Below are 72089 nucleotides of genomic sequence, written 5' to 3' on the forward strand. Positions count from 1 at the left end.
CCTTACCTTTTAAACTTAAAGGGTGTTACATTTTAATTAAATTAAATACAAATTGTTGTTAAGATTGATCAATTAAATTAAATTGACATTTATTCTAATATATTTCTAACAACTATTATGGTAATGGTGGTAATAAATGTAACAGTAAGTGAAAAATCTCTATAATGAGATGTTATATTTTATTTGTACATACTAATGTTAGTTAGCCTGGTTAAAACCAGACCATTCTCAGTAGTAACTGAGTTATGGTCTGGCAAAGCTTCATTAATAACTAATTTCCAAAGGGGCGTCACCAACGGACCTCGCTCAAATGCCTCTGGGCGCCCATGGATAGACCTAAAACCAATCAGAGCGATCGTCATCGTGTAAAACCATGTGCTGCGTCCCAATTCGCCTAAGTTACACTACGCCATAAAAGTATGTACTCTTTTTGTGAAGAAAAGGTATTTACTTTTGAATCTGTAGAAAAAAAGTAGGCAAGCTTTGGGACATACTACTTCGTCATCTTTATCGGACGGATCTGTCGCGTGCATCCTGTCACTTAAACTGCCCTGTCAATCATCTTGTCACAGTTAAAATACTCTATTAAATCTAATTTAATTTCCTACCGTTTCAGAGAGAAATGTAGTAGCACGTTCATCTGCCAGTGGGTCTTTCATGGAGACTTTCCTCAGGTGTTTGCAATTTGAATATAATAATGCATTTAAAAGTTGGTGCGCTTCACCAACGGACGTCGCTCAAATGCCTCTGGGCGCAATTTGATAGACCTAAAACCAATCAGAGCGATCGTCATCGTGTAAAGCCCGCCTCAACGTTTCTGATTGGTGCCGCGATTTCGACGGATTAGAAATCGGCTTGATTGAGCTCTTTGCCAGACTACTTGCAAAGCAAATCTAAATTTGCCGGAAGTTTGTCTGGGTTTTCCCAGGCTAAATGTTAGTCATTACACAAACTATAATCAAACACGGCATATGAGGGAAGGCATTAAAGGAATAGTTCACTTAAAAATGAAAATTCTGCCATCATTTACTCACCCTCAAGTTGTTTCAAACCTGTATGAATTTCTTTCTTCTAATGAACACAAAGGAATATATTTTGAAGAATGTCGGTAACCAAACAGTTGATGGACCCTATTGAAGTCAATGGGGTCCATCAACATTCTTCAAAATATATTCCTTTGTGTTCAGCAGAAAAAAGAAATTCATTCAGGTCTGAAACAACTTGAGGGCGAGTAAATGATGGCAGAATTTTCCTTTTTAAGTGAACTATTCTTTTAATAATGACAAGGACACCTGCTGTGTCAGACACAGAAAGACAAACAAGGTGATATGGAAATAGCCTACATGTTTTAACCTCAAAGAGGCACTTTAAATTAATAACAACATTGTATATATATATATATATATATATATATATATATATATATATATATATATATATATATATATGCTCATAATAGGCTTACCATAGTGAATCAGGGTAAGACAAAAATGTGTTTTGGAAGAAGGATTGATGATGTATTGACTCATCAAAAAAAAGCGACAATGTACTTTAATGAAACTTTCTGTTATTCTGAGAGGATGCAGAGGATTGAACTGTGCATTGAATTGTACATGCTTGATGGCCCTGCCTTTAAAAAGCATATAGTTTGGTGCATGTTAACTGTAGTGGATGGAGTAGAGTAGTTCTGTGGCCACAGGAGATTTACAAAGTGCTTCTGAGCTGTGTGCAGAGTTTTCAATATGTCCTCGGAAATTACCGTGCAAGGACTGCCTTTAATTGTGTGTTTTAGTTCATCTTAAACTCCAGCTGAGAGCCTCTCCAGCACCCTCACTGCTCTAATTAGTGTACAGTGAATGATAATTTACTAATGTTAATTAAAAGAAACCATAACACATTTTTCTCCCTCTTTCCATTTGGTTTTCCTTCCATTTCCTTTCACATGTTTTATGTGGCAATGGATAACAAACACCATTTACTCGTGTTTGTTTCAGTGTGCATGTGGAATGAGATAAAATTGTACTTGCTGTTGATTGATTGATGATTGATTATCATAAACGTACTCGGTTACTAACGTAACCTCGGTTCTCTCTAGAAGAGGGAACGAGTACTGCGTAAGATATCTTACGCTAGGGGAAAATCCTTTTTCCGCGAGATATTGAAGCCAAAAATTATCCTTAATTTTGTAATAATGCAAAACGCGTTGCGGCAGCATGCAGACATAGGCGAGGCAGCTCGCGCGCCTATTGGCTGCTCTGCGGCAACTGCAGCAGCCTATCGAGCGCGGCCTGGCGTGACGCCAGACCCAATGAGGGTGCTTCGCGCCCGCTGCGTCACGTCCCGCCGAAACGGGCGTGGTCTAGGCCTATAAATACCGCTCACAGGCAGCTATTATCTGGTTTTTCATCATCGAAGCAACCAGAGCGTGCGCATGCACGGCAAGATACGCAGTACTCGTTCCCTCTTCTAGAGAGAACCGAGGTTACATTAGTAACCGAGTACGTTCTCTTACGAGATGTCTCTCGTACTGCGTAAGATATCTTACGCTAGGGGACCCAATGCAAAACGCCGTGCATGCTGAGATCTGACACCAGGGAACTCACAGGGAGTCCGGGAAGAGGGAGGGGCGAAGCCGCACTCTTCCACATATGGCAGCGTCGCTTAGACGCGAATTTCATCATACAGACAGGGCGTGGTACGGCCTGAACTGATAGGGAAATGTGGGTCTTACACAGTTTGCCCAGGCACATCTTGTGCTACTGCTTTTCACTGTCGATCATCGAGCTGTGCTCAGTAGACGCAACATTCTGAGCTGATAGCATCAGGTCAGATAATACTGGTTAACTAGACCGACAGCAGCCTGGCCTGCAGGGCGGGAACCTCTAGGTTGTAAAACCTTATAAATGTAGACGGGGGAGGCCCAGCCCGCCGCCGTACAAATATCTTGCAAGGCAATCCCACTCGACCAGGCCCACGAAGAGGCCATGCCTCTCGTGGAGTGCGCTCTGACACCCAACGGGCACTGCATGCCCTTGGAGGCGTATGCCGGCGCTATAGCATCAACTATCCATCTGGATAGGCCCTGTTTCGACGCGGCTAGTCCCTTAGAACGCCCGCTAAACAAAACAAAGAGCTGCTCTGTCTGTCTGAAAACAGACGAGCGAGACACATAAGCTCGCAATGCCCTGACTGGGCAAAGGAGGCCCGCGTCTCTTTCCTCATCAGGGACCGGTAGGGCTGACAGGGAGATAACCTGCGCCCTAAACGGTGTGTTGAGGGATTTCAGAACATAACCGTGCTTAGGTTTGAGTATAACTCTTGAGTCATTAGGCCCAAACTCCATGCACGTCGCGCTCACAGAGAGCGCGTGTAAGTCCCCTATGCGCTTTACTGAAGTGAGAGCCAGCAGAAACACAGTCTTGAAAAACAGATGTTTCAGATCAATCGTCTGTAAAGGCTCGAATGGTCCACCTTTCATGGCTTCCAGTACCGTAGAAAGGTCCCATACGGGGACTGAGGGAGGTCTGGGAGGATTCAGTCTCTTAGCCCCTCTAAGGAAGCGGATGACTAAATCGTTCCTTCCTATTGACTGACCAAGCGTTGTTCTTGAGAACGCTGCTATAGCCGCCACATAAACTTTGAGCGTGGAAGGGGTCCTGCCCTTATCCAACAGCTCTAGTAGGAAGGAAAGCACCTCCGTCACTCCACAGTCTGTGGGTGACACGCCACGGGCTGTGCACCAGCCCGAAAACACTGACCATTTCGAGGAGTAGAGCCGTCTCGTAGACGGAGCTCTAGCCTGCGTGATCGTGTTTAATACTCCCTTAGGGAGTTCAACATGTACCCGTTGATGGCCCAGACATGAAGGGACCACAATTCCGGGTGAGGATGCCAGACCGAGCCGTGGGCCTGAGAGAGGAGGTCTTTCCTCACTGGCACTGGCCACGGGGCAGTGCTCGCTAACTGCCTCACAACTGGGGACCAAGGTTGGTTTTCCCAGAAACGGTGCTACAAGCAGTACTGAGCATCCTTCTTCCCTGATCCGCTCTATCACCTGAGGCAGGAGAGAGACGGGGGGAAAAGCATAGAGCGGGCGGCGGGGCCATACATGAGCCAGCGCGTCCCCGCTCTTGGAGAAAAATTCCGGACAGTGAGCGTTTTCTTGAGACGCGAACAGGTCTACTTCCGCTCTGCCGAATTTCTTCCACAGCAGTTGGACTGTCTGGGCGAAGAGTGGGTGTAGAGACCATTCGCCTGCCGGAACATTGTTCCTGGACAGTCTGTCTGGTCCTATATTTAGGAGCCCTGGCACGTGCGCTGCTCTGAGCGAGCGCAGGTTGCGCTGAGCCCATACCAGGAGGCGTTCTGCTAGCCTGTACAGGCTCCTGGACCTGAGGCCGCCCTGGCGATTTATGTAGGACACCACAAACATGTTGTCCGAGCGGACCAGGAAGTGGCGTCCTTTTATTTGGGGACAAAACGCATCAGCGCGTTGTCTACTGCCAGCATTTCGAGGCAGTTTATGTGCAGGAGCTTCTCCCGTTCTGACCACTGGCCGAAGAACGGTCTGCCCTTGAGCAGCGCTCCCCATCCCGAGGTGGATGCGTCCGTGGACACCACTCTCACCCTCGAGGAATTCCCCAGGCTTACACCTGATTGGTACCAGTCGTCCGCTCTCCAAGGTTTCAGAGCTGTGACACACTTCTGATTGACCTTGAGGCGAAGCAGACCAGATGCCCACGCTTGGCGTGGGACTCGCGCTTTCAGCCAAAACTGCAGCGGGCGCATGCAGAGCAGGCCCAGCTGGAGCAGGCCCAGCTGGAGCACTGATGATGCTGAGGCCATGAGACCCAGCATCTTCTGAAATTTCTTGAGCGGGACAGACGCGCTGCAGCGGAACGAGCTCGCTGTGCGCTGAATGTCTACCGCGCGCTGTGGTGATAGTCGCGCTATCATGGACAGCGAGTCCAACTCTGTGCCCAGGAAAGATATCGTCTGACTGGGGGACAGAGAGCTCTTTGCCCAATTGACTCTGAGACCCAAATTCTTGAGGTGATCGAGTAAAATGGTCGTGTGCTCTATGAGCACTGAGCGAGATTGCGCTAGAATCAGCCAATCGTCCAAATAGTTCAGTACTTGCACGCCCCTCATTCTGAGGGGTGCGAGCGCCGCATCCATGCACTTCGTAAATGTACGGGGTGCCGGGGATAAACCGAACGGCAGGACTGTGTACTGATATGCCTGGCCCTTGAAGGCGAATCTCAAAAATCGCCTGTGACGTGACGCTATCTGTATTTGAAAATACGCGTCTTTCAGATCTATTGACACGAACCAGTCTCCTCGGCGAATCTGCGCGAGGATTTTTCTGGTCGTGAGCATCCTGAACTGTCGCTTCACAAGCACTCTGTTCAGTTGCCTTAGATCTAGCATGGGTCTGAGACCCCCGTCTTTTTTCGGTACCAGGAAGTATCTGCTGTATAGCCCTCCTTCGCTCTGAACTTGAGAGAGAGGCTCTATGGCCCCTTTGCTCAATAGTTTTGCCACTTCGGCTCGAAGTAAATGTGCTACTTCTGTTTTACCGTGGTCTCGACGCGCGCCATATAGAGGCGAGGGCGTCGGCGAAACTGCAGCGAATAGCCTCTTTTTATAATGTTTAGCACCCACTTCGAAACCCCAGGCAGCTTTGCCCATGCATCTGCATGAATAGCTAGGGGTTGATTACGAAGCGTGCTCCGTTCGCTCAGCGATGGAGAGGCTTCGGTGTGCTGTAACACAAGCGTCGCGCTCGTGACATTTGAGGCAGGGGCGCGCTGATAACAGCGGGCAGATTACCCGCGCTCGACTCCTCTGCAGGGGGGGGGAGGGCTGGGCGAGTCCTGTAGGAACTGTCATGCCTGTGCGTGGATGTGGGCGCGGGATAGCGGGCACATTTACCACACCGAAAGCATTGATCGCTTGAGTGAAGCGAATGCACGTTGGTTTCGTTTTTACAGAAAACGTGAGACATGCATAACGTAGTGTTTGTGGGCACTGGGTAGTGGGCACATTTACCACGTTTGATGCGCAATCGATCTGAGTCGATTTATGTGCGCGAGCCCTGTGTGACGGGCTGTGCTTGTGTGTAGAGATGGGCAGTGGGCATTCTTTCTACACATAAAACACCATCGGCCGTGGCCGGGACACCAGAAAATTCACACTTATGGGATTTATCTGGGTAGCCGTAAAAGCGGCGTTTGTGTGCAGGCAAGCGTGCTGCGTCGCCAACTTGTTTACTGCAGAATACACTGGAACAGTCACATTTACTGGAACTGAACGAGCGAGAAGTTGCCATAGAAACAGAGAGCGTCAACATGCTGGCGTTTATTGCAGGCCTGCGTGCATTACAACAGGCTCGTTCACTGCAATATTGACATTTCCAGTCGCCTGAATTTCAGAGGGGAATGAGAAATGTATAGGAAATGGAGGTCGGTCCGTCCGCAGCGGGACCAGAAAACTCTCTTTTCTCCTTACGCCAGTGACGCACGGAACACCATAGAAACGGTGTTTGGGTGCAGGCGAGCGGGTTGTACAACGCGCTCGTTGGCTGCAAAATACACATCTGCAGTCGCCTTTTCAGGGAACTGACAGAGCGAGCATTGACGGCATAATTTTATCTGCCGGTAGCAGAGCATATGAGCGGAGTGGAGCGGTGAGAATCTCCGCTCATCGCTCACGGAACTGTTCACCCCTCCGCTCCCCCACTCAAAGCTACATCAGGCCGCTCCGCTCATTTTCGCTCAGCGCTCAACGCAGTTTGCTTCGCGCTCCACTCAAATCGCCCCCCGCTCGCTCCAAAAAAGGAAAAAAATCTACATGTATATCACTTGTAGCGGTCCCCAACCTTTTTTGCGTCACGGACCGGTTTAATATCAGACAATATTTTCACGGACCGGCCAAGGTGTGGCGGATAAATACAACAAAATAAAATGATACGCACGGCATAAAAAATGGGGTATTTTTTTTAAATAGCCTATAATAATAAACGTGAATCCAATATGTGTAGGCCATACTAGCAACTTTATTAGCAGCGTCCTCTAACATCGCGCCTAAAGACAACTGAAAGTCTGAACACAAACAAAATGCCCCCAAAAGAAAAAAAATCTCCATGTTTTCGGTGCTGATGCGTTCATAACATAAGGGTGGCGCTGCCAATAACGCACCTAAAAGCTGTCACAACGAACCGGCAAAATTAATGATTATGTATATGTAAAATATAGCAGGAGACATTTTAATTGTTTACTAATAAACCTTTTTTTTTTATGTCTGTGGCTGGAAAGATGCTGACTCGCGATCTTCGCAGTATTGAACGCCCCAGAGAGAAATGCACATTTCATACGGATTCAAGAGAGCAGTCTGTTTTCTTTCGTTTTGAATTGTTCTGTTTAAAAGTAGACATTTCAGGCTTTATATATATGTCTCAGGTCTGTCAGGCGAGTAGGCTATACGCTGAGTTTCGGTTCATTTATGAGACAAACTCCAGGTTCACCCGCCGGCGCCTTCGTGTCGTGATTATCTAATATATTTACTTATTTATTAAATCCAGAAAATTGGTTGATGAAACACTGATCAAAATTAAGATACAATTAATACAAAACTAAATTAAATTTAAAGACAGGCTTTGTGCTTTCTGTTTGAGGTCTCAGTGAAAGTTTTAAAGCAGTCTTTTAGTGCCGCTGTCAGAGCGCTCACGTCCGTAACGGAGAACTGTCCCATCTGTAACATTGTTTTAGTTTTTTTTGTGTGAAACAAATTTCTAAATAAATGCGACTTATAGTCCAGTGCGACGGCTATGCCTATATATGTTTTTTGTTCTTCATGGCGCATTTTTTGACTGATGCGTGGCGTGAGCGGAGCGGAAAATAGTGCGACGCTCCGTCCTTTTGAAATTGCCGCTCTGCGCTCTGTCCAAGATCCGCCCGCTCGCGCTCCCCGCTCGCTCCCGCTCCACTCCGCTCACATGCTCTGGCCGGTAGACCCGGGATCGAACACGGGTCTCTCGCGCGCCAAAACCTAAGAGTCTGCCACTGGGCCACAGGGGGAGACACATTGTAATTCAGTTAGCGCGAGTATTATCAGAGAGCGTCAACGTGCTGGCGTTTGTTTGCAGGCATGCGTGTATTACAACAGGCTTGCTCATTGCAATACTGACATTTCCAGTCGCCCGAACTTCAGAGGGCAGTTTGCGCGGCTTGAACAGAGGGAGAGAGAAAGCTAGCCCCGTGACCGCCCGCTCCTGACATCCCCTGTGAGCGGCGCGGTTTGCGCGGCTCGAACAGAGGGAGAACAAGCAGGCAAGGCAAGCGGGCGAACCGGCAAGCTTTGCGGGTTGGGGGGGGGCGGAGGAGCAGTCTCGGAGAAGGATGCCAGGTGAGTCCTCAGAGTCACCATAGGCAGTAACTAGCTCGCAGTGAGGGCAGTCGCCATCAGCGAGCGCGAGAGCTGCGTGATCCTCAGGAAAAGGGGCGTCTTCAAAAAGACGCCCAGCTCTTTTAGTGCAATGAGAGTGTGTGTCGCGGCGGCGAGCACACACACATACATAAACACAGTAGCAGAGAGAGGAGATAACACTGGATAGCGCAGCAGGAAGGCAAGGAAGGCGGCGCGGCCAGCGACTTCAGTGACTCGTCCCGCTGAAGGTGCTCTCTCTCAGACGGCGCGGCTTCTTCTCCAGCTCCAGCGATGCGTGTACTTCGCTTGAAGGATGAAAAATCAGATAATAGCTGCCTGCGAGCGGTATTTATAGGCCTAGACCACGCCCGTTTCGGCGGGACGTGACGCAGCAGGCGCGAAGCACCCTCATTGGGTCTGGCGTCACGCCAGGCCTCGCTCGATAGGCTGCTGCAGTTGCCGCAGAGCAGCCAATAGGCGCGCGAGCTGCCTCGCCTATGTCTGCATGCTGCCGCAACGCGTTTTGCATTATTACAAAATTAAGGATAATTTTTGGCTTCAATATCTCGCGGAAAAAGGATTTTCCCCTAGCGTAAGATATTTTACGCAGTTCGAGAGACCTCTCGTAAGAGAACACACTGGTTTGTAGCGCAAATAGTTTTACCGTTCGTTATTTTTGCAGTTATTTACCTATGGTGGCTAATGAATTGGAAGTCTTGCACAGGAAATAAATTCCTTCCGTGCTTAAAATTAAGGTAGATGCCCAATTTAAACTACTGCTTTTTGGCATGTTCATACGGTCCCAACAATAGTGTTGGTGATTGCTCTTGTAGAAAGACACAGCAGCTGGCATTTTGGTATGATAGTCCTCCTAATCATCCCCAAGCTGGCATCAGAGGCCTGTCATCTCCTTATGCAGCACAGACACAGCTGGCAGCACCTATCAGAGAGGAAAAGCATATGAATTACTTGATTACTTACTGCTGTTAACCACACGGGAGCGGTTCTATTAATTCATATTTCGCCTCCTCACTTAGTACTCCGCTATGGTTAAATACCACTTCTGCATGTCAATGGTTGCCAGTATCTCACCCTGTAATCTAATATAAGAGCCAATGTGCCACCTGTCTCCACTGGTCAATCGGGATGAAAACTGCTCTGCACTCAAGAATATAAGCACTCTGAAAGCACATTTGGTGGAAATTATGCCCAATGCATTGCTGTGAAGTGAGTTGATGATGCAAAAAGTCTGTTCCAGTGAGGTGACATTAGGCTTCAGACTGCGAAAATAGGCTAATCTTAAATTTGTGCGCATATGCAGTTGCGTCAGATATCATCTCATGAGGTGGCGTTAGATTACATCTGTAGTGTGTGCTCCATTGTTTCCTGCACATGCAACTGCAGACATGGCACAAAGCTGTGATGACCAATTCACAAACAAATGAAATTACTCTTTTTAGTAAGTAAATTATATTTATATAGCATATTTAAACGAGGCAAAGCTGACCAAGGTGCTGAACAGAGTAAGGAAAATTAAATAGAAAACAGAATGAAACTAAATAGTAGACAGACAATAAAACAAAACTAAAATTAAATTAAATTCAAACGCCTGGGAGAACAGTTACGTTTTCAGCCTCTTTTTAAAAATGATTTTATATATATATATATATATATATATATACATACAGTATATATATATATATATATATATATGTATGAAGAGTTCAGATGCAAAAGCCTCTTAATGCCATCTGAAATTTTCTTATAGAATGATCATTTTTATCAAGCTTGTATATTTAAGTTCAGTAATTTCACTTAAATGACAATTAATAGGTAATCTTCATTGCCATTTAAGTGAAATTATTGAATTGAAATATACGAGCTTGACAAAAATGATCATTCTATAAGAAAATTTCAGATGGCATTTAGAGGCTTTTGCATCTGAACTCTTAATATATATATATATATATATATATATATATATATATATATATATATATATATATTGTTCATTGCTTAGTTTAGCATAGTGAGGTTTGATGGTAACACTGAATAAATTGTAATGTAAACTTTAATCAAAATATGAACTAAATTGGTTAAAGAAAATGGTTAAATTTTTGTTTTTTCTGCTGTTTTCGTCTTCTGGGTTTAAAATCTTCATAGTGTCCACGTCACAGGCTGTGAGGTGGCAGAGCACTGTAGTACTTTGATGACTCATCGGTGTCTCATAATTATTCATGAGACTGAGTTTTCTTATCCAATGAGAAGACACTGTCTCTTAATTATTCATGACACCACGTGGATCTTTCCAATGACAGACATGTCGCGTAGTAGATGAGAGAGGCAATCATGGGACGCAAGTGTTTGTTTTCGTGTTCCAGTGCGTTGCATATCTTTCCCCGCGATGCTGCCAAGGCTAGACTCTGACTGCGGGCGGTTGGTTGGCCATCATGACCCTTTAAAGTGTCCCTGACTATAAAGCATTATGTAAAGAGAGTGCACTGGGAGCAGTGAGCCCATGTGGTGAGCCTGTAAAACGTGATGAGTGCTATCCTCCTCCATCACACAGACGCTTTGTGTCATTGGCTCTCAACAGTGGCCAATCTGCTTGTAATTACTCTGCTCTGCTGTAAGGCTCTCTTCCTGCTTCACCATGGCTTAACTGATTAGTAATCTAAGAGCTAAATTTGATCGGTGGAGTTAATTGAAAAGAAATTATCAGACATTATTGAGTACAACAGCTGTACAGAGAGTTTACCCTGGGGACTCGGCTTCAAAAAAGACACCAAACACGCAGAGACATGTCCATCATGTGACTCATAGGTAATGCCTCAAGAAGAGTGACACGGTTGGGCCTTTATCTTATTCACGAGATGGCAGCTCCTGGCTGTTTGCAGACATTACAAAATTACTCCACTTGATCCCACCAGAGCGGCTGCATTACAAATAAAACCAATCGGTGAGTGAGCCATTCTCCTAGCAGCTTTATGCAATAAGAGCAAGACCACAATGCTAGATTAATTCACTCCCCATACATCTAGTCCTCCAAGCTTGATTGATTATGTTAGCTGCTCATGGAAGGGATGGCGACAGAAAATCACACTGTCATTTCTTAATCTATATCTTTTGGCCGAGCTTCATCTGATATTATGTCATTATAATAGTCCACTGTTGTGCTGTGCCACATACAGCATCCCTTCTAGTTTATTATGATTTCTTGAGATGTAGTAAACTCTTAATGGAAGCCTACCATGCTTTATAGTGCTGTATGCTGTTGCTCGGTGCCTGCATGCCAAAGTTAAACAGACTGGAAAATAAGAAATGCCTTCAAATAATTCAAAATGACCTTGACCAGCAGCTCCATATTTGATAAATGCATATTGCTGATAGCCTGGAACGAGGATACGCAGCGATGAGAGGAACGCCTGCTCTTGCTCATGAGTGATATGCTAGGAGTTTTTTCAAATTGAAATTTTAGAGAACTTTCCATTTGTAGTGATTGCATTGTACCTTAATTTGAAACATATTAACATAAAATATGTAGGGATGCACAAAGGGCCCTATTTTAACGATCTGAAACGCAGGTATCAAACGCGAAACGCAAGTAACTTTGTGGGCGGATCTTGGGCGCTGTTGCTATTATACCGGCGGGATAAATGACTAAAATGGGTTGGTCTGAAGTAGCTTCTATATTCATAGGTGTGGTTTGGGCGTAACGTGAAATAAACCAATCAGAGCGACATCTCACATTCCCTTTAAGAGCAGGCGCGCTTGTTCCATGGCTGATTGCTATTATAACGGTGGATTTGCCAGGCGCGCGCCAGGAGCGGTTCACAGCCGAGGAGACCGACGTTCTCGTCAGGGCCGTAAAAGACAGAGAAGTGACATTGAGGATTGGAGAAACCCACCCAAATTAGCTTCGGTTAAACAGGCGTAAAATAATTTGGGTAAATGTGTAAGCTAGATTTATGCCTATTTTTTCACATCTTCATGGACACAACAATGATTTCCCTCGTGTGTTAATATTTTTCCTTGTAATAATGTATATATGATTTGCAAAAATGAAAACTGCTGCTTCTGTGTAGATGAGAGAATTAAAGTGTATGCGCGTTGTGCACACGCTACATTGGTTATGGCCAAGCATGCGCCCTTAAAATAGCATATGAATAACATGCGCAACGCGCCACTGACTTTAGACTATAGGTTTTTCCTGGTCAGTGGCGGAATTGTTTTCTAAACCTGCAAAATAGAACCAGGGAACGTTTGCGCCGGAACACACCTCCTCTTTTCGCTGCACCACCCCCGGGAGCGCAAGTGTATTTCCTAGTTTACCGACGTGTGTCTGTGGAGGGAAAAGTCCGCTGTGCGCGGGTGCTAAATAGGAATGATACATGCGTCGGTGTACAAAGTCAATTGCGCTGGGTGCAAGATAGGGCCAATAATGTTTATGATAACATATTTGACCTTGTCATCTTTTTTTTCTATTACCCATAAAGAATCTATGTAAATATCTCAGTGGCACATATTTAACATATGATATTTTCATATAAGAGAGACTCCAGGGTAACACTTTATTTTAAGGTGACATATTTTAAGTACATGTACTTAGTAACAAAAGTAAATTATGCATAACTACAATTAACTAACCCTAAAACAAACCCTAACCCTAACTCTATAGTAAGTACATATAGTTCATTATTAGTACTTATTTGAGTAAGTACAATGTAACTATGTCACCTTAAAATAAAGTGTAACCAACTCCAAAAACCAACCAAAACATTCAGGAAAAACACTTTAATTTGAGAAGGTTACTTCTAAACTTTCAAGAAATTATAGTTTCCTCCCTCTGGCCCGAAGTATCAGGTTGGTAAACACTAGAAAAAATCCAGGAGATGTATCCCTCGATATTCAGAATCAGATTATTGTCAAATGTTTTCTTTATCTTTTTCAATAGACAATTTTTAAACAATAGTGGCTACAGCTTCCTAAAACAATCATGCATTGTTACAAAGCTTAAGTGCAACATTATTTCAGTCCCATGGTCACATTCATGTAGGGTAGTAGGTAGCATCACTCAGTGTTTCTTGAACTGAATCACATTTTATACTTGAAATACTGAAATTATTAACCCATGACATTTACCTTTCAAAACTTTTTCTGTGCAACACCATTTAACCTTGTTACAGAAAAATAGGTTGAAGGTGAGAGCAAAATAGCTAATGGCTATAGTGGTCTTAACTGTAAATATCATTGCACAATTTTCACAGTCAATAGTTATTTAAATAATTTATCTGTGAGAAAAAAAACTGATCCTTGGATTTCACTGGTGATCACTGTTACAAGGTTGAAGAGACATGCAAATTGGCCAGTATTATGAAAAACATGGTCTGTCAAAAGAATCTGTCAATGTGAAGTTCAGTATTTTTCCTGTTATAAATAATATATACTGTATGTTCCTTGCACAATAAATCTAATCCAAATCAAATGTCAAGTTATTACCCTTTTAACAAATCATGTCATGATGGTTTTAAATTTTTTTTACCGATCCAAAATTGCATGTAGCCATCATCCTATCACTGTGAGCCGACAGATGAACAAATTCTTCGGAGGGTGAATACTCACATGATGAATAAAGTGGCATAATCTGACATAATAAAAGACTGAGATGTTCCCTTCCCCTGTATTACAGAAACACTTACCTCACAGACGTCACAGCTCAATGTTAGATTGCATTCCATATAGCCTGTTGGATTAACAAAACATGATAATTTTAATAGTAATCTACAGATTACAATGGCAGAGATCTTAATTATGATGAATTACAGTGAGACTTTGTGCAAATTTGTTCAGATATGTTGGTGTCTAAGACTGTTAATTCAGTAATTACTACACTGTAAAAAAAATATTTTTCACAGCTGTAAATTATAATAATAAAATAAAATAAACGATTATTGGACATTTTACAAGAATTGAACTATTTCGGTCTTTCCTCTTCAAAATTTCACCTTTAATCCAATGTGTTAATTGACGTTTCTTTGTCATTATTGATGAAATTTACTAGCAATTTATTAGTGAAAATAGTTTAAAAGAAAATGCAATTATAGTATAACACCATTTCCAAAAACTGTTCTGAAACCTCCAGACACAAGGTCAAAGAGGTAGAACAGATGAATGAAGAGCAAAAAAGACAAAATAGTTCCCAAAGTAATCCAATAGAGAGGAAATATGCCTCCTTATCTCTTAAATTTAATTCATTTTGTAGTTTGGCTCAGTTACTAAATATTTTAGCCAGCTTTGTATTAACCTGAATTAATCATTTTTGAATTTTTTGAATAACACAGCCTCCATATCGGCTTTGTTCTTAATGGTCTTATTTCACTAAATATTAATCATCTCCATTTTTCTTTTTTGCCTTTCTTCTCTTTGGCATCTGGATGCTCCACTTCCTCTCTTATTAATGTTCACCACTCCCACTCCCTCCCTTGCTGTTGTATTTGCTCATTATTAAAGCGCTATGGGGTTTGATCAACTGTTTGGGAGTCATCTCGGTAGAAAAAGGACAGGAAGATAATCTTACACAACTATCGTTTCCCATTTAAACATGAGGGCTCTGTGCTTAAACTCCAGCTGACACGTTTTCCATTATGCTCCTGTGAGAGATGATGGGTTGTCAGGTTGGTCCTATCCTGATTTGTGCGGTGGCTTTGTCCCTGGTAGCTTTGTCTAAACAAGTGCATTCAAAAACAAAAGCCTCTGTGGATATTTGTGGATTTGTTGCAACATGTTATAGATTACTTTAGAAGGCAAATGTGTGTGTCTGTGTGTGTGTGTGTGTGTGTGTGTGTGTGTGTGTGTGTGTGTGTGTGTGTGTGTGTGTGTGTGTGTGTGTGTGTGTGTGTGTGTGTGTGTGTGTGTGTGTGTGTGTGGTTGGGTTGGCAGGCTTTGAGTTGCAGGAAGCTCAAAATTATTTAACAGAGCAAATAAATACACAACAGTCTGTCGTTGTAGACTAGTTCTAGCAGATCGCACACTTGCGGATGCGTATATGCATGCGTATCCATTCTCAGTACTCTCAATTTTTCTTTAGGGTCAAAACTAATGCATTTCTTAGTTAATCCAATTACCAATTAAGCAGATTCATTAAACCTTAAACCTATAATCCTAGGTTGATTTAACATTTCAAATCCACTCTCACTAACGTTATGTGTTCTATCCACTAACACTGAAATTAGTATTTACAGAGAAAATCAGTTTTTCAGAAAATGTTCAATAGTAATATGGTGTGTGAGGGAGAGCAAAGGGTTTAGCTGCACATTAGAGCAGCGTTGCAATAATCTTCCTGTGTACCTCACCAGCTCTCAATGTTTAATTCACAGAGCAGAGCAAAAGAAATGAGCAAAGACATTGAAGTATAAAAGCTTGTCATTTTAATATGTTTTACAGCCATCCATTGTCCCAAAAACAGCATTGTAAGTGTTCCAAGGGTTGTAGAACACATTTACCTACTGAGCAACTCCTGCCTCTTGAGAGTGGTAGAAAATGCATTATAGCATGGCAAATTGATGACATTTTGATGACTAAATCAATAAAATTGTAAACTTTTCACCAGTAGGTGAATAAAAACTAAGGAGATCTGTCTGATGGAATAGTAGTTTAGTGTGAGTACAACCACAGGTCCAATAGTTTTGTCACATGTTCAGTCAAAGCAAATGGCTTTAAATTCAAAGCTACATCTGGCTTTATGATACTATGTAAGATGTCAAAATTGAAATCGCACCATCAAACCATATTTAATGATTAATACTTGACCATTTAGATATTAATGATTGTCAAGCCTAATCAATAAATCATTTAAAACAATTTGATCTCTTATAAAGAGTTGGTAATGGACATTTACAGTGATTTAATTAGACCTATACAATTTGCATGTATCTAGATATAGCACATGCACTCCAGTAGGCTTAACAACCAATAACGTCTGATCGGCTGCATTCAACCACTGTATTGCCAAATGTACATTGAAATCATTATGTACAGAAAAAGAGACGAGGACAGGTATAAATATATACCGGTCCTCTGTATTCTGGCTTTCACACAAATTTCAACAGGACTATGTTTTTCAACACTTACCCTAACAAGTACACAGATTTTTGAAACCCTCAAATGACCTGTCTGCTTTCCCTTTGAGTACACAATCCCTGCGTGATTGATCTGTACAGTCTGTAAAAAAAATGTAAAAGGCTTTTGTCAGAACATTGTTCTTTTTTATAATTCCATAAGGGGTGCAAAGATTACGCTCTCCTTCCTCCCTCAAGGTAAGTCTGTTGTCAAGAACACCTATTCACGTAATGCACACACAATGGTGATTAGTCTTTTAAATCATCTTCATACTGATTTTGTGAGATCCCTCAGCAGGGCTGCTTTCTCCATCTATTTTCCGTGGCACATACTCAATTTCAATATTTGGCTTGGCATTGCCTTTCCCTCGACTCCAGAGGAACAAGAGCACCAGACAGAACAGCACCACTCCCAAGAAAGAGATAAACCCCATGGTGGTAGCGATAATGAGAGTCTTCATATCGAAGGGAAAGGGATCAATCGCATCAGTTCCATTGGCACTGTTATCATTGGGCTGGTTCGAGATGAAGGCAAAGGTCTTATTGGGCTGATGGGGCCAATTGGGAGAGTAGCTATGAACATGTAGGTGAGCCAAACGGGTGTCGTTACCCCCTGCATTGACAGCAATGCATGTGTATGTGCCATTGTCTTGTATTTGGGCATATCTAACCTCTAGGGTGCCATCAGGAGACACCGACAGCCGGCCAATGCTTTTAGTAGTGATAAATTGCTTTTTTGGAGACTGCCACATAATCATGGGAGCAGGGTCTCCATCTGCTTGGCAAGGGAATTGGACAGTGGTCCCCTCATCCACAAATTTATGAATGGCTTTGTGATCTCGGATCTTAGATTTCTGACAAGTAAAATAATTTGTTGGGAGAACATCTGGGAAGTCTTTAAATTCTTTACCCTGCAAAAACTCTGGCATTTCACAAGATGGCTGCTGGCGGTTGAAATTAAGTCTCCATCTACGGCGAAAGACCCAGAGGAGACGACAGTCGCATGCCAAGGGGTTGTCATGAAGAGCCAGTGTCTCCAGATTGCCGACAGAGTGAAAGGCAGACTCCTCTAAAGTGCTTAAACTATTGCTGGATACATTGAGAACCCGAAGGTAGTTGAGTCCTCTGAATGAATAAGGCTCGATGCTGACTAGACGGCCCCCAACCAAGTGAAAAGCCTGGAGCCTCAGCAAATTGTGCATTTTGTTGCCCTCCACAACCTCAATCGGATTGAAGGACAGGTTGAAAAATCGAAGGTAAACCAGGTGTTGAATGGCCACGTAAGGGACGGCAGTGAGATTGCAATTTGTGATGCTCAATGTTGTGATGTTGAGTCCATGGAGGGACTTTGTGGTCAAGGTTTCTAAAAGAGGCCAGTTTGCTATCTCTAAGACTTTGAGTCGATAAAGCCTCCTGAAGGAAAAGTCTCGAATGATGTTGATGTTCAGATGCCGAAGCCTGAGGATCATCAGGTTGTGAAGATGACTGAAGGCCTCTGTTGGCACAGAGGTCAGGTTGCATCTTTCCATAGTGAGCTGCTCTAGGCTGCTGAGGCCATGAAAAGCTCTGTGCGAGATGAACACCAGGTCGTTGTCCCCCACCTCCAGCTCTTTCAGGTTGTAGAGGTCTTGAAACACGTTGTCCAACAAAATAACTATTTTATTCTCACTAATATCTAACCGAGTGAGGTTACTGAGGCCAGTGAAAACACCCTGTTGAATCAACTTCAGCTTGTTGTTGCGTAGTCCCAAAGTTCGCAAGCCAAGGAGGTTGATGAAGGCCCCTGGTTCAATGATGGAAATTATGTTCTCATTAAGCTGTAGCTCCTCCAGGTGTGGGAAATTGAGAAATTCCTCAGGATTGATGGCTTTCAAGCGGTTCTTGCTGAGATCTAACAGTCGTGTATCAATGGGAATTCCCTCGGGGAGGGAGATCAGCTTCCGCCGATGACACACAACCGAGCGCTCTTGGGCACTGCACTCACAGCGAGAGGGGCAGCCAGTGGCAGAGCCGGACAGCACGGTACCCAGCATCAGGATAAGAATAGGCTGCCAGCACGCCACCAGGTAGCTGTGCCCACTTGCCTCTCTGGCCACCATTTTGATGGTAACCTGCTGAGAAAAAGAGTAGAGAGATTGGGTCACAACATGGACAAAGTTCATTCCACTAAAGCTAAAAGAAAAAAAGCAAAGGAACTGAGAGACAATCATATTGCTCCTGTTCTTAAAATAGCAAGAGATGGTGTTGGAGAAAATGCTGACACTTAACAAATGTAACAGACTACTGCACTGGAACATGCTGCGTAAAGGCAACTCAGAGCTTTGATTAATGATAGAACAGAGGCATTAAAAAGTAAACGTCTGTATGAGAAAAAGAAAACAACCATAAACAACACTGGCCATAGAGAAGTATAGCCACAGATATATATATATATATATATATATATATATATATATATATATATATATATACACACAAGGACATATGTTGGACATGTAACTTGTTTTTTCCATTCTTTTGATGGTTAATGGTACTTTTTTGCATTCTAGTGCAGAAAATACATTTTCAGTAATGGCTTAGGATCACCTCAAATTAGTAATGATTTAAGCGTACTATTGTAGGTTCAATGCAACCTTGAGAATACACAAAACAATAAAAAGAAACAATAATCAAACATTCCTTTGAAATGAAGCATGGCATAATTCTAACTAGTTATAACTTAAAACTACATAAATAATAGATGGTAAACTATATATTGAAAAAACATTACAGCAAGGGAACTGAAAAACTATTTGGTTCTTAATAGGTGAAATCTAAATAAACTTTGTCTCACTACTATTTTACCTTCAAACTTTGCTTCCTAAATTGATTGAGTAAGCTCAGTCTTGATCTCATAGCCTCTTTCAGCTATGTGCGTTAGAATGATCGAGATCTTTGTTTAGGGCTTGTGAAGAGACTCGTGAAATATTGACAAAAAGGAACTCAAGACAGAGAATTTGCCAAAATGACACACAAGTTGCATTCGATGATGTACGATGTTGCTAATGGGACTAGTCAAATACAAATCATGTTAAGTGGACAGGGCTGCTTTAATAATTGATTAGGTTAACATTAAGTAGCTCCCATTTGTAAAGCAAGTGAAAGTGACCCAGAGTTATATACTTCTTGCATCAGTGAATTAAAATACATTTTTGCAAACTCAGTGGATGCATTAATGATACTTTGTAGGTTCAACAGTAGAGTGCATATTTTAAAACACATGAATTGAAAATCTAATGTTTAGCCAACATGTATTTACACATTTGCAATAGAATATCTCAAGGGCAGCTATTATCATGGCTTTTGACAATATTTTAATTCAATATAATTTTCCCACACTGAAAACTACACGATACAGAAAGAGTGTTCTCTGAGAGAAATGTACAACACAACTCACAGGACTGTGAAGCGGCTTAGGCCAGACTAGTTTGATAGAATGAAACTGCCTGCAGAAAGGGAGTGAAAGTCTACTTAATGGATAGATTTGCTGATTCCATCTCTGAGTGTTGTCAGGTGTGTCGGTAATGTGCAAGATTCTTTTGAGTTCCGGTGTGAAATTAGGTGAATATTTTCAACGATAACAGTTTCATATTAGTGCTCCTCAGCTAGATCAAAAGGACCGTTACTGTCAAGGGTGCTTATCCCTCATTCATCTATCGAGTGTGATCTGCATACAGTCGGGGAGCAGAGCGATCAGGCTACTGTGAGAGAATTACTACATCGATTAAACGACTAGTGTGGCATGAAGAGGTGTGAGGGTGAAGGTCATGACGTAAACAGAGCTGCCAAGAATGGGATGTTTTAATCACGCTAAATCTATCTCGATCTTCCCCCGGCTGAGCAGGCATCAAGCCTCCGGAGGCACAACAGGGTTGTTTAAACTGTTATCATGTGTGACATCTCCTGCGATGCAAATTTTAGTTCAATTTGCATGTCTCCTGAATATCTGCCAAACAACCACCTTTGACCTTTAACTATAATTGGGGGGATTTGTCTGAGGAGAGAACAGGTCAAAGGTACTGCCTCATTAAAAATTATTGACAAATTTGCTCGGTAATTAAAAAAAAAAAAAGCAAGCAAAAGCAGATGGAAATCACTTTAAATTTACAGTGGGTCTCTGGTGTGATCACAGTTTTCCTAATTAAACATGGCCATGGCTTCCAATATATAAAATGTTGTATTTTGTTCACTGTTGTGGTGTCACATAGTACTCCCACAGGAAGAAAATAGCTCTGCTCATGGGCAGAAATGTGTACCTGTTTTACAACTGATGAAAAGTGCACTGTAAACATTTGTGCTGTTATTTCTTGGCCTGCAATTTGCAAATGTTTGCCAACGGGCGAACTGAAAATGATAATTTCAATAAAAAAGAAAAAACTAAAAGTCTAATTAACATGAACCACAAATGTTTTATTTTTTTATTTTTTATTGAAATGATGGTTTACGCAAACACACACACACACACACACACACACACACACACACACACACACACACACACACACACACACACACACACACACACACACACACACACACACACACACACACACACACACACACACACACACACACACACACACACACTTTTCCATCTTTATTCCTAATCACTCTAACCTTTGTTTTAGCCCAAATGCTAAGGTATGCAAATGCTTTAAAACTAATTTGGCCTCTGTGGTCAACTGGTGGCAATTGAAAAGCCACTACACAAAGTGTTGGATTTATTATCCAATTAAAAGATTAAATCATCACTCAGGAAGCCCCCATTCTGTAAACATACAAATCAAAGTCTGTCAGGCAACTATGAATAATGTATGAAGAAGGAAAAAACTGCTTCTCTCTGTTGCACTGCCAGAATATTGCATTGACGGAGTAATTCTCAATATAGTGAAATCACTCACATGGTCAATAGCTCATCTTATTAGTCAACACCCCCGCATGAATTTCCATGTAGAGAATTGTGTCTTTAAAGGCATATCTACCTCAGGGTACTTTAGTGTAACCAACCGTTCCTGGCATGGAATATATTCAGACAGAAATGTGTGCCTTTAGCCTGATTGATTTGAAGAAAAATACAGTAGTCAATGAGAGTCATTCTGCATATGGGAAAAGGGAGTAGCGTGCTTGTATTGGATTCTTAAAGTCGAGCCAGTTCTGTAACAAGCATGCACCTCACTATTAAAAGGCCATCTCTGTCATAAATGTAGTGTTCCCTTAAGAAGCAAATTAAATGTGCAGTTGTTTACATTAAAAGCGTGATATGTTGAGTATGCATCAACATTCCCATTTTAGAACAGCGCTAAGCATTCTCTTTGTTTAATAATTACTACCCAGCGTTCAGTCACAAGACAGGCTGCTTGCCGTTTTAAAGTGGGTTGCTCTCCTAAGATCTTTTCGGTGGAAATTTCATTTTCTCCTCTGTTCTTTTCCCTCAGTAACATGGGAAGGTCATACCCATTCAACCCTGCCCGCTAGCTCGAAGGGAAGAAATAAAGTTTATTTTAACATAGTGCTCCTCTGAGAGAGGGACCCTCAAATGTAATGCCCTATTTTGCCATATTGCAGCATCCACTGTGCCTCACAATCAACATGGCATGGGTTTGAACAGGCGAAATGCAGAAGACTGTTCAGTTAAGTTCAATCAGTCAATGAAATATGAGCAAGTTAATTGACAAGTCCATATCCGGTTCATGATGAAAGGGTGTGCAGCCTTGCTTTTCAATTATCTGTTGTCAGCATGTGGGGGGAAATAGCGAGGCTTCTTTTTCACAAGGTGTCTTCCGACTGATGCCTCCTTCCTCTACTAATGGAGGCCTAGATCACTTTTAGATTACTGCACCTTCCCAACACTCATGAAGTTAATAAGTGTTGTGCTTCAAAGATTTGTCCTCTTCTTTGCTATTTGTTACTTTCAGGGCTATCTGTCAAGCTAGAGGGCAAAATCAATTCTGCCTCCAACGTTGGAAAACCGAGCTATTTATCTGTTTAAGCTAGAGACCCTCACGGAGAAATTAATGTTTAAGGTTGAAGCTCTTAGCAAATATGAGTATTTACCTTTGTCAACAACAAACAATTGTTTTTCAGGGACGTATTGTTTCAAGGCTTATTACACCGATGAAACTAAACGCGCCCGTCACAGTGATATCAAGATTCATCGTCATCTGAAACCACAGAAGATGGCTATCAGTTGAATTGATTTTATATTTTCATGTTACACTGCTCATGTGTATGAGTGCTCACTGGATGATATTCTGTCTCTCCCACTCATGTACAAATGTAATTCAACCCAAAGGTCCATCATCCTGCTCTCTCTCCCACTCCATCCCCTCTGTTTCATCCTGGCGATAACCTTGAGAAAAAATATCACGTCGGACCAGCTACGCAGCCTCTCTATTTTCTCTCCCTGTTCACCATCGTACTCTTGACCTTGGCGGTGAGCCTCGGCTTGACCAAACAAGACAAATAAGCAAAGCTTGGGAGTGACCCACTTGCAGATCCCTATTTATTTGAGTTTTACATTCAGTATAGGCCAGTAGTTATTATGAGTCACAGAGTGTCAAAATGATTGATGACCCTATAATTGATGGTGACCTCTTGACCTGTGGTGACGTCTTGACATTTTTGCCACGCCCCGCGGACCACCCAAGTCATGCCCTAGCGCTGACCTTGTCCCCTCCATGCCAGTGTCACCTTTGATCTTGGGTATCATCCGGGGCTGAAAATGATGTATGACCAGTGACTGGAATTAGGGCTGGGCGATAAATCGATTTTATCGATTAACTCGAATGTGTAGTTTACGTCGATTTGTTTGAATGAAAATCGGTTTTCTCTTTAACATTTGCCGACGCTCCCCTCTGGGCTCCTGTAGTTCCGAACGGGCTCAGCCCTCCCCCCGCGCGTTTGCCATAGAGATACACAAACAAAGTGGCAAATGAACAAGACCGCGGCACACCCGCCAAAAAACAACCTACAGTTTAAAAACATTTACAAACTGAATCCGCAGGGCTGCCAACTGCCACAAATTCACTGTGAGACTCACGCAGTTCTCACTTTTTACATGCTCTCACGCCACACATCCATTTTCTCACGCAGAGAAAAATTGCAAACCAAAGAGGACACCGACAGACAAGACAGAGCAGGTTACTTTTGCAATGAAACAAATTCTCAGCTCTCAGATTCTGTCAATTTAATTACAAAATTCAAACAATGAATACCGTTTTGGCGCTTGTAAATGTGACGTGACAGATCTCTGACTAAGAGGCTAAATAAACATGAATGATCAATAGGTAATTTGAAAGATACAGTTCAACTTACCGAAATTAAATAAAATCGATCAATCAGTGTTTTTCAACCACGGAAAGAGCTCCATAAAACAGCTTGAGAACAATATGTCACGTAACGTCACATTTACCTCAGGAAAGTAATTTAATGACCATAGCACGTTAGTTGGACTTAAAAAAAATTGCTACAGAGAGGAGTATTTTGCTAAATATGATAACTATATTACATAGGCTATTTATTATATTTTTACCTATATCATTGAAAAATGATAATGTTGTTATTATAAAAAAACGCATTATATTTAATTTAAGATGTAATTTTTAACCTTTAATAATAATACCAGCTAACAGGGCTCTGTATGTTTACAGCATTAGGTGAGATTTTTTTCTTCTTTTTTTGTGAAAAATGAACATGTATCTACTGTACCTAATATTTATCCAAAGGAATCGATATTGAATCAAGATCAGAATCAAATCACAAGAATTGAATTGAAATTATGAAAGCAATAATAAAAACAGTAGCACACCAGTCATCAGGGGAAGAAGAAAAAAAAATTAAATCAGGAATTTTGTTTAGGCCATATTGCCCAGTCCTAACTGGAATGTCTATGACCTCGTGAGTATAAAATGTCCATTGATAAATTTTGACTTGACTTGAAAATCTTGACTTAAACTTAAAGTATATTTTTTATTTATTAGGGGTAGGCCTATGTAAAATAATTTGAAATTTGAAGTGTCACAAGTCATCTCACACATGTTAAATGTTCAATAATTTGTTAAGTTGTAACTGTGAGAAAATCACCACATAGGCCTATCTTCAGAGAGAGAGAGAGAGAGAGCAACAGTGACTACGTTTACATGCAGCCAATAACCCGTTCAAAACCGGGATATTAGCAATAACCCGGTCGCGCACGGCCATGTAAACACCGGCAAAAACCCAGATATGCTCATATCCCGGTTTTTAAAAACCCGGATATGATCCCTGGGGTACCCCTTTTCTAACCCGAATATTTGTTCATGTAAACGCGTATCGGCATATCCCCATCAAAAGGAACATTTATTTGTGTTCTGCGCATGTTCTATTCGCAAGGAATCTTGGTCTTTTGAGTATAGACGGCGCATACAAAAACCCGCATGCAGTATACCGGAAGTAAACAAGAAGTAGAGGTAAACATGGCGAGACGCAGCACAGCACCACACTTTTGGAGCGAGGAGGAAAGCGCAAACAAAGGCGATCGCTATCTGCCCCTAACTATTCATTATCCGCGTGCTGCTGCTGCTGTTGTTGTTGTCTTTGGATACAGGAAGAAGAATCGGAAATGACGCATATTGCGTCTTAAGGTTGTCCGTACGTCCAGACGCTAACCGTGCATCGCCGTTTACATCGGGATATTGCCAATTGATTACAAATTCCATGTATACAGGAGTAACTCTCTCTGCTCACGCATGTAAACGGGTTATTCCGAATGTTTCAGAAACCCAAATAGTGACCTTAACCCGACCATAATCCGAATTTTAACAGCTTGTAAACGTAGTCATTGAAAACATTTAGAAGCTGTGATGCCCCCCATTGACAGGGTGCTTATAAGTTCCTTCTAATCACCGCCACATCTTCAGAGAAAGAAGTTCATTGACAATCATTAATGACAGCTTCAGGATATAGGGGGACAGATAGAACAGAGCCTCTGTGCATCATTTCACTCACAGCATATGTATTGTTAGTCTGCTAACGCCTTTCCAGAGCGAAAGTTTTGTTCGTACTAAATTTATTTAAAAGCATAATCGTAAAAGTTTAAATATGATCTTTTAAATTAAAATATTGTTTAAAATAAATCTTTAAAGTTTTAATACATTCGTATCTTCTATTTATCTTTTAGAAGATTACTGTAATGATTTTGTTTAATGGTGACCTAACGTATTTTAAGTATATATATGTACCTTACGTTTTCCGAGCGCTGAAGAAGTTGTTCATGCAATGATAAAAAACTATCCAAAAAGCAAATAGTTGAAGTTGTCATAAACAAAACACTCCCAGATCCTTCAGGAATAAACTACAGTGTGAAATGAAGCTTCATAACCTCACAGAGACGGGAGGAGTTACAGACCAGGGATGCGTTTCCCGAAAGCATCGTTAGCCAACTATGGTCGCAAGTTCCGTCGTTATCAGCATAGTTCAACGATTTGGTGTTTCCCGAAACCATCGTTCCAACGAACGTTCGCAAACAGCATCGCAAACTTTTGTTTGGAACGACAGCTCTCGAGCTGTCATTAGAAGCATAGTTTCTAGTTTACATGAGATGTAGACTGAATAAATCCTTATCTTTAGCAAAATAAGCAAGCTGGCATTCAGTACAACCCGTGTTATTTATTTAGAATACATACAAATGTAATTTACGTCTTTTAGTTTGTCAAGAGATTTAAAGCACCGTTTCTGAAGACTGCACATGTGCGAACGTGCTCTACTATGTAAGAACGAGCTAAATATTGAGTCTGGTAATAAAGCAAAATAACTGAGAAAAATTAGAAATGGTCTTCAGATGCCATGTCTGTAACTTATATGACAAAATCTAGCGTTAATTCGATCTCAAACAGATTAATTAAAATAAGTTATTAGTCCACCACGTGCGAGACGTCATAAACCAACGTGGTTGAACGATACTTTGCGACATACGGTTTCGGGAAACAGTCGTGACTAGCTAGCTGATTTCTCCAACGATGCATCGTACTATGGTAGTTAAGCAGCGAGCTATAGTTGTACGGGAAACGCACTGGGGTGCGTTTTCCGAAAGCATAGCCAACTATGGTAGCAAGTTCCATCGTTATCAGCATAGTTTCACGAGTCACGAGTCAGTGTTTCCCGAAGCCATCGTTCCAACGAACATTCGCAAACAGCATCGCAGAGTTATGTGGTTGGAACGACAGCTCTCGACCTGTGGTTAGAAGCATAGTTTCTAGATTGCATGACATGTGGACTTAATAAATCCTAATCTTGAGCAAAATAAGCAAGCTGTCATCCAGTACAACCTGTGTCTTTTATTTAGAATACATACAAATGTCATTTACGTCTTTGAGTTTGTCAAGAGATTTAAATAACCGTCTTTGAAAACTGCGCATGCGCAAACGTGCTCTACTAATGGCGCTTTTCCACTACACTAGCTTTCCTGTAGCTCAGTGGTAAGAGCATTGCGTTAACAACACAAGGTTGTGGGTTCGATCCCAGGGGATTGCACATATCTATGTATAAATGTATAGGATAACGCAATGTAAGTCGCTTTGGATAAAAGTGTCTGCCAAATGCATAAATGTAAATGTACACAGTACCAGCTCGACTCGGCTCTGTTTGGTTTTCCACTGTGTAAAAGTTGTACCTGTACCTGCTTCCAGGTACTTTTTTTCGTACCACCTCCGGCGAGGTTCTAAGCGAGCTGAGGCGATACTAAAATGTGACGTGAAAACACGGCAGACTGATGATTGGTCAGAGAGAGTCACTATTAACTGCGTCATCATTGCACGCGCCAGACGGAGTATCCTGAATAAAAAACAGCAAAAACAAAAACATCCAAAAACAGCATACACTCGATTTCCTCCATTGTCCTGTGTGTGTGGGTAGCGGGTGTGTCTCGCGCGTCTCGCGTAAAAGGTTAAGTCACGGCAGTTTCCTGCGGCGTCGCTATGACGACCAGGTACTATTGTGGAGGTACTATCTGCAATGGAAAACGGAGCGAAAAGCGAGCCGAGCCGAGTCGAGTCGAGTCGAGTCGAGTCGAGTTGAGCTGGTACTGGTAATGGAAAAGCGCCATAAGTGCACTACGAGCCAATGAACAAAATAAAGCAAAATAACTGAGAAAAATTTGAAATAGTCCTCAGGTGCCATGTCTGTAATTTATATCAAAACAGCTAGCATTAATTCGATCTCAAACAGTTTCATTAAAATAAGTTACTACTTCACCACGTGCGTGACGTCATAAACAGGCCCCGCGCCACGAGGGGGCAAAAGGGGGCATTGCCCCCTCAGATCTGATTTGTGCCCCCTCAGTTTCTTTTTTGTATTCATGGTTTCAAATGAAATGTTTAACCTTTGAGCTGTATCCGGTTTGGTCCCATATATGGGATTTTTATGTCTGTGCCGCTGAGAGTACGGTCCCACTTATGGGATTTAGAATGTTCAGTGACGTGACACAACTGCCAGATTCAAATTGTGCTTTCGCGCGTTGGTTGGCGCTGAGCCAGAGACGGACGAGCTCAGCGCTGTCATACCACAACTATGCAGTGTTTTCAACCTAATAATGTTTATTTTAGGTTTCAGACATTTAAATACACATAAGCACGAGTAAAACAATAAATTTTGGAGTTTGTAAAATACACACTGATGTCTGTGGAAGCAGCAATAACAATCCATTCAAATATAATTTGCCGACGTGTGTTATTCACATCAGACAAACATAGTGGAAGTAACTATAAAGTTTACTCTATTCTTCTCGGAGTTCACCGGCCACTTTCTTGCATGTATTTCGGGAGAAACTGATGACAGACAGGACAGACCGATTTTATCATCACTGCATTGGTTACCTATAAAGTTCCGTATTAATTACAAGGTATTGCTACTGACTTATAAAGCCCTAAACGGCTTAGCTCCAGTCTATTTAACGGATCTTCTATCGCCCTATAATCCATCGCGCTCTTTAAGATCACTAAATTCAAGGCTTTTGGTCATACCTAGGATATCCAGAACCACCAAAGGAGGGAGAGCATTTTCACATTTGGCTCCAAAACTCTGGAATAGTCTTCCTGATACTGTTCGTTGCTCAGACTCGCTCCCCCAGTTTAAAACTAGATTAAAGTCGCATTTCTTCAGCCAGGCATTCATATAATCCTACAGTTCAAACTACAATCCGGCCTCTAGCTCATAAATGCCAGAGGAGAACTGGCCCCCGACTGAGCCTGGGTTCTCCCAAGGTTTTTTTTCTCCATTAGGTCACCTGATGGAGTTTTAGGACACCATTAGGTCACTTGATGGAGTTTTTCGGTTCCTTGCCACTGTTGCCTTTGGCTTGCTCAGTTGAGGATATTTTGGGGATATTTAATTTAATTTTATCAATCAATAAATTCCTCTTGAAACAAACTTTGTTGTATTATTTTAATTTAATACTGTGAAGCTGCTTTGATACAATCTGTATTGTGAAAAGCGCTATACAAATAAACTTGACTTGACTTGACTTGACTCTCTAAACTACGGCGCAAAGAAACATGGTGGCGCCCATCTCACGTTATCGATCAAGATTATGTATAAAGGTTTTTGAACGACCAAACACACTCACTTACACATTTTTGAGAATCGGGATATCAGATAGTAGATGACAGGGTAAGCAAGTTTGTGAATATTTTGAAATAAAAAAGGAAATAAAAGCGATCTGTCATACAGTGTTATTGTGGCTGCGGTGTGTCACGTGACAAATATGAAGCGTCGCCATGGAAACGTTAAGGGGGAACGTTCTAATATACCAGTCGCCTTGAAAAAACTCACTCTGGGGAGTCAGTTAGAATATTTTATAAAATTGTATAAATTTTATAAATAAAATCAAGCGTGAAAGGGTTAATATATGCATAATAAATTACGCTGGCTTATATTTTTATTAAGCGAGTTATCAGTGTGTTTTGTTCATTGATGGTATACAGTTAAGCCCCCTTAACAATTTCACATGCCCCCTCAGTCATTTCATCCTGCAGCCGGGCCTGCATAAACCAACGTGGTTAAACGACCACTTTGCGACAATATGGTTTCAGGAAACAGTCGTGACTAGCTAGTTGATTTCTTCAACGATGCATCGTTTTTTTTTATTTTTTTTTTATTAAATGCCAGTCACATACAAATAATAGATTTTAACAAAAAAATACAGACAATATTCAAAATTCAACATTACAACAAAATAAAAAAAGAAAATATAGTGCAAATTAAAATAAATTATACAAGTAACAGAAAAAGAAAATAATATAAAAGGAAAAGAAAAAGAGTATGAGATCTTCAAATAAATAACCTAAAAGCTTCACATAAAGAACGTTTTTCAACGATGCATCGTACTATGGTAGTGAAGCATCGAGTTACGTCATTGTACGGGAACGCATCCCAGATAAGCCTCTGGGAGTTAGTCTGCTTTTCCAGAGTTAATTAAGTAGGAATGAATTAAATTCCTACTTAATTTAATTAAAAGCATAATCTTAAAAGTTTAAATTAGACCTTTTAAAAGATTGTTTAAATCAAAGTTTTTTTTAAATCGTATATTCTATTTATCTTCCTAGAAGACTGTATGGTAGAAATGAGTTTGCATAAATTTAACCTAAGGTATTATTTTTACTAAACAGCGTCTGCTCAAAAACGTACAAATTTTAAAGCAAAAACTGTGCTTAGTCGTCTTAGATCTTATTTATACAAATTCAAGCAGTATTCCATGCAACATGAAACACGTTGCCAAAGTTTGTCACAATGTTGTTGTTGTTGTTGTTGTTTTGCTTTTTGCTTTTAAGAAATCCGTGGACTCCACATTGCTCTTATTTAGATTAAGGTGTTTCATTTAGAAAATCACCACACATTTTCAGAGTCTCTGTGGTCCATGACGCCGCATAGCCTAAGTAAAGTTTGTCTTGAGCGAATATTTGATTGTACTCGTCTTAATTCAAAGCATGATCTTACTTTTTCTACGGTAGCTATGATCTATTGCACGTATAAGTTGTATATTATTTTTACTTTTCTTGTATCTTCTGAACTATCCATAATCAGCATGAAAACACACAGGGTGAAACCCTTTACTGAGAATATACTATCGATTATCTACTCAAAATATATGTAGAATTTTAAAATGTTAGCATTTGTTGATGTGACAGGTTGTCTGTTGGCTGCATGAACAGACTTTGGGGAGAGCTGATGATACTATAGCAGGAAGCGTGCCCTTTGACCTCCTTGATTTTGGAGGCTTTTTTGTTAAAGACACTACAAGTTAGTCCTTAATTTCAGATGTATAAATTACAAAAAAGCATTTTTCAACCGAGTGAATCTACACATGAGAGGTCTTCAGAAGTCACGTCTTCCGGGGTCAATGGGTCTCCTGAGAATATTTCATTTCCCTCAAAAACCAAAGATTAAGCTAAATGGCACTAGTTTCCAGCTTTTTCTTTTATAAAATGTACTACAAAAAAATTCTACAAAGGTTCAATTTAAATTAATTTCCTAGCAAGTCGAAAGTAAAAAATATGATATATAATATGTCTGATGCAATGTTTTTGCAAAGAAATAGGTGCTTCAATACTCCAAAAAGTTCAACACACAATGACAGCATTAAGGATGGTCAACGGTTTAGGTCAATTGGTGAAAACACTGCATGTGTAAGGTAGTTTTCCAGATTTTCCCAAAATCAAACTCTTTTCAAAGGATAATCTATCTTAAAAGTTAGAATAAAACGTTAAAACCAAACATATCTTCATAACCTGTTGTGTTCTGACACAATGCCATTAACTGGTTCTTTTTGTTTTATAAATTTACTTTTCTTATTTATACAAATATCAGCCTGATAAATATGGACTTAATACACGATGAAACGAGATAATCATGCTACCAAATATGTCTGACACAAAGTTTTAAAATACAACTAAACCATGATAACAGATGATAACAACTTTTTTTGACAGATCTACGGAAATGCATGTTGATTACTAAGTTTCAGGCATAGTGAAAACATGCAATGTTCGAGAAAGCTAATATTGGTGTAATCTTTGTGAGGTCTCACCCACAAATGCAAAACTTTGTGTTGGGTGATCCAGGCATAGCTTTACTAAAAGAAAATATTATGGAAGTCATTTTCAAACTGTAATTATACCATATTTTATTTATTAATATTATGGTTTCATGTTGATTTAAAGTTTTTGTTTGTTTGTTATTGTTTTAACTAACACTTCAACATCCAGCACAAAATTAAAGAGATGTATGAGCTAAGGATGTTCTCTGACCCCAAATAAACAGATAATGGAATGCTCACAATCTACAATATAAAGTTAGATATTCTCCTACTTATGTGTGTAAATATTTGTGCTTAAATCTTTGGGTGTATTTTTACACGTCAACATATTTTGTCACACTGTAGTGATGCAAAGTTCCACACTCTTGTAAAGCCTATGGACTAACTTTAAAACATAATCTTTATACAGGAATCACATGTGTCCAAAACATCCATGTAAGATTCAAAAGACCAAATCACTGAGAAAAGAGGGTTGAAAAGCACCGTTTATAATAAATACACAAAAGTTTGCAAATTATGGTTTTATTACTCCACTAGATTTAGTCATCTTGTTCAGATAGCACTGTCTATCTATGATGTGGAATCACACAAAGTATTAACACGAAAAGTAAGTGCATGCTGTCTTACACTTAAATGATTAAAACAGAATCACATCTGACTATTGCACTGAGAGATCCATATTCATTCGAGCTTAAGGCTGCTAAACACAGTACCGGTAAAAACTGCAGATAAAATTGCACAACAGTAAATTCTAGAGGTCAACATGCTAAAAAGTAAATACAACATGAGCCATTTAAAACAAATACAGAAAAGCCACTTGTGATAATTTTTGAATGTTTGTAATTGACATTTTATATACTAGTTGATTACGCTGTTTACATCTTGTTTCTTTTTCTTTTTGTACAGTTTGCATGTAATTGACAGTCCTTCTATACGTGAGAGTGTTTAAGACTATACAAATCTTCTTTTTTTTTGAACATCTTTCTGCTGTCTACGAAACATCGACATGAAAGATGAGTATTGCTGTTTTTCCGTTACCTATAAAACTATTACACTTCAAACTCATCTTACTATTACACTTAAAGATGTGCATTTCACAGCACAGTCATAGATACACAGTTATTTTGTGTATGTCACTAAACAACAGTTAAGCTAATGAATTACAGTTGATAAGTGGTATTTTTACGTGAAAGGTGGGATGATTAATTTTTTATTCTGTCCACACCAATACTTTGACAACAGAGTTTTAGGCATCAGTCTTTTGGCCTGATCCAGAAAACAGAAGTTGTGTTTTATGTATTAATAATTGTTCTTCTTTTTATGAAAACATGTTTTGGCCTCATCAGCAGAATGCTGAAATGTTTCAACATATCGTAAATTTCAATTGTTAGATAAATTATCTAACTATCAACAGTTATATGTGAAACAAGCTCAGTCACATTAGAGTTGGATTCTTGTTTATATTGAATATTGTTATTGAACCGCATGTTTAACAGTGCTAGTGTTCTTGGCCTCATCAAAGTTCACACAAGTCACAAAGTTTTCACCGGAGCATACCGACTCTGAAACAAGACCAAATATTAGCATGTAACATTTTGGACATCTTTCTTTTTTATGCATCTTTGATTTTGTTTGCATTTGTTCTTAAACACACCGCTTAGAAAATGTTTACCAATTTTTAACATCACCATTCTCAATCTATTGCAGCGTGTCTATTTTCCTTACACTTTGAAAAACAATCTTTGAAAAACAACTATGTTTTCCTAGAATGTCATCAGCTGGTAGACATTTCTTGCGTATGTCTATCTCACATCTATCGCAGTTGTTACCTGCACCACCTAATCTACAGCGGAAGAAAACATTTACAAGAGTTGTGAATGTGCGTTTGTATGTTGAAATGTATGTTATTAAATAAAAAATGCCACGAAACAAAGACAAAACAACATCAACATTCCAATTGGCACTCTGTAAACGCAAATGAGTGCTTCATTCAGGGATTTAACTTCCAGTTTAGATACAACAATCATGAAAGAACAATGTTTTACATAGTAATTAATAACTTGTTTTGATCTCCAGAGAGTTATATACTTTGGGGGAGAAAAAAAAAAAACATTTACAGTAAACAGCACAGTTTTTGTGCTGTTTTTTAATAACACAGTACTATATCAAAGAAATAATAATTTGTTAATGGTGGGGTGATTCATCATGATGTAATTTTTTTAATATTTAGTGAGAGAAAACACATTAAACACTGATTCAGGTTAATATTTTGGTGCATAAAAAACTTTTGTAGGCTTTTAATTCTGGTCAAATTAAAATTCATGATTCATACATCATAAAAAGACTCTATATTATTGATATTTCTACTCATTTGAAATTCATAAATATAAACACAGGAAGAATAAACACAAGAGAGAAATAATAAAAATGGGCTGCGTTTTGAGGATGGTCCGATGTGAGCCACATGCAAAAAAATATTTGGAATCACAATTATAAAATGTTTAATTTTGCTTTTATTGTTATTACATTCTTTTAGAGATGGATTAAATAATGATTCATTTGTGCTGGCAAATGATACCACATAGTATAATGTTATAATAGGCACAACAGTCTAATAGAAAGCTACTGTGAGTTAAAAGTAAAGCGAATATAGAGTGCAGCAACTAATTGGATATACTAGCCTGAGGGAGTTCATTTTGTTCATTTTTCCTATCTATTTATTCATCATCCCTTTCTTTCTGCCTGTCGCTCTCTTTTTCTCCCTCTCTGGTATCCCTGATCACACTGAACACATTTCACAGTATGAAGTGAATCTGTGGTTAACAGCTATCTAAATATTCCCAATACATAAATAATTATCTACTAAATTGCTGGTAAGTTGTCTGCTCTCATGCAATCTGGTTGTGAAATGGCACGGGTGACCCATTTGCTCTGTGTCTGTAATGTTCAATTAATTTATACCCTGAGAAATATTTTATGGATACAGCTGGAGTCAAATTCGCTCGCCGAAGTTCTACGGGATCATTGGCAGAACGTGATTTCACCAACATCTTTGTTGATCCTGGAACAACATTCCAATTAACCAAACAGATTTGAAGGACAAGTTTAGAGTTTACAGTATGTCAAGTTTAGGCTTACAACCAGGGTTAGGTGCTTCTACATCAGTGTTATTCACCTATCATTTCCCTCTGATTTTAGGAATAAGTTATGGGTAGGGTTTAGGGGTAGGATATGGTTATGTTTAAATGTTCAGACAGGAATGTTGTCCCAGGATTAACAAAATATGTTGAGCCAGGAACACGTCTAAGGCTACGTTCAGACTTTTTTTTTTGCTCATATGTGACTCAGATCTGTTTTTCTAATGACAGTATGAACAGCACAAACCACATGGAATCTGATCTTTGTGATTCCGATTTGTGCCACTTGTGATCACAATATGTGATACTAAATCCAATACAGGTCAGATGTTTTGCAATGCAACCACAGTCTGCAACAGTCATATCGGAATTAATGCGACACTCCAGAGCATTATTCGTCACAATTCTGCGCTCATGGGAGTCACTTCAAAGATTTTACATAACCAAAGTTATCAAGACAGTTGCGATAGGTAGTCAGTGAAGGACAGTGATCTGTCAGAGCTCACAACAGTGACAGCTCATACAAGCAAAACACAAGGGCTCGTATCATAAATGTTTAAAAACTCAGCTCTCTTTTTTCACATCCTCGTCTTTGTTTGTTTTTTATAATGTCTGCGCATAATTTCGCTGGCCTTCACGGCAGATCACACTATAAATAAACTTACTTTAATGTTTACTTCCGTACGACAGCGTGCTGCGTGACGTCTTTTTTATCGTTCTTTTGCGCATACAGGTCAGTTCAGGACCATGATGTTTGCACTGGAATCTGATATAAGTTATATTTAAGACAACAATGTGAATAGCTATAAAAAAAATTGGATTTGAGCAATAATTCGGAATGGAGCACCAAGGCTCGCAGAGTGAACAGCCTAACTCAGCAAAATCAGGATGTGTGAGATCATTGTCAGATAAAACGTATTGTTTTATATCTGCTTTGCTTATGTTGTACCTATAACTGACTAGCATTCAAAGCATAGTGGAAAGATACACTTTGTTTACAAATATTTCTGGATGCTAGGTCACTGAAAATAGTGTTAAGGCAGCCCAAGTTGTGAGTAGCAAATCAAGTCACAACCATTCATCACAACATAAGCAGGTGTCTTTATCGGTATTTACAACAGCAGTTAATCAGTGAGGACCTGAGCCAAATCAATAATCAGCCCTGCTTGCCCCATATATTTGTCTTCTTCTTACCCCACACAAACAACTTCGTATACCAAATCAGCTTGGGGTTTAAGCCTACGGATTCAGCATTCAAAGCAGAAATGCATCTTCCAACTGTTTGCTTCTATTTGACTCCTCTCTTTTGATCTTGTTTTTTGATGACAGTAAGATTTAGATCAAAGCCCAAGGCTTGGAAAGCTACATTCCACTAAAGGAAAAACTAACATGAACCTTGATGTCGAAACATAGAGAACTCTAGACTTATTGAAGCGACAATGTCAAGCACTGCGCTGAAATTTATACCATTTAAACAAAGGGTATGACTAAACTGTCAAAGCGAGGCTTTCGCATTGAGATGAATATTAAATGGACACTTTGTATATGGAATTCAGTATAGCATGCTGTAACAAGACTATAGAGTGTCTTTTTATATTAATACATATTTCCCATGACTTCCCAGGGCTTGATTGTACTCTAAAATCATTCAAATCTGAAGCAAAAATGAAAACCGCCATATAGAAAAGATGGCTCAGACCGAGAGCAACACTCTTCATTGTGCCGACTGGTGGCCTGGAAGCTTCATGCAATCATAAATTGAGTAAATGACATGAATGTTTCAACTCCAAGCATGGTTGAGATTGAAATAAGTTACGACCTGTCATCCGAATATTGGTCTTCTGACTAACTGCCGATGGAGCAATATGTGATGTTTGCAGTTTAAATATGCATCCTTCAAGGGCTGGTAATGAAACAGATGCACTGTGTTTCTGTCTCTTACTCTTGACAATAAAACACATCTATTCTTTGTAAGCTGCATCAAGCATGTGCCCTCTTATCACTCGGCTGAAACATTATATGTTATTTTAGCCCATGGTCTGGCTAAATTTCCAAAGATACGGCTGCTGTCAGGTTCCTTGTCATGGTGCGAAGTCTAATTGGGCCCAGTCCCATGTCAATCCTCCCCTCAGCTTTCCGGTAACGGTTAATAATAATTCCATAAAGTGTTTTTCATTCCTCATTAATGCTCTTGAGATTCACTTTAAATTCACCGCTACCAGCAGGCAAAGCTGGTAATTACTCCAACCACTCTTCCTCTTTTAAACACAGGGCTCTTTGTTTTGGGTTTAATTGAAACAAAAGAAGAGAGAAAATGTGGAGAGAATATAGGACACCCGTAATCCCAAAAGCAATCTAGCTCAAGCTGAGCTCCTTGGAGTTCTTTATCAATGGTTCTATTAGGAAGGGGCTTATCTCACGAAATTAGCCACGGGATAATCAGTCTCGAGCTTCCTGAATTATGCTAGCATTGTTCCTCTGACCACTCCATCCGAGGCTAATAATTTGATTACTCTGACTGATACAATCAATGATATCTTCCTCTCGTCTTTCACGAGGCGCAAATTTTGCAGATGATGGGTGGAGATACGACACCAACTTCTCCAAAACGACAGATAGCATTTCTTCAAAGATGTAAACATCATTTTCCTTCACATGCACACGTAACCCTTAGAAACGGGGTGGCAATAAAGTAAGGCATGGGCCTGGTCTCATATTTTTCTACTTTTTACACAAAGCTGTTATGATTAAATTTTAATGGGTGAGTCTGCTGCAGTGAAGCGACTCTGTGACCTTCTGAATACATTTGTGGGAGGCTGGAGTGAGTGTGCGCTGTCTGATATGTCACTCGGTCGCCTCTCACAGCAGCCTCTTGCTGGCTTTCCCGCTATGTACAGCCCTATTTCACTAGTCCCTCATTTTGTGTGACAGAAACGAACCGCTGCGCTGATGGCGTCCGATTCTTGCATCCCTTCACAATGAGGACAAATGCACGCCTGGTCTGTCTATCTATGCCACGGCTGAAAGCAGGCCCTCACTGAGTGCTTAAAAAAGCGTATAGAAGAGAATGAATAGGGAAGCAGAGTGGGATGTGGCAGGTTCGCAATCGGAAAGGATCTGAATTTCAATGATTTTGGGGATTTCGGCCCCTTTTTACTGCCTGGGCTGCATCATTTACAAAAGCTGTGAAAATGAGAGGCTGACAGGCACAGGGTCTAATCTATGTGTGAACCCATGGCACAGGAGCGTGAGGTGATGCAGTTCTCCTGTAGCACTGCCTTATCTTGTTTCATCTTCTGTTTGTTATCAGACTGCAGCATTATCATAATGGCTATTACCACCAACTGAGAATCTACTCGATGGGGAGATTGCCTTTTTACACAATCACTAGAATACTGAAACATATCTCAATGTAAAGGCTGTCTTATTTGTATCACTATTCAGTGCTGAATTTTTAGCCATGGCATTATGTTTTGGCCTGGATTTCTCCGCTGGCAGCTACAGCATCTTCAGAATGTGGCCAGGATACTGTTGCCATGCAGTTGTTTCATGTTCCAGTCTTCCTATCCAACACAAGCCTATATGCATATTGTAGATGCATTGTGTTTTGATTGATAACCCTGTGTTCGCGGGGGGAGGGGGTTCAGGTTTTTGCAGAGCACATGGTGGATTTGAATCTGAGAATCTGCTCACACCTTGTCTGAACATTTTTGGCCTCTATATATGATGGCTAATGATATAAAAATGTATGTTTTTTTTTTTTAATAGATGTGCACTGACAATGCACATTTACATTAGAAAATATGGATAGAGGGATCTGACAGCTGTAAAGGAAACCAATGAGAACACTGAGATAACATGAATCTTTGATGTATCCTGTAAGGCTCCTCTTAATGTATTTTTGACAGCTTGCCAAGATTAAGAAATGAAGTGTAATGTTGTTATTCCTTTAAACGCCACATTAGCTGCGGAGGAAGTTGCTTCCAAGCAGCAAAAAAGGGAGATAGGAAAAAGAGAGCAAGAAAGAGAGAAATGAGTTAGTAAGTGTGTGAGAGAAAGTGAGAGAGAGAAAAAACAGGCAGAAAAGAGGCTCTATAATGAGGTCTGTGAATTAAAGACTCAAACGCATCGAAAGCAAAACATTATTTTCTTTCATAATGCATCCTGTAAAATAAAGACCCTTGAGGTATAAACCATGACAACAGCACCAAAAATACACTCAGAAGTCTAGCATACATACAAGCCTGCACCATAGACAACATGTATTATAACCTGGCCATGGAGAAATACAAATTATGGGGGGTAGGATTGAGATTTTTTTTAGAAACATAGTGCAGGTGAAAATATGCATGAATGCTTACACAGACAGATATTCATTTGTAGCAAATGACCCCCTCCCTGTGCATTGACAGTCCACGGTATTTGGTCCCATGTCCGATTAAGAAGCATTATTCAGCATCTTTCTCTCCTGAGCCTGTGCACTATCCATCTCGGACACATTTCCCACCTAAAATTCACAATTCCCAAAATTCTCATATCCCCCTTTCAGCCCTTTACAGGATCTCGGAGTTCTCAAAACGCTTATCTGGCACTGAATGCAAACTGCTCTTACCAGAAACGTCATGCGGTGGAGTCTAAATTTGGCAATTCCATTCTGCCGGAGTGCAGCTTGGATCCGAATCGCTCCAGAGTGGCAGGGTGGCACACAGGAGGCCTTTGAAGAATTTCATGAGTGAGAGGAAAAACAAAAACGGCAAACAATTCCTCAAAGCAAGCAAAGGGTCCAGAAAATTCTCAGAGTGTGGAGCACGGGCAGCTACAGTCCACAGAATACATGAGAGTCTGTCCCAGATGCAGGCATGCATGTAAACAGGAGTGCACCCGTTCACATATATGCCATACCCAGCAGAGCGAGAGCGCGAGTGAGGGAAGAAAGATGGAGAGGGAGGAGTCGAAGCTGTGCAAGGTGGAGGGAGGAGCTGTGGCGCATTGAGATGGAGAGATGGAGGAGACGGAGGGAGGGGGGTGAGAAAACCTAAGAGTGGCAGGCAGAGACGGATAAGGAGTGAGAAGGAGGGGGGAGGAAAAAAGAAAGCAGCACAAAGCTCAAAACAGGGACAATGTAACTAATGAAATTCAATTCTCCTGTTCATCAGACCGACTGCAGCAGGAAACAGGAGCAGGGACGGAGGGATGCCGGCATGGGGGGTGGGGGGTTGACACAGAAATTTGAGTATACCTTTGTGAAACCTGTCTCTACCTCGCCGTCATCCTGTCAGAACATGGCGATTAATGCCGGGCTTTTATGCAAAAGGCAGCGTTCGTCAAAAGCAACCGGGAGCTGCAATGTGACAAATGGATGACTCATGGAGGTAAACAGGCAGGGTGGATAAACAACAGCCAATGGAGAGAGAGTGAGTGAGAGAGCCGGAGACACAGAACGAGAGAGAGATGAGGAATTTGGCCGAATGGGCTGAGTCTGCTTAGCCAATAGCAATAGTGAACTGCAAGGTCAGTCTATGGGGGATTCGCCCTGCGGGATATAATCAGGTGTAAATCCTTGTAAGTCCCCACACCATTATACTAAACAATAAGCAAGAGGCGGTGGCGCGGCAGGTAGGGAGACGTGCGAGATTACTGGTGGTGGGGGGGATAATCAAATGCAGATTTGATGGGGGTGGAGGGGAAGGGTGATGTGGAGCACGAGGCACAGGGGTTGTTAAGCAGCACAAACAGACTGAAGAGGTGCCTCAATATTACTCTGAGCGAAAGGGCAGAGGAGGAAGACGAAGAGCAGTAGAACCGACCCTACGTGTGTGAGGGATTTATCTCCGCACAGTACAACCAGATCAAGGCACGATCAGGGGGAGTGAGAGTGTGCGTGTGTGTGATCCGTTGTGGATCTGTCCTAGACGTTTTGTTAATGCTCTAATCTTCCCATGGAACACCAACGCAGAGCTGGCAATGGTGTGACTTATTAGATGAGCTGGTGTGTGGTATATGGCACCAGTCAAGGTTCTTGTGATAGAATTATCACTACATATTACAGGGCTGTGTGTTACAGCATTGCCAGTTCCAAAGGGGCTTTTTGAAATAATATTCACTGCATGGATTCTCTGATCAAGCTGCTTTTTTGAAGCAGACAGACAATAAAAGAGCAAAACAGAAGAAAAATTGTATAATCATACCAAAAAAAACAAAAAAACATTAGTACTGAAGTGCAATGGTAAGAAGTAGCAGACATATATAACTAACTTTTAATCCCCAATTTGTGCTTTTTGACACATTTAGTTCACAGAAATGACCTGCTTTGACCTGGCAAGACATGCTGAAAGTCTCAAGAGCCCATGAATCTTTCCTGTGTTGACGGAATTTTCTATGGAAATAAGAAGAGTGGACGGGACCTATTATAGCCTTTAAACCATGATTACAGTTGGTTATCAAATGGCTTTGCTTCAGTACCTAGATTTTACTTTAGACAGTAAGTGATGACCCAACCAAGTAAAACCACTGTCTTGCAGAGTTTAGCTCCAACCCGATTTAAACACATCTGAACCAGCTAGTTAAGGTCTTCAGGATCACTAGGGTTTGCAAACTTCCCTCCGAATAAAATATTAAACTATGACAAACAGTCAGCTTAAGGTTGAACAAAGTATTATGCTGTTATATCTTAAAATAATTTATATATTATACACGAGTTGTGTGGGGTGGGGAGTAAATTAAGCATGATCTGATGTAGGGTATATGGAGCTGCCTGTATGAGTAGACTCACTCACTCGGGGATCTGTACCTTCGTCCATTTGATGTAGTGGAACGCAAATGGCAGCAGGGATTCACCCAAGGGAAAGTATTTCGAGAAGTTTGCAAATGTGCGTTTGAAAGTGGAACGCATTATCAAAACTTACAGACAAGTATGTTGGAGCAGGTTGGAGCTAAACTACAGGAAGGTTGTACTCAAAGATGCCAAGCATACAAATGGCCTTAAAGCTCAAATATAAACTTTTAATAATAATAATAAGTTTAATTTGTATAGCGCTTTCCCCAAGATCAAAGCGTTTTACAATCAATAAACAAATATATAAAAAATAGGACAAATACAAGGAACAATACAGTATACACATCAAACAACACAGACGATCATGTAATCTGAGTCAAATGCATAGTCCGGTGTGAAAAATATACAAATATCTGACCAATAGCAAAGACCATAGAATAACACAAGACGCGTCACTCGTATTGTTTTGAATGGGGAAAAGTGGTGGAATAAGTCCTGCCTTCTAAATAAGAGCCAATCGTGTCACTGCAGCTGCCGTTAGAAGCTCCGGTTCCTATAGAAACAGTCAGACACTCGCTTCCACAATTTATGAGACAGTTGTTTTCAGATTTCATTGGTGACTTGAAATATGAAATTTAATCGTAAGCTTGGCAAACAGTTTTGGAGAATTTGATGTTTTCCAATTCAAAGAGATAGGACCTGCACTTGCATGCCTGAAAGGCATTTCAAAGATGGCCGCCGAGTGAAATGACTCATCTTAAAGGGACTTTGCCAACAGTCCAAACAGAATGAGCAGTAGAGTAAAAATGAAGAAACCAGAGTAGTCCCGCATGGAGTGGATTCACCAAGCAACCCACGTCGAATTGCATCTCGAATGCCATAGAGCCCAAATGAGTGCAAACGCTGGGACACCAAACGGCAAACGGGAACACTCGATGATGCCAGCCACAACGCTACTAAATCCGCACCGTCAGTTAAGCAGGCCAGTAGATTCAGGTAGGCCGGATGAAACATCACCTCCACGAGTGTGTGAAACATTAAAAAAACGTACATTTTAAACAACAGTTTTTTAACAATTTTAATGATTTTAAACAATCTTTTGATTGAGATATACTTAAAATTTGAATTATTCAAAGTATACTTGGCTTGTATTTGTGTTAACTCTTTTGATCGAGTAGCCTATTAAATATACTTTTTTTTACATCGTTTTTCATATACAGTCTTATGAAACTTTGTTTGAAAATATTGATTAAAATATTGATATAAAACAGATATGTTTCTAATTCTGCGTATCTGAATTTTTGTGTAGGCTAGTCCACTGGTAGTGTACATATTTACTTTAATTTAACTTTTCCCCACCATTGACTGAATTTTCCAGCTATCCATGTTTTCACTGGTATACGGTAGGGGGCGCTATGACACATCTTCTAGTACAGAATCTCTGGATCAAAACACAGGAGAAGAAGCTGAAACAAGTGATAGAAGATTGCTCACTCAAATGTAAAATAATGTAATATCAAACATTAAACAGATTGTAAATCAAAACTGCTTAATGTTTCCAAATGAAATGAAGCGTAGGCCTAACCCATGAAGAGAAAACGACTGTGAAGCTTTGGGGGTGTTGGACTCGATCTACTCCACCTGTGTTTTGATCATCGTTCTGGATCTGATCAAGACGTAGTCTTTGACAAAAATGTGATTTTCTCAACTATTTTGTTTAAAATGTTGCCTTTATGAAACTTACTGACATTCAAGTGTTGATAAAAAAGGATGCATGAAGCTAATAAAATGTTTTTTAAATGAAAGTAGAGTTAAAGGTATTTTTCAAGTATAAAAAAATAACATTTGAACATAGTAGTATAGGCCAGGAGGCAGGTTTAACTTCAGATTAACATTGTGTTTCAAAGTGGACACGTGTATTACTTGGACACACACACACACACACACACACACACACACACACACACACACACACACACACACACACACACACACACACACACACACACACACACACACACACACACACACACACACACACACACACACACACACACAATTTAATGTATGTGTGTATATATATATATATATATATATATATATATATATATATATATATATATACTACCGTTCAAATGTTTGGGGTCAGTAAGAATTTTAATGTTTTTAAAAGAAGTCTCTTCTGCTCACCAAGGCTGCATTTATTTGATTAAAAAAAAATAATAATATAGTAATATTGTGAAATATTATTCCAATTTAAAACAGCTGGTTTCTATGTGAATATACAGTAAAATGTAATTTATTCCTGTGATCAAAGCTGAATTTTCAGCATCATTACTCCAGTATTCAGTGTCACATGATCCTTCACAAATCACTCTAATATGATGATTTGATGCTCAAGAAACATTCATTATTATTATCAATGTTGAAAACAGTTGTGTACACATTTTTTCCAAAATTCTTTGATGAATAGAAAGTTCAAAAGAACAGTATTTATCTCAAATCTAAAGCTTTTGTAACATTAAACACTACCGTTCAAAAGTTTGGTGTCAGTAAGAATTTTTATTTTATTTTTGGGGGAAAGAAATACAAATAAATCAATACTTTTATTCATCAAGGATGAGTTAAACTGATCAAAAGTTACAGTAAAGACATTTATAATGTTAGAAAATATTCTATTTTAAATAAATGCTTTTCTTTTGAACTTTCTATTCATTTTTTTTTTATAATTTTGAAAATTTGTACACAACTGTTTTCAACATTGACAATAATAATGAATGTTTCTTGAGCATCAAATCATCATATTAGAATGATTTCTGAAGGATCATGTGACACTGAAGACTGGAGTAATGATGCTGAAAATTCAGCTTTGATCACAGGAATAAATTACAGTTTAAATATATATTAAAATAGAAAACAGTCATTTTAAATTGTCATAATATTTCACAATATTACAGTTTTTTTTATTGTTTTTTATCAAATAAATGCAGCCTTGGTGAGCAGAAGATACTTCTTTTAAAAACATTAACAATCTTACTGACCCCAAACTTTTGAACGGTAGTTTGTATATATTACAAACAGACTTCCAGCATTTATTTTCTTTTATTCCATAGCTGGTGTGTGCAGTTTATTTAGCTTGCTTAAAATAATTTTCTCTTGTTTAGTAATTTTTTTTTGATTGCAGTCTTTTCTGATTCCATTGTTTCCTTGGATTTGCTTCTCAGTTCCATGCAATTTTAAGCTTTTCTTGGTTCATTCCATGTTTTACAGGCAACCTCTATCATGCTAATTCAGATTAGCACAGTTGGTTTTAAATTAATCTGGTTTATTTTAGTTCAGGACTCCATAGTCCAGGTGTAACTAATCCGTACTTAATCTGTGTTACAGAAAGACATTTTTTAAGACACGATTAACTATTCTTGATTAAGGCCTACTCCTGGCTTAATTTAAACCCTGTCCGGGAAACTAGTAGTTTACTGAGAGTATACTTCAAAGTTGCTACAAGTATTAAAATAGTAAACTACTAGTATACTCATAAGTTCACTTGCAGTACAAATGAGAAACATAATTATGAACTAGTTGTGCACTTAAAGTTTACTACTGTTACACTTGTAATACACTTAAACATATACTTTTATATACTTCAAGTGGGCCAATTTAGTCCCAAGCGGTATTAAAATAGTACACTTACAAGTTTACTACTAGTACATATTGACATTAGTATACTTACTACATAAAGCTATACTTAAAAATATACTTGAACATTACTCAAGTATACTTCATAAAATTAACTTGAAGTATACTTTTTTTTCGTAAGGGTATACTCACACTGGAAGTCACAATTATTATTTTTTTTGACCCCATAGAATCAAAAACGTACTATTCAGCCATGATCTCAAATGTGCTGTGATGCAGGTTGTTCTTGAAAGTTTAATTTAAGAGCTAAATTTAGTGTTCCTCTGCCTTAACAGTGATCTCCTAAAAACTCGTGTCTAACTTCAGAGTGGCTCCGAAGTAGAGGCCAGCCGTTGAGAATCTCTTTTTTTCTTTGATACCTTCTCTTTAAATAATGCAGGGAACAGAAATCAGATGAATGACATTATGGATGTCAGTAGTGCAGTAGAGGCGATTTTGACATAGGACATTTTGACATTTAAGGAATAAGCTTGTTCTCCTGAGAGTCCCTAGAATGCTGTAAACCCTGCAAATGGGTAATAAGAACAAAAAAGTCCTGCAGCTGAAAATGTCCTTAAGTATTCACACCTGACAGTGACAGTGATGGAAGAAAATAGGCTTACTTTGGGGATGTGGTCGGTACAGATGTGCTTCAAAGGGAAATGCCATCTTCCTTGCCGCTCTCCCAATTGTCTCCTGAACCTCTCGGGTAGGGACACTCAACCACAGGTGGCAAATGACTACATCAAAGTGTGGCTTTAATCAAACTTGGCTTTTTGATCCTGCCATTTATTTTAATGAGTCTTGGCTGAAGAAAAGGAAATCAATTTCTCTCGTTCTTGATGTCTCTAAGAAAGAGTCTTCATGATGCTTGTGGGTTCATTTTGGATGTGTTTGTTCTGTTTCATGTGTGCTCCAAAGAATTCCTATTTTCCATGCAGCTGTTTCATGGTGGGGCAATCTAATTTTGAAATACATAACGCTTGCGGTGTATGACAATAAAACAAATCTGCCCAGTCTACAGGGGCATCAGGTGATGACAAGTGTTGTGTCTTTCCCTTTTTATAAAGACAGAGGACACTAAAGAAGAGTCAGAAACATCAATTCAGGAACGAAAGAACTTGCATCTTTTTAATGATCACATTACACTTGTATTTTCTCCTGAGCACATCGCTTCGTCATCATTCCATAGTCCAGTTGGGTAGTGCACATATTAAATAATACCGTTACCGAGGTGATAAAATAACCAAATTGTGAAATTTAGTGTCAAATCACTTAAAAAACAATATTCATGAAAAAGTTTTTTTTTTTTTTTTTTTTTTTTTTTGTAAAACTTTCAGGGTAATGGCCTGTTAAGACCAATGAATAAGCTTCCTTTTGTTAATTTGTGCTCAGGCCAGTAGATCTTCCAAATTATAAGTGTAAAACAGAGTGCCAAGACACCTTATACCTAAAAAAAAAACTCAAAAAGCCCTGTATAATATAGGCGGAATTATTACAAAAGGCAGCAAAAATGCTTAAATGTTAAAGTCCCTGTAAAGACAATAAAAAAATAAAAAAATCTAAACACATTATAAATGTTAGAAATGTATTGCTAAAACATATTACAAAGACTGTGAACTGTGAACTACTGAATTGTGGAGTTAGACCGTTAAACAGTTTTTCACCATTGCTGTGTTCCGGATTTTTGGGGCGGGGCTAAAACGGGGTTCGATGACGCACTGGAGCCCCTGAGCTCCTGGACACGCCCCTACTTGATGACGCACTGGAGCCACTGGAGCCACTGAGGCCGCTGCCACCTCCCCTATCAGTTCGCCGCCTAATCGCGAGTTACAGTCAGTATTATTTACTACAGCCTACAGTTTGCTAGCTAGCTATGCCTTCGTCACGGAAATGCATATTACATGGATGCGATCACTTACAAAATAGATCGGTGTCCTTATTTAAATTTCCGAACAACGATCATATCAACAAGAGGTGGATTAATTTTGTGAAAAGCCACCTTGATGGAGAGCTGAGGATCACCACCAACACCCGCCTCTGTAGTGATCATTTTACACAGGATAGTTTTATAAACTTTCGTCGGAGACAACTGGAGTTCACTGATAATCCGCTGTTACTGGTGAATGGGGCCAAGCCGACTATCTCCCGCCTCGGCCTTCATCCTCCCGTCGCGCCGACAACTGGTGCCATCATCGGTAGTGCGTGCCCGCGAGTAAACTTTTCCGCGAGTGGGCGTGGTTTCAGCGCAGCCAGCGGACACGTCCCCAGCGTTTGAGAGCAGAGACCACTGCTCATTTTTTCAAGATTTTGATAGCTTATTTTATTTACTTGGCTGCTTTTTTTTAACATTCAAATTTGGCTGGGTGGCTAATAACATATTTTTCTGTGTGTGACAAACTCAGAACACATACTTAATTTTGACTTTACAGGGACTTTAAGAGATCTTGGTTTTCTCTTTTATTTTTCAATTCAGCTAGGTAATTCATATAGCTATCTGCTGAGTTCATAGTTTGGTCATTAGTTTTATGTTAGGCTGCATCACATCACATTAAATCATATTTGTGTGTGACAGTACATAGCTAGATGTACTTTCAGTTATTTTGGTTGCCTATTGTAGACGTGTTGCAGGTCAGAATTCGTTTGTTCTTTTTTGCTTAATGTCCAACTAAGGAATACACTTGGAATACACTTGGCGACCTCTTAGAGTGCTCTGATTGGACGACAGCACTCACTGAAGCAGAAGTAGCATCTTCTGGAAAGGCTGACTCATTTTTGAAAGCAGCACACCTGCCTGGTGCGAGTCATGGAGACCAAGTCACTCTACTGTCACTTCACAATCTACAGCAGGAAGCTTTTAGGCTTATTGCTTGCCACAAAGATGAAGATACCTTTATCACTTGGAGAAATGACATGCTGAATAAGAGTCCAACTTTCATGTATTGGGATTTAATACTAAGATATGAAACCCTCATTCTCATTTTTGTCAGAGCTCACAGAGAGAAGAACTTCCTTCTATATGTAGAAGTTTTAGAAGAACTCATCCCTCTATTTTTTGCCTTGGACCATACAAACTATGCAAGATGGGTGTCTGTCCACATCAGGGACATGAAGTCTTTGCCCAGCACCATCAAGGATGAGTTTGAAAAGCATTCACACTGGGTTCTCTCAAAGACATACAACAAGTTCTCTGCAATACCTTTCGACCAAGCTCATGAACAAGAGAATAAGATTGTGAAAGGTTGCAGTGGTGCATTTGGTCTCACAGAAAACCCAAATGCTTTCAGACGATGGATGATCTCAGGACCAGAGATGGGAAGATTGCTGAAAGAATTTGAAGAGGACTTTCTTCCTGAAAATGACATAGATACTCCTAAGAACTTCCAGCATCATGAACAGTGTCTTTCCACACAGAAGACATTTCAAAGACATGTAGCCAACCTGTCTGAAACTATTAAAAGAATGGGCAACCCTTTCTTGGATGATTTTAAAGATCTAGTCACTCTTCACAGCCGTAATTGTGCAGATGAATCTGTAGCTAAAACAGAGTTCATCTTAGAAGACACAGGCTATATATCACATCAGGGCAAGCTGTATCTTCCTTTGGTTTCGCAAGAACCATGAGCAGTTGCAATCATGAAGAGGCAGACACCTGGATTGTGGTTCATATACAGCATGGCCTGGAGCAAGGAGCAAAAACTGTCCATGTGCGTACTGTGGACACTGATGTCATTGTGATTCTTGAAGGTCTATTCCATGATTTACTTGTGATTCAACCTTTGACTGACATCTGGGTGGCTTTTGGCATGGGCAAAAAGTACAGATTTTACCATATCAATTACATATGTAAAAGTCTGGGTAAGGACCAGTTTCAAGCACTGTTGATGTTCCATGCCTATTCAGGGTGTGATACAGCATCTGCTTTCACTGGGAAGGGTAAGAAGTCAGTTTGGCGGGCCTGGCAAGCCTATGATAAAGCCACTGAAGTATTTGCTTCCCTTGCCAGAAATCCATTCCAAAAATTAGATGCTGCTTCATGGCAGTTCCAAAAGCTTGAGAGACTGACTGTCATCTTGTGCTCCATTGTCCAGAAGAGGAAAGAACTCTTCTGCCATGGGAGTAGGACAATGGAGAAACTGCCACCCACCCAAGATACTCTACTGCAGCACATCAGATGAGCAGTTTATCAGACTGGAATCTGGGCGACCAGCACACTCTCACAGCAAGGTATTCCTTCTCCAAGGGACTATGGATGGACCAAGGAATCAGGGTCTTGGGAACCAGTTTGGATGACACTTCCAGAAGTCCCCACAGCCTGCAGAGAACTTATCAAATGTTGCTGTAAGGGGGATTGTTCCACCTGCAAATGTGGCAAAGCAAGTCTAGACTGCTCACCTCTTTGCAAATGCAACTGTAACGACTCGTAATTATCAATTACAGGGCCAATAAAGACCATATTGCTAATACTTTAACATGTATTGAAGCTTTAGTTATGTAAAAGTTTATAAACATAAATAAACATATCAAAATGTTAACTTTGGGATTCATTTGAATACTTTATCTTGTGCAGGAACTTGAAAATCTCTGTGTACTTTGGGGGTCGATGAATTGTCACACCTTTAGTACAGTGGGGGAAGTTGTAATTATCTGATTGGTCAGTTTGAATGTCTCACAATTGGGTTTTAGTCACATGGTCAGGAAAGGATAGAAGAAGATTGAAACTGTTGCTCTGGCTTTTGGGTGCTCTGGTTCTCTTATTCTCTGGGTCCCTTTCTTGGGGTTCTCGCTCTTTACCTCCTCTTTCCTCTCTCTCTCTCTCTCTCTCTCTCTCTCTCTCTCTCTCTCTCTCTCTCTCTCGCTCTCTCTCTCTCTCTCTCTCTCTCTCTCTCTCTCTCTCTGGTAACATTTTACATGCTGGGTAAGATTAATGGTATAAGTTATCATCATCTCATACATCTATTTTGTAACTATTTTAAGTGTAACCATAACCATATTTTGTCATTAAACCTTTTTTAATTACAAATAATGTGCTAAATAGTTTTGATTTAGTATTGACTTTGAAGTGCTACAAATTGCAATACAATATTGTCACTCTCTATAGCAATGCTCTCCCACATATAAAGCTGTTGTAACTGTGCTTATTTCCGTCGTTGGTATAAGTAGCAGTGGGTGGAATAGACAAGAAATGTACAGTTTTCTGTATACAGTTATCTTGCTAATAACGTTTCTTTAGTCATTCAGCAGTCTTGCAGCTTGAACCCCTGCAGGAAATCATTGTTAACATAACTTATTTTAGTGTCACCAAGAACCCACACAATCAGACATTTAGCAAGATCACAGACTCAAATTTTACCCTGGATCCACGTGTTTAGTCTTTTAACACCCCAGTGTGGTAAGCATTCAGGAAAACAGATGGATTTTTACCACGCAGCAAAATCTCTCCCAACTTGTAGGGAGTTTCACAAGTCCATGAATTATTAAACACCACCTGCAGCAAATTCTGTTCTTTTGTCCAACTGTCCGAGAGTCACAAGTACTGTTCTTCAGGCTTTATTTATGCCCATAATGAAGTTGTATGCAGTGCAGGGCTGTTCTCTCAAGGTGTCATATCCCACTGGACAAACACGACAACAGTTGTTATACCCAATTGAGTCCTTGGCCAGTGAAGCATATGCCTGACAGTTTGTGGGGAGCTGTGAGCATGATCTTCAGGCCAGGTGGATGATTTACAATTCAGCAGCCAGAAAAGATTCTGAATGGGATCTATAATCAATTTCATGTAATCAACAAAGGCATTAATCATTGAATGAAATGCCTCAAATGTCACTGATTTTATCTACTACCAAACTAGGGCTCTGTTATATTTCTATTAGAGTATTAAAAAGGGTAAGGTTTGAGTAAAAACGTCTAAATGAGTAAATAAGTAAAACATTAAATGTTGTCTCAAACTGCAAGAAACCGTCTGGCTTGCCTGGCGGGTGTGCTCCATTTCACATTAGAATTTCATTTCAGAAATCAGAACAAAATAATAGTGGTGTCTAGTGTCTACAAAATTATAGAAGAGAAAAGAGCATATGTCACACTCAGTCATTCACATTCTGTTGGTAAAAAAAAAGAAGGAAAACAACAACATGCAATCCATCAGAAATGCATTCAGCACTTCATCATGCAGACAAACTGCTCAGGGACAAAAAACAGTGAAATAGAGCTGCAGAAATCATCAGAATCATGACAGGCTGCCATTAGCCGAGACGACTCTGTCTGTTCTGTCATTATGAGTCAGGTTTGCCGCCAGCCACCTTTTGTTCTCAGGCTGCCCAGCTCTGCTGCATCAAAGGACGATGAATGACCTCATTACACGCAGACTGCAATATCAGTATCACCAAACAAAGGTTGCCTCCAACATTCCAGCTTCTTACATCACTGGAAATTTATGGATGATACAGGTAAGTGGGGCTTCTGGTTAGTTTGATTTTAAAAAATCTGTTTTGTACCAACGAATGTAGGACAGGATTTGGAAATGATGCAAAAACCAAAATTTACATTTCAATGAAAAGACATATTGCTAGATATTGCTGTTTTCCTCTGGCCTAGATCCAACTGCCCTCCAAAACAATCCTCAGTAGATTTGTCTCCCAGGTCTCAACAGTCTACGGGCTGACAGCTAAATGTTAAGGCATATGTAAGAAACGATGATGAATTATAATTTTAACTGCACGTACATTATGTGGGTTTGAGAAAAACACCAGGGGAAAACGAGACTAGACTAATATAAAAGAACATGTGTGGGTCACCTAAGGCAAGACTTAGTCATTTTCTCCTGAACAGATTTTAAGCACACTAATAGAATAACGTGAAGACGTGTTGATATAACGAGAGAGATATGCCCATGGCAGAGCACAATAGAAGCAGTTTTAAAGTTGGCCAATTGGTATGCTAAAGACCGAGATGGTTTGTAACTTTGTGCGAGACCCAAGGGGCATATGAAAACTAGAGTTTGGCTGCCGCAGATGTTGTGTGTTTAGGGCACTATTAAAGCTGTGGGGGATTAGATTTGCATATATGGAAAGATAAATAATAATGTATAGCCTATTACCTGTCATTTTTGGGGGTATGTTATGGATGTTAGTTTATATATAGTAGTGTTTGGCTGTTGTAATTATTTATTACACAGCTCTCCAGAAAACTTCTTTGTTTTTTTTAATTTATCAGTCAGATATTTCCTAGTCTCAGCCTTAGAAGTCACGTCGACGGACCATTGGCTGAATGTATTATGCTTAAGGCGCACAAAATGGGAAACACTTCAAGAGTTTCAAAGTTGTCATCTGATTGGTTGAATTCTACAGGATTTCTGGGAGACGTGTGTGTTGCTTTCTTTAACGATCTTCTTGGAAACAAAGTTGTTGTGACGCCAAACCCCCCCGAAGAAGAAAGCCGCTGTGTTTACAACTGTGACAATGACCGCTATCAGGAACAACTAAATGCTGGATTTTGAAAAGTGACGTTCATGGCATATACTCTTTGAGTTTTACACGCTGGTCTGTTATTTTAAGGACATCGACATTTCATTTTCACGCCACTAAACATGACGCTGAACAAAACAAACTGTGATTGGTTGCTTTACATTTCAGTCAGACGGCCTCTTGGGTCCCTAGCCACTGAAAGCTGCGGTGGAGTCCAAACCTTTTGCTATCGGTCTGAAGATCTGGATACGCCAGACTAGATATTTTCTAATATTCACTGTCCATGCAACGCATGGCTTGCATGTCTCTCATATCACATCACAGACTCGCTATCTCATTTCATAGAAACAATACTTCTGCCATCTTGTATCTTAGTTATCGACTGTAGTGAAAATTACTTCGGAGGACTTCAGTTTTAATATTACTGCAATGTTGTTGCAGTGTTTGTCTTTTTGCTAGGCCAATTGTTTTGTACATTTTAGTGGTCTAAGACAATGAAGACAATAATATAAATTTCTAAGATTAAATTTTCATTTCCACTTATATATTTATTTGGTGAGCAGCCATGTAACAAGCTGGGTAATGTTCAGTTAGCAGGTCATTATTGCAAAATAAACCCCTTCATGGTGATACAAGACCCCTGTGCTCCACGCTGGGGTCCTGAACGCCTGTTATGGTTTATTTTGCAACAATGTCTGGCAGACTGTACATTATTCCTTACATAATCTATATAGCATAAACATCTACATTGTTGCTTTGCTATTGGTTTATGATTAACTGTTAAGTTCAAATACAATTCACCTCACCTCATTTAGCTTCACAGTCATACAATTTACAACTAATGACCTCCATGACACTTCAAGTATTGACTCAAATTCAGCTACTAAATTAAATTTCTTCCCTTTACTCAGATACAACAGAATTAACCTCAGTGGAAAGTACTCATGACAAGGTATATAGCCATTTACTGACAAAGTAGTCATGATTAACTGGCAACGTGCAACTTAGTGTGACCCACACTAGACCGCAAATATACAAAGACCCAAATGTTCTCTTCACTGTGAGACAACACAGCAAGCCGTCAAAGCTCAATGCAAACCTCAGGAGGAAAGGACTAATATGTGTCAAGCAGCAGCAGCCACTCACCCATGCCCTCCTCCAGAAGTAAACAGCATGATGCCAAATAGCATGGCAAGCTGGAAGACAGCACTGAGTGAGTCAAAACAAATGAGGTGTTTCACTCCATGAGACCATGGGAGGATGAAGATAAGCCCATGCAATTCAAATATAGCCATCTGGAAAGTGTTTCTTGTCATTTGAGTATTTTGGCTGTAATAAATTACTCATTAGTGTTTTAATCTGTCACCTTGTTTCACTGAATGCAAATTGATGGTTTATTTTCAGGAGTCATCAAGCTCGACATTGTAAAGAATCCAAGTTGCAAAATAGTCTCCCAACAAAAGGAAACTGAGCAAATCGGGAAAAAAAACCGAATAACGATTGTGCTTATGGAGTTAACATTTTGGAGTTAGTTACATGCAAAATCATGTAGAGCTACCTCAGACAGCACAGGCATAACTTGCTCATCATCATTACTGGGGCACAGGCCCTCCATCAAAAAACATGTGCCCATATTTTGATACTCTAATGGATATATGGATATAAATTGTCATTGTCTGCATAGAGAGTCGTTCACAAGCTGCATGTGTAATAAAGAGTTGCTTCATTATTGATGACATTAGCACGTTTTGTTTCCTACAGTGAATTGTCCACTTCATCCAGTGCTCTTTCTGTTCTCCATAAAATATCCTGTTACCATTTCGGTGTGAGAAACCTCTGCAAATGATTCAGTGCATGAGTAAACTGTCTTAATGAATCCACTCGAAAAGCAAACCTTTTTGCAGACCTGCTTGACCAATTAAATAAAAAGTAGTGTTTTCACAATCCCCAAATTAATCGGTACAAAATCCAGTAAAATTCCAGAAAATAAATAGCCTATAAAATAAATGTATTAAATACGTATCCTTATAACAATAATAACTAAGTGATAATAATTTAAACATTAGCATAGCTTTATATATTTTGTGAAAACACATTACAAATAAAACAAGGAGTGTTAAAATTATCTTACTAGAGACTTGTTTTAGACCAATGCTTTAATGCGCAGAACTATTTCGATTTTTTTGTCCTGTTATCACTGTCAATTAATGCAATTTCAGAGAAATGAGGATTTACTCCTGCATTTGAATGTGTTTGTCACTCCTTACACTTTGCGGTGTACAGCTGATCGTAAACACACAACATGATTGCTGATATATTATAAGGAAAACATATTCTCAGTTCTGTTTATAATCTTCATAAACAGACAAGCATTTATCAGTATTATTTTACTGGGGAACAGTGTACTTTGTCAGTAAAAAGGGTCTAGCGACGTCCCTGTTTCAAGAACCTTGAAAGCAACAGCAAACAGAGGAATCATTACTGTTTGGTTGGAATTTTCTCCAATCTCTGTGTTGTCCCTGTCTTTGACATATCAGCACTGCACAACATGATTGTTCGCCATAGGATTCATCTTATTGAGGCATCTCAATGGATATGTCCATCCTCAGAACTGACTGCCTCAGCAAAGGCAGAGGAACAATAAAGGAAAACACAATCTCATTCAGAGCTGTCTGACAGCGCTGGGCACCATTATACATCACACTTAGAATGGGCACATTTACAGGAAGAACCTGAAGAGGGGGAAATGGGAAGTCGGGCCTGATGCACAGGGCCATTTGTCAAATCCCTATGATGCTGGCAGAAATCTGATTACCCGAGATAATAATGGAGGTATCATGCTTGGACCCAAGTGCACACAACAGAAAAAGGTCTCGGACTGTGAGTTGCTAAATATGTGTTGTGGATGACGCTTGCCCAGAGGCATTGCAGCTCGGATGGACTGTCCTCGTACCTTGCAGAGCCGTCGAATAGGTCTTGTATCTGTTGTCAGAGGTCTCCAGCTTGAAGAATAGATACAGCACAGGGAAGCTGAGAGAGTCTGATTTGCCAAATGGACACAGAGTGAGGACAAGCCACAGAAAATCACCACAGGAACTCTCAGCTTGAAAGGAGAAATGAGACACAGGATGTGACATTGAAAGGATAGAATGAATTGAAATCTCCCCTGAAATCTTCTACCTCTAAATGTTTCGCAATCATGTGAGTGAGAAACAGTTTTCAGGATACCTTTGCTGGGGATATTAACCAAAACTTGGTTCTGATCTCACAATGGATCCCCTGGTTAATTGCAGACTTTAACGATAACCTTTTTTTTTCTTTTCTTTTTTTACAAGTGGCTGTCTCTCTTTTAAAGGATTATGTCCTTATACGGTAACATCCGATATTTCTTTGTGTAATTTACAGATCTTGAGAGATTGTTAATGACGCTTCAAAAGACATGCCGGCAGAGTCTGAAATGGGGATCAAGATGTGACAACCATATGTATGGGTCTTCACCACAGCTGAGGGCTCATTTGACCTACGCTACGCTAAATGGATATTTAGCAGCACGACTATTTGAATTTGCATTAATCTGTCATTTCTGATCATCATGCAATTTCTGATGCCCCCACGGGCAGATGTCACACTGAGGGTAAAGTCGCAGTGAGACAGAGAAACGCATGAGCTGCTGTAATCACATTACCATATGTAGAATATTGCCTACATATTGCAGCATTGGAAAAGCGATCCGAGTAAATGCTTTGGAAATACTTCAAAGCTGCTTCCTTTTCATTGTTCTACAATATTTAGTCAATACATAAAAGAAAAAGGTCACAATACTGGCAAAAATTACAGAGAACTAGAGTTACTGGACTGTTACAAAGCATCTGGTGTGTGGCCATACATTATTTATGCATCATTCAGTATATCCACTCTGTCGTCTTTATTTCCATGCAATCTTTCAGTTATGTATTCACTTTATGCCTGCAGCCTTCAAATTGGCTTACTTTCACATGTGACACCTGCAACCTCTGCCTAAACTGTTTAATAAAATGTGTAGCTGTTAGTTTTCACCTATTCTGATACAGTCACACGAGAGGAATTTCAAAGCTTAATTTTTATGGAGAATCATGCCCAATTTAAAATCTATCAGAAAGAGTCGTCATGAAGGGCAATAAAGTAATTGACATGGGGGATTCATTGCCATAGATGTCATGGGTTATGATCATCTTTTATTGAAATTTTAAAAGAGAGCAAAGTGGATGGGCCAAATACACTGACAATATAGAGAAAAACACACAAATGCATAATTTTATGGACAATCTTGCACAATTTCAAAATCACAGCATTATGTTTACCCAAAAAGACACTAAACTGCACTGAAGACACTAAAATATAGATGCATTTTATTTATACTCTAAGCAAAATTGTTTCTAATTCTTTTGGAAGCACTTATACTTCCCGGCTGACAGCAAAACCTGCACACTCTGACACCAAGCAGTTTTGCATAGCAGCCAGTGTTTGAAAATGGGAGATAATTGCTAGCACATGCCATTTTTGTATGCAATACAAATCAGAGATAAGTCAGATAACCTTTGAAGGAATATTCAAAACATTAGTTGCTCTTATCTATAACCACCCTGATATGGAAATCATGCCAATATCGTTCCTGGACAAATGTTGAATTGATTGTGCTGGCCTGCCTGACAAGCGTCCAATAAAACATGAAGCCATAACACTTTCAAGTCCACAAGAGAGCCTTTGCCAGCTCATTCAAGTAGTCTTTCTCAGGTAATCAGATATATTGAGATGAGCCAGCATCCATCCTTCACACTGCTTGGCTTGAAGTAATCAAGACAGCTTGTTTCCCTGAACCACGGAAGGTGCAGCATCTTTATTTTACCAATTTTGTTAGCTATGTGTCCCTTTCTGTTGGAACTATATTCAATGAAGACGATCCATTCAGCAGTGTACTTATTTCCTATGAAAAGTTCAGAGGTCAGCACAATAACAAAACAAAAATATCACCATTTTAAGTGGACATCATAGAAAAAATAAAACAAACATCAATACATATCCAAACTAGCAGGATTTTTGTTTCCAGGAGTATTGTGGCTCACTAATTACCTTGGAATACAAGGTCAATGGCCCTCTATAGACCACAGAATTACTTCATTACAGACTCCTAGAATAGTGGATTGGGACGTGGCCCAAATAAATCTGTGCCTAAAAGACCCTCAGTGAACTGGCCTCTCAGGATCACCATCTCATTTGGTAAATCCTCTTGTGACCCCTTAAAAACACAGCTGAAGTAATGTGTATGAGTAATCACAGGGGTTTTAGTCCACAATGTCCATTTTTTTATTATTATTATGAGCAATGCATGCCCTCTGTGCTACTGCTCCGAAATATACTGAATACAATTTGCTGAATACTTCTCTCAAAGGAATAGCTCACCCAAAATATTAACAATTTCTTGCCACTGACATTTATTGACACATTTGTTAAAAAGTTTGAGTGTACCATGGGAAAAAAGGCATGCAAGTTTGCAACAACATGGCTAAGTAAACAATTTTTTTATTTTTGGGAGACATATTCCTTAAAGATCAATAGACTGCTTGCACAGTTTCCTACTGTAAAAATTATTGTAATTTTAAAGGGGTGGTTGATTATGATTTCACTTTTCTAACTTTAGTTAGTATGTAATGTTGCCGTTTGAGCATAAACAACATCTGCAAAGTTATGATGCTCAAAGTTCAAAGCAAAGGGAGATATTTTCTTTTAAAGAAATAGTTTTTTAAAGGGACGGTTCGGAGTAAAATCAACCTAGGGTCCTTGCACCATGACCTCGAGCCAAACACTCCCCCAGAAGCCTTTTTTCCCTTGGTCGAACATTATTAAAGTTAGAGGTTATTTCGAGAAATCAGCCGGATGGCTTAGTGCAGTGGATCCAAGGATGTATCTTGTAAATTACCCCACTAATAAAGCCTGGAATGGTACCAAACTTATACAGTAGTACAAATAGGTTCTGTACTCATAAAACAAGGCATTGGAAAGTTTGTAAGTACATCAGGAGTTTATTTAAATAACACTTGCCTGATGGCTTATGCTACCGCTAACCCGGACGTCGAGGTCACTTCAGTGATTTGGGAAAAGCACGTAAAAGTCCTGGCAGAAAGCGATGCATAAGGATGTAGTGTAACGACTAATTATTATTTTTTCCGAAGTGTTAACAACTTAGTGTTAACTAATAATTGTTACAAACTGGTACTACCAACAAAATATTAGTGCATTCCTGGAACTGGGCGTCGTTACACTACATCCTTATGCATCGCTTTCTGTATATATATATATATATATATATATATACTGTATATATATATATATATATATATATATATATATACACACACATCATCATCTATGGAAGGCGTAGGACCATAAAATATTTGCTCAATCATTGCATTCACTTGATCAGACATCACACATCATCAGCGCTTTTCATGCTAGTTTGACAGACGTCGTCACTGAAACAGCAGCCACCTTTTACATTTGCTGCATTCATGCCATAACTACTGTAATTGGAGATGGAAACCTGTGATGTTATACTCGGAGCGGATCGTGACTCAAAATTTGTTTCACTCAATGGCAACACCATCATCGCCAAAATGAATCTGAAGCAGTCAGGTGGTACAGGTCAGTGCTCTTTAAGTTGTTTATGTTAATTATTATTGTAATGTTATGTGCTGTGAGACATGGGGTAGTTTAATGCCAACTCTCCTCTCGTGACGCTTTGCAAACTCTGCTGTGTGTGTTCATGTGTTTTGAAGAAGGCGTGGCTTTGGAGATGCTCTGAAGGAAGGGTGGGATCTCATGCTTTCAAAGCTAATTTGCAATTGCTAGCCACTCCGAAAATCCTTTAAATGTAAATTCCTGTATACAGGGAAAAACTGTAATAGAACTGTAATAAACTGTAATACCTTACATTTTGTGTAATTTTATTGTAAAATACTGTTAAGTGTACAATTTTTGTAAGTAAAAAGAACAAATCATTTTATAATTATAATTTACAGTGAAAATCCATAAACTGATATTTCCAGAACTCCTTGTGACCCTTCACACTTGATGTTTTTTTAAATGTAATAGGCTAATTATGTTTCTACTAAGTTTTTTATCTTATCTTATCTTTGTTAAATTATCACACTTGGGGATGATTGGATAGAATATATGAGTGACATGGTTTCCTATTGGCTGGCTGGTTCTCTTTGCTGCGTGCGTCCTGTGTCGTAACTACCAGTTCACATGTGTAAAGCCAGCGGTAAGTCGTGTGATTGAGAGCTCTGAATTCTGTCTGTAAATTATCTGTCAATTATCCATCCATCCGTCTTCTTCCGCTTATCCGGGGCCGGGTCGCGGGGGCAGCAGTCTAAGCAGAGATGCCCAGACTTCCCTCTCCCTAGACACTTCCTCCAGCTCTTCCGGGGGGACACCGAGGCGTTCCCAGGCCAGCCGGGAGACATCTCCAGCGTGTCCTAGGTCTTCCCCGGGGTCTCCTCCCAGTGGGACGTGCCCGGAACACCTTCCCGGGAAGGTGTCCAGGAGGCATCCGGAACAGATGCCCGAGCCACCTCAGCTGACCCCTCTCGATGTGGAGGAGCAGCGGCTCTACTCTGAGCTCCTCCCGAGTGACCAAGCTTCTCACCCTATCTCTAAGGGATCGCCCAGCCACCCTGCGGAGAAAGCTCATTTCGGCCGCCTGTATCCGGGATCTTGTCCTTTCGGTCATGACCCAAAGCTCATGACCATAGGTGAGAGTAGGAACGTAGATTGACCGGTAAATCGAGAGCTTCGCCTTGCGGCTCAGCTCTTTCTTCACCACGACAGACCGGTACATCGACCGCATTACTGCAGAAGCTGCACCGATCCGTCTGTCAATCTCCCGTTCCATCCTTCCCTCACTCGTGAACAAAACCCCAAGATACTTAAACTCCTCCACTTGAGGCAGGAACTCTCCACCAACCTGAAGTGGGCAAGCCACCCTTTTCCGACTGAGGACCATGGCCTCGGATTTGGAGGTGCTGATTCTCATCCCAGCCGCTTCACACTCGGCTGCAAACCGTCCCAGTGCATGCTGAAGGTCCTGGTCTGATGAGGCCAACACAACAACATCATCCGCAAAGAGCAGAGATGAAATCGTGTCGTCACCAAACCTGACACCATCCGGTCCCTGGCTGCGCCTAGAAATTCTGTCCATAAAAATTATGAACAGAACCGGCGACAAAGGGCAGCCCTGCCGGAGTCCAACATGCACCGGGAACAAGTCTGACTTACTGCCGGCAATGCGAACCAAGCTCCTGCTTTGGTCGTACAGGGACCGGAGAGCCCTTAGCAAAGGACCCCGGACCCCATACTCCCGGAGCACCCTCCACAGGTCGCCGCGAGGGACACAGTCGAATGCCTTCTCCAAATCCACAAAGCACATGTGGATTGGTTAGGCAAACTCCCATGAACCCTCCAGCAACCTGTAGAGGGTATAGAGCTGGTCCAGTGTTCCAAGGCCCGGACGAAAACCACACTGTTCCTCCTGAATCCGAGGTTCTACTATCGGCCGTATTCTCCTCTCCAGTACCCTGGCATAGACTTTCCCAGGGAGGCTGAGAAGTGTGATCCCCCTGTAGTTGGAACACACCCTCCGGTCCCCCTTCTTAAAAAGAGGGACCACCACCCCGGTCTGCCATCCCAGAGGCACTGTCCCCGACCGCCACGCGATACTGCAGAGGCGTGTCAGCCAAGACAGCCCCACAGCATCCAGAGACTTGAGGTACTCAGGGCGGATCTCATCCACCCCCGGTGCCTTGCCACCGAGGAGTTTCTTGACTACCTCGGTGACTTCAGCCCGGCTGATGGACGAGTCCACCTCTGAGCCCTCAGCCTCTGCTTCCTCAATGGAAGACGTGACGGCGGGATTGAGGAGATCCTCGAAGTATTCCTTCCACCGTCCAACGACATCCCAGTTGAGGTCAACAGCTCCCCACCTCTACTGTAGACAGCGTTGGTAGGGCACTGCTTCCCTCTCCTGAGGCGCCGGACGGTTTGCCAGAATCTCTTCGAGGCCAGCCGATAGTCCTTCTCCATGGCCTCACCGAACTCCTCCCAGGCCCGAGTTTTTGCCTCCACAACCACCCGGGCTGCAGTTCGCTTGGCCTGCCGGTACCTGTCAGCTGCCTCAGGAGTCCCACAAGCCAACCAGGCCCGATAGGACTCCTTCTTCAGCTTGACGGCATCCCTTACTTCCGGTGTCCACCACCGGGTTCGGGGATTGCCGCCTCGACAGGCACCGGAGACCTTACGGCCACAGCTCCGAGCGGCCGCTTCGACAATGGAGGTGAAGAACATGGTCCACTCGGACTCAATATCTCCAACCTCCCTCGGGATCCGGTCGAAGCTCCGCCGGAGGTGGGAGTTGAAGATCTCTCTGACAGGAGACTCTGCCAAACGTTCCCAGCATACCCTCACAGTACGTTTGGGTCTGCCGAGTCTGTCCAGCTTCCTCCCCCGCCATCGGATCCAACTCACCACCAGGTGGTGCTCAGTTGACAGCTCCGCCCCTCTCTTTACTCGAGTGTCCAAGACATACGGCCGCAGGTCAGATGAAACGACCACAAAGTCGATCATCGACCTACGGCCTAGGGTGTCCTGGTGCCACGTGCACTGATGGACACCCTTATGCTTGAACATGGTGTTCGTTATGGACAAACTGTAACTAGCACAGAAGTCCAATAACTGAACACCACTCGGGTTCAGATCAGGGGGGCCGTTCCTCCCAATCACGCCCCTCCAGGTGTCACTGTCGCTGCCCACGTGGGCATTGAAGTCCCCCAGTAGAACGACGGAGTCCCCAGTCGGAGCACTTTCCAGCACCCCTCCCAGAGACTCCAAGAAGGCCGGGTACTCTGCACTGCCGTTTTGGCCCGTAGGCACACACGACAGTGAGAGACCTATCCCCGACCCGTAGGCGCAGGGAAACGACCCTCTCGTTCACCGGGGTAAACTCCAACACATGGCGGCTGAGCTGGGGGGCTATAAGCAAACCCACACCAGCCCGCCGCCTCTCACCATGGGCAACTCCAGAGTGGTGAAGAGTCCATCCTCTCTCAAGGAGTGTGGTTCTAGAGCCTAAGCCGTGCGTAGAGGTGATCCCGACTATCTCTAGTCTGAACCTCTCAACCTCACGCACAATCTCAGGCTCCTTCCCCGCCAGCGAGGTGACGTTCCACGTCCCTAGAGCTAGTTTCTGTGTCCAGGGATCGGGTTGTCGAGGCCTCTGCCTTCGACTGCCGCCCAATCCTCTCAGCACCGGCCCCTTACGGTCCCTCCTGCAGGTGGTGAGCCCACGGGAAGGCGGCTCCACGTCGCTCCTTCGGGCTGAGCCCGGCCGGACCCCGTGGGGAAAGGCCCGGCCACCAGGCGCTCGCATACGAGCCCCAACCCCGGGCCTGGCTCCAGGGTGGGGCCCCGGCTGCGCCATACCGGGCGACGTCACGGTCCTCGATTTAACGTCACTCATAAGGGTTTTTTGAACCACTCTTAGTCTGACCCGTCGCCTAGGACCTGTTTGCCTTGGGAGACCCTACCAGGGGCATATAGCCCCGGACAACATAGCTCCTAGGGTCATTCGGGTACTCAAACCCCTCCACCACGTTAAGGTGGCAGTTCAAGGAGGGGTATCTGTCAATTATATGTGTGATATATCATGAGCAATAGCCTACTTATTTTGAGACCAAGAAAAGTGTTATATATTAGTGAAGAGTGAAAAATGTGTCTTATTATAGCGCCAGAGTGGTGTGACGCAGGCTGAATTATTTTGACTCACTCACCCTGGTTACACGATGTTTTTCAGGTAAATTGTTATATTTTTGATATGAGAGAATGAATTCATTTGAAACATGGTTTATTTTGTGAATTTGTTAAACTGTGTTGAACTACCAGTTCACATGTGTAAAGCCAGCGCGCCAGAGTGGTGTGACGCAGGCTGAATTATTTTGACTCACTCACCCTGGTTACACGATGTTTTTCAGGAGAATAAAATTGATTGGACCTGATTATTGAAGCACGAGTTTTATTAACAACACAACACAACGCAGAGGGACAATAAAGACCAGTTACACATGACACTGTGTGCACCTTCTATATATTTGTATTTACCTTAGCTTGTGGAAAAGCCACTTGTGATGAACATTGATTCATCATGTGGGTTTTCTCTCTACCACCAGTGTTATTATGGGGGGTGTCAGTGTAAAAAGTGCAAAACAGATTTTAGTAGCATTGTGGCCTTGCTAATTCAGCAGAAAAGGCTGTTGGAATTTTATTTATTTTTTTACATTTCAGATTTAACCTGCTGGGGGAAAAAATCAACTCATGGCAATATTTTCAAAGTAGCCCAATTCTGTGGGAAAACCATGGATTTGGCAACCCTGCCCATCCTTGTGCCCGTGCATACATTAATAGCAAAGAGTTTGGGTTTTTTGATTAAAGATTGAGTGCATATGAATAATAAAAAAAATAGCTAAATAACACTGCAAAATTTCATAAAAAATAAGAATAGCTATTAAATCAAAATTGACCAGTGACTTTCACAAACAAAGTGTCATGTTATATCAAATGAAACAATCAAAGAAAGTGATTTGTGTCTACGCATATTGAAACATAAAAAAAAAAAAAAAAGGTTATTTGTGTGAACACATAATTGTTTATTATTGCCTTTCATTCACATAAGTTAATGGTGTTTCATTGGTGTTTCATTCGCGGATCCTTTATGTCGGATACAACTGACCAATATTGAGTAGCCTACATATTGGATAAGATTCCTAAAAGTTTCGCACCTACAGCACCAGTCTTATAAACTTCTTGATTTTGTTTAACAACTAAAAAAAATCTGCATGCAAAATAAACCATAGTAAAAGGGGCATCAATAGTGTCCTCGCCACAGTGCCCATTACAAGTCCTGAAAATTGAAGCCAATACGTTTCGATCGCCCCCATGTGGCTGGATGCAGTATAGGTAAACCCATAACCCCACCCTCTCCATGTAATCTAATGGGACGTGAGACAAACTAAACAAATTACACGTATTTAGTTAGGGTTTTTTTTCATGCTGATGTAAGTTCAAGTGTTTTTTTAAATTTTTTTATTAGTTTGTTTTTAGTTAGTTATTTACTGCTATAAAAATGGGGGTGTGACCTCATGATTGAGTGCTGAGATTGACATCTTTTCTAAGCTTCTATGAGGCACCGACTGACTTTTTTCGGGATCTTCTGGAGGAGATTTGAGCATTAACTTTAATTTCTACTGTTCCATAACGGTTTATTTCACACCGACATAATCAGTTGTTCTGCAATAGACTGTACTAACTGATTCTGCGGGAGAGTGGGCGGGGCCTTGATAACGCAGCTCCACTTCATGCTCACTACTGCACGAGTCTGCGTAATACGCGCAAGATGTCAGCGCCATATTGGGACATTGGCGGCTTCGCTTTTGTACAATGGAAGAGAGTGAAGGTGTCTTCCATCTTTTTTTTACAGTCTAAGGCCCGTTATCATATCAGTGTGGTGATAGTGCCACCTGTTTGTGAAAACATGTAAGAACTGTAGTAAGTAATTTTATGCTATGGGCAAACAACGTAGCCTAGGCTACATGGCATATGGCAATGACATTGGTTTGGCTTTGCCCCGTAATTGCTGCTATATTGTTATTAGTCGCCATATTATTTTTACTTCTGTTTTGCATTGTGTTTTTGTTGTCTTGGCCCTTCCTCATGACGTCTTCACAAATTTGTGTTTTGAAGAGGGTTGCAAAACACAAATGTTTCCTCCAAAAAACAACAGAGGTCCCCAAAATAGTAATTTTTAATTAGTGGGGAGCTGAGCAGTTTCAGCAGTGAGTGCAATATGGCAGTGGGGAAGTTTCTAGGGCAAGTGAGTGAAGCCAGTTATAGTGGCCAGTCTGGTGAAGGAACAGTTGTTGGCACGTGACTGTTGGTGCTGTTCCAGATCACCAGAGACAAACAGTTGCTGACTGAGAGAGAAACATTCTGCACTGGTGTCTCGGGCTCACACTCCTGTTCAGATCCGCACTGGGGCACTGCTTCCGAGGCGATGGCAAGCTCTGTCCTCTTATCCTCGGGCTCTGGCTCAAAGCCAAAGGAAGTGTGGATAAAATGTGCCCTATGCAGTCTCTGGGCCCACCACTCTATGGTTAACAACATTCATTTGTCACCATTGTGACTCTGATTGGGAATATTCACACATTGACAAACTCACACGACAGTGTTTTTTGTTAGACCTACATTTTCTTTACACAGTGGAGTCTAGTGTTGATTAAGCATAAATACTGTAATGGAAGTTTGTTCTGGAAGACTAATTAACAGACACATGCACACACTACTGAATCTAACATAAAGTGGATTTGAGTCATGGTCACAGAAAGAGAGACGTTGTTTTTAATTGTTCTTTTGAATTGCTTCAATAAACTAGTTTTTTAAGCATATATATTGCATAATGTGGTCTTTGTTTTTGCTACTTTTGTCTAATAGTTACTAATTGTAACTGACCCCAGCATGTGTTACATCCTACCCTGGTAGTGGGGTAGATTGTAACAAAGGCACACCATGGGCCCTATTTTAATTATCTAAGCGCATGGTCTAAAGCGCAGGGTGGCAAGTGCACTTGAATCCACTTTTGTTAGTTTAACAAGCGGAAAATGGTCGGTGCGCCCAGCGCATGATCTAAAAGGGTTGTCCATATTCTCTTAATGAGTAATGGGTGTGTTTTGGGCGTAACGTGGAAAAAAAACAATCAGATTGTAATTTCGCTTTAAAAGCCAGTTGCGCTCGCGCCAAGGCGGATTCGCTATTTACATGGCGGAATTTGCAAGCGGAAAGACACATATACACAATATTTATCTTTTACATTGTAATCCTTTTATTTTTAATATTTGGCATGTTTGTGTGCTACTGGGCGTCCCTGTGTGTGTAATAAGCAGAGTGTACGCACGTTGTTTGGCACCTTTCACAACTTTTTACCATTTGGATCAAGGGGCCCTTAACTCCAAGACAGAAGAACAATAAAAAGGAAATATGGGCTGAGCAGGTGCCTACACAGCTTTGATGCTTGGCCTCAAATAATTTGACAGCCTACACTAAGTAAATAAAAAAATACAAAAGTGCATTCACATAAACTACTAGACAATATGTCATGCATAATATAGGAGCATCTGGGTGTGTTTTTTTTTATTTATTTTTTATTTTATTTAATTTTTTACTATTTAGAGCTCTCCAGCAGTTGATTTTTCAATAGAATATACATACTTTTTTATATGTAAAACTCCAAAGTAATATTCTTCCAAGCCACCTCTATTATCTGCAGAAAGATTTCCTGCTCATTCAGATTTATGTCATATACCGTCCATCATAGAGAAGGGTCAACTAGTACAAAATTTACTTGTGACACTAGATCCTGAGGTGCTGGTGCATGAAAAATAGAGCTTTCTGTTGTTCCCATGGTGAGAATTGTGATGGCATGTTGATTGATGCATGCTAGAATACATGCAATAACACTGTGTAATATACTGAATTTGTAATTATAACAGTATTTAAAGAAGGTTTGCAATCTGCCTTAATCAGGAATAGTGTTTATAGTTCTAAGAAATTAGTATTTCATTTAGAAAATAAAATCATGGTTTGTTTGGCTAACATAATGCATTTAGAGTGAGCAATTGAGAAAAATGTGACAGAAAACAAACAGAGCTGATTGTGAATGAGTATAAATTTGGACCCACTGCACTAGCTGAAAATGTCCCGTGTAAATCATTATTCATGATTCAACAACATGCAAGGGAGATCATTTTATTTACTATGTCCTTAGAGAGAGATATTAACAACTCAGAAATTACTCTGTCTCCCTCTGCTGTTATGGGTCCCTCCATACAACACTGTTCATCACAACTTTAGATTTACCAATGCTCTGTTAAATTACAATTGCAAATATTTCATTGAGTAATAATAAATTATAAATGTGTGTGTTTTAACAGAGAGCATTTTTTTTCGGAGGGCACAAAACAGAAATGTTCAGAAAATAATTATAGTCTACAACATGATGAATTGTGTGCAGTATGCCTTAATAAAAAATAGAAAGTGAAACATTTCTGACATTTGTCATGTCATCCTTATCACATAACTGGCAAAGATGTGATAGCAAATTCAAACTCAAAGATGTCTATAATACCTTGAGAAAGCTGGTGAATCTGAGTGAGAGTGAATCTGTTAGCATTCACATTAATCTCAATGTTGCAGGACACCGTAGTAATGCCTTCTTTGCTCAAGGCGGCTCATGGACCCATAGTTCTGCTGCCAGGTTATTTGGAGCCAATCACCTAGGCCATAAATGCCATGTGACAAATTACTCTGGAAAATGACATCATGACAGCACTGACTAGCTGATGGGACCACAAGAATCTGCACAGTCCCAAAACTTTCACTTGTGACTATTCTGAGAGATGAGAACTAATAAAACATCTACTAAATACCTTGCAATATATACATTTACATTTAATCATTTAGCAGATTCTTTTATCCAAAGCGACTTACAAATTAGCAGAACAGAAACAATCAAATCAACAATATGCAAGTCTCTGTTGACAAGTCCCAGTTAATCAAGCACCATATATACTGTACATAGTGTACACAGTATACCGTTTACCCATTGCAAGATTTTTTTATAAAAAAAAAAAAAGTATAGATAGAATATAAATAGAATAGAATAGTAAGTGTTAGTATTAACACTTAAGTGATGGTCAAGTGATGATGAAAAATATGTGTCTTTAGCCATTTCTTGAAAATGGCTAAAGGCTCAGCTGCTTGGTTTGAGTTAGATAGGTCATTCCACCAGCAGGGAAAAGTCCAGGTAAAGGTGCGTGAAAGTGATTTTGTACATCTTTTAGGGGTGGCCGATTCTGCACAATTTGGTATCGATCCAATACCAAGTAAATACAGGGCCAGTATCGCCGATATACAGATACTGATACTTTTTACTTTTAAAAGCATGCACATGAACTTACATGTTCTTTCCTGTAGGGTAAAGCAGTGTGTTATGATTTGTAAGGTGAATGCATCAATATGCCAAATCTGAATACATTTTTTGTGACCACTAAAGGTTTTTGTGATTTGTGCTCTGGACGTGGCTGTAATTAGTCATGTGTATCGTTACTGCAGCTAAGCCATTTTTTCGGACAGATATATTAACAGCAATTACAAAACATAACACAATCTAATTGAACTTTTAACTATCAATTTAAATCAATTTAATTGCAAAAACTAATTATAACATGTTACATATACAGTACTGTTCAAAAGTTTGGGGTCAGTAAGATTTGTAATGTTTTTGAAATAAGTTTTTTCTGCTCACCAAGGCGGTATTTATTTGATCAAAAAATACAGTAAAAACAGTAATATTGTGTAATATTATTACAATTTAAAATAATATGTTTTCTATGTGAATATAAAATGTAATTTATTCCTGTGATCAAAACTGAATTTTCAGCATCATTACTCCATTCTTCATTGTCACACAATTCTTCAGAAATTATTTGAATGTGCTGATTTGCTATAGAAACATTTCTTATTATTATCCAGTTGTGCTGCTTTATACTTTTGTGGAAACCATAATACACTTTATTCAGAATTATTTAATGAGCAAAGTTAAAAGAACAACATATATATGAAAAAGATTTTTCTGTAACAATGTAAAAGACTTTACGCCCGGTATTGTACGATTTTGGGCTGTCACAGACGAAAGATGACCAATCGTGACGATTTCTGTGATCGTGTGATTTCTCCGATTCAATAGGTGTCATCATCGTCTGCATACATGTAGTACCAAAGTTTATTAGATCCATACAGTGTGATTTGTAATGATCTTATAGGATTGCCAAAATTCCACAGTCTGTAGCAGGCATTACTGTCACTTTTGATCAATTTAATGCGTCTTTGCTGAATAGAAGTATTAATTTCCTTAAAAAATTATCTTACTGATGTAAAAAATTTGAAGGGTTGTGTTTTAATTTGTTTATTGTGAAATAAATGTATCAGGCAAATCTGCAGGAACGGGCCATTCTTGCAATGTGGTCTGTAAAGTTTAACTGATCATCAATAACAACCCCAAGGTTCCTGGCTGTCCTTGAAGGAGTTATAGATGATAAACCTATAGCTGAATGGAGAAGTCTTGGGTTGGCCAATATAACAAGCAGTTCTGTCTTCGCAAGGTTGAGTTGAAGGTGGTGGTCCTTCATCCAGTCCGAAATGTCTCTCAGGCAGGCTGAGATGCGTGCAGCCACCGTCTGATCATCTGGCTGGAATGAGAGATAGAGTTGTGTTTCATCAGCGTAGCAGTGATAGGAAAAGCCATGTTTTTGAATGACAGATGCTAGTGATGTCATGTAGATAGAAAAGAAAAGTGGTCCAAGCACTGAGCCCTGAGGCACCCCAGTAGCTACATGTTGCGACTTAGACACCTCACCCCTCCATGACACCCTGAAGGACCTACCTGAGAGGTAAGACTTGAACCATCGGAGTGCGGTTCCTGAGATGCCCATTGTCATGAGGGTTAACAGGAGGATCTGGTGGATAACCGAGTCAAAAGCAGCAAACAGATCCATGAAGATGAATACTGATGATTTGGAAGCTGCTCTTGCCAGTCTCAGAGCTTCAATAACCGAGAGCAGGGCAGTCTCAGCTGAGTGGCCACTTTTGAAGTCAGACTGGTTGTTGTCCAGGAGGTTGTTCTGTGTGAAAGGTAGAGACTCGCTCAAGTGTCTCAGCAAAGAATGTAAGAAGGGATACCGGTCTGTAGTTTTCTAAAAGTGCTGGATTTAGAGTGGGTTTCTTAAAGCTGAGGAGTTATCCGAGCCTGCTTAAATGCTGTGGGAAATGTACCAGGGTGAAGAGAAGTGTTGATGATGTGAGTAAGTGCAGGTATAACTGAAGAAGAAATGGCTTGAAGGAGATTAGTGGGGATAGTATCAAGTGGGCAGGTAGTAGGGTGATTGGAAAGGATGAGTTTGGAGACTTCTGCCTCTGAGAGCAGAGAGAAGGAGGAGAGAGTGAGTGTGTTTGAAGTCCACTGATTTTTAAAATAAATATTATATTGTAGTTGCAGAACACATTGCTAATTCTGAATGGCCATCAATGTTGAAAAATGCTGGTGTAGTTGAGCAATATACCAGCTTGAGCTAAGAGGGTCATAATATCTAGACATGTACCGGTATACAGTAATAGAATATACAGTTGTGTTAAAAAAAAATAGCATTACAACATCAGCAACCTAATGAACCACTATTATTAGTAGTAGTGGTATTTCTGCATTGCAAAGAATTGACTTGTAGATGTAGTAGTGTACATCAGAAAAACAGCAGACCCAACTGTCATGACATGCACACTGCTTGTTCAGAGTAATTGACTCATTTACTGAAAGAGGCATGTTCACGATAATTGCAGTGTGGAGTTTAATTAGATAATTAGATGATTATCTCATTCTGTGAAAAAACTGCTGTCATTAATAGACAATTATTGTCCTTTATTAAGGAAGAAGAGATGCAAATGTTTCACACTTTACAAGGAAAAAGTTGGGGGAACAATCTTAAACTATATGGGCATGTACTGGAGAAGGTTGAGTCCTTTAGATTTTAGGGAATGGTGTTTGATACTAGGTTGACATGGGCCGGCCATATTGAGAAAGTCATAGTTAAGTGTAAAAAGGTATTAAATGTGATGATGTTTGGCAGGAGTGGACTGGGGTGCGAGTGGACAGCAACTGAGAGACGACGTTCTGACATAATTTTTTTTATGCTAGATAGGGCTATAGATATCCCCCATGTAGCATGTTATGTTTTGTGGTAAATTTATTTATTAGTCAGATGTTATATAATTATATACTTTTTAAATATTGTTTATCCTTATTATTATTTATGGGCCTAACAGTAAATTCATTATAATCAACACCTGCAAGTGTACACTTTGAAGAGTAAAAATGACATAGAAGGTTAGCTAATTCAACTTTATTAAAACTGCATATGGTAATCAAATTGCACTTTCAAAAGTCATAACAGTTACATTTGTGAGAAGATAAAAAAACAAACAAACATATTATACAGACTAACTGAGAAAACATGCGAAAATCTGGCAAAGAAACGAATGAGACTACAAATCAAAGGAAAATATAAACAGGTGTGCGAGCAGTTACAAAAAAATTTTTTTCTCTGTGCGTTTCCCCAAAAAAAAAAGTAAAAAACATTACCGTACAACAAGTAGGCTACGCGTCGCTGCCTGTTCAATGAGTGCTTAAATCAATTACTCACC

General features: G+C 40.4%; 1 protein-coding gene across 2 annotated transcripts; it reads right to left on the reverse strand.

The window, feature by feature from the left end:
* Positions 1 to 15850: 15850 nt before the first annotated feature.
* lingo1b (leucine rich repeat and Ig domain containing 1b) lies at positions 15851 to 39694 on the reverse strand. Of its 2 annotated transcripts, none has more exons than XM_082161881.1 (2): positions 39400 to 39694; positions 15851 to 18655 (listed from the first exon to the last, which is right to left on the reverse strand). In XM_082161881.1, exons 1-2 carry the CDS (start codon positions 39409 to 39411, stop codon positions 16802 to 16804), a joined length of 1866 nt encoding a protein of 621 aa, XP_082018007.1. In that variant the 5' UTR covers positions 39412 to 39694; the 3' UTR covers positions 15851 to 16801. The 2 variants fall into 2 exon arrangements, with proteins under 2 accessions (XP_082018007.1, XP_082018006.1); XM_082161880.1 differs by having other exon boundaries at positions 15851 to 18658.
* Positions 39695 to 72089: the final 32395 nt, after the last annotated feature.

The sequence above is a fragment of the Leuciscus leuciscus genome, assembly GCF_965113295.1.
Source record: "Leuciscus leuciscus genome assembly, chromosome: 2".
In the NCBI taxonomy this organism is placed as follows: Eukaryota; Metazoa; Chordata; class Actinopteri; order Cypriniformes; family Leuciscidae; genus Leuciscus; species Leuciscus leuciscus.